The 64,979-nt window shown below is 38.1% G+C and overlaps 4 protein-coding genes across 10 annotated transcripts; 1 reads left to right on the forward strand and 3 right to left on the reverse strand.

Moving 5' to 3' along the window:
* Window positions 1-8,732: 8,732 nt before the first annotated feature.
* On the reverse strand, window positions 8,733-17,997 carry mfsd11 (major facilitator superfamily domain containing 11). The gene is made up of 14 exons (XM_074655760.1): window positions 17,636-17,997; window positions 16,673-16,840; window positions 16,509-16,564; window positions 15,998-16,105; window positions 15,831-15,910; window positions 15,642-15,738; window positions 15,472-15,530; window positions 15,186-15,345; window positions 13,707-13,750; window positions 13,557-13,622; window positions 13,343-13,468; window positions 11,966-12,140; window positions 11,406-11,541; window positions 8,733-10,664 (listed from the first exon to the last, which is right to left on the reverse strand). Exons 2-14 carry the CDS (start codon window positions 16,766-16,768, stop codon window positions 10,503-10,505), a joined length of 1,365 nt encoding a protein of 454 aa, XP_074511861.1. The 5' UTR covers window positions 16,769-16,840; window positions 17,636-17,997; the 3' UTR covers window positions 8,733-10,502.
* A 2,554-nt stretch (window positions 17,998-20,551) lies between these two features.
* Window positions 20,552-27,532, forward strand: srsf2b (serine and arginine rich splicing factor 2b). Of its 7 annotated transcripts, none has more exons than XR_012596675.1 (4): window positions 20,560-21,271; window positions 22,494-22,846; window positions 23,177-23,335; window positions 25,958-27,532. XR_012596675.1 is itself a non-coding variant. In XM_074655761.1 (3 exons), exons 1-2 carry the CDS (start codon window positions 20,820-20,822, stop codon window positions 22,831-22,833), a joined length of 792 nt encoding a protein of 263 aa, XP_074511862.1. In that variant the 5' UTR covers window positions 20,552-20,819; the 3' UTR covers window positions 22,834-22,846; window positions 25,958-27,532. The 7 variants fall into 7 exon arrangements, 3 of the variants coding, with proteins under 3 accessions (XP_074511862.1, XP_074511863.1, XP_074511864.1); XR_012596676.1 differs by lacking the exon at window positions 23,177-23,335 and having other exon boundaries at window positions 25,958-26,029; window positions 27,313-27,532; XR_012596677.1 differs by lacking the exon at window positions 23,177-23,335 and having other exon boundaries at window positions 25,965-26,029; window positions 27,313-27,532.
* Window positions 27,533-31,508: 3,976 nt separating this feature from the next.
* LOC141780500 (eukaryotic translation initiation factor 1) lies at window positions 31,509-33,461 on the reverse strand. Its single transcript, XM_074655764.1, has 4 exons — window positions 33,216-33,461; window positions 32,363-32,526; window positions 32,090-32,191; window positions 31,509-31,966 (listed from the first exon to the last, which is right to left on the reverse strand). Exons 1-4 carry the CDS (start codon window positions 33,244-33,246, stop codon window positions 31,922-31,924), a joined length of 342 nt encoding a protein of 113 aa, XP_074511865.1. The 5' UTR covers window positions 33,247-33,461; the 3' UTR covers window positions 31,509-31,921.
* A 14,422-nt stretch (window positions 33,462-47,883) lies between these two features.
* Window positions 47,884-59,480, reverse strand: LOC141780503 (polyserase-2-like). The gene is made up of 10 exons (XM_074655769.1): window positions 59,333-59,480; window positions 55,723-55,743; window positions 54,925-55,084; window positions 54,565-54,833; window positions 52,295-52,440; window positions 51,943-52,213; window positions 51,160-51,331; window positions 50,796-51,052; window positions 50,506-50,603; window positions 47,884-49,245 (listed from the first exon to the last, which is right to left on the reverse strand). The coding sequence occupies exons 1-10, from the start codon at window positions 59,385-59,387 to the stop codon at window positions 48,940-48,942; spliced, it is 1,755 nt and encodes a 584-aa protein (XP_074511870.1). The 5' UTR covers window positions 59,388-59,480; the 3' UTR covers window positions 47,884-48,939.
* Between the last annotated feature and the right edge of the window lie 5,499 nt (window positions 59,481-64,979).

Here is a 64,979-nt window from a genome sequence, read left to right on the forward strand (position 1 = left end):
AGCTTGGTTAAAAAAGATAGAAGTTCCTGTCAGTATGTTATTAAAGCTGCAGTGGGTAGAAATTGAGCAAATAGGATTAAGAAAAGTTTAAAAAGTTCATCTTTTTCTGTTTTTTTGGTCCTTTCCTTTTTTATTATTTTATTATTATTATTATTTATTTATTTTTTGTCTTGTATATGTTTAATTTATGTTGTTATCGGATTTAATTAATTTATATGTATAAATGTAATTGTTTATGAAATTAACTCTGCTTATTTAATGGTGCAGTAATATTGTTATAAAGATGGGGGGGGGATATAATTTGTTTATACAATTATTTCTGTGATTTAAGTTAGTTTAAATTAAAAAAATCATGTGCCTCTGTGTCCTCAGGCGCAATATATTTTGCAATATATTTGGGTTAGCAACTGTTGACGTCACCTTGAGCTCTAGAAAACTTGTCAAGTAACTAACTAAGTAAATGTGCTCAGTTACATTCCACCACTGTATAATATAGATAATATATCTGATTTTAAAAAGTTGCATTTGTCACTATAAGTTTGTTTTGATTTTTGAAAGAGATAAAAGTCCAGTTTTTAATTTGGCAAAACAAATATTAAGTTAGCTACATTTGACACAAGTGTTATCCACTTGACACTTGATAACAAATGTCAAATGGAGAGAGATCTTTTCGTTTCTACTTCAAACAGTTGCAATATGTGGTGCCATTTTCTTATCTGCTTAATTCTGACACGTTTATTTTATTTTAATCGAACTTATTTTTAATTAAAACTCTCCCAAAAACTGGGAACATCTCACTGCAATTTTAAAATTTAGATTTTCCGATTTAGATTAAATAGAAAATATATATTTCTCTTAATGTGTGATGCATCTTTTAATGATTTTCATTCATCAGGGTGCGCGAAAGGGAGCTGTTCAGGCCGAGGAAGACGGGGTCCCAAATTCTCTTGAAGGTGGGTGAATCATTTCATGCGTATTAGTCGGGGTGTCATTTCGTCCTGTAGAACAAAGCACTACAGGAACATTTTTGTTCCAGCTGCAATTGTTCATTTAAATAAGTCCTAGCAGCTTTTGCACATATTTATGGAAAGTTTATCCCTTTTCTCATTTTATTGTGTCTTTTTTGTCCTGATATTTCAGTGCTTTTTTATATTTGTTCTTGTGGCCTTCTTCTTTTTGCTGGGTTCTGATCCCAGTAAGCCTTTGAGTACTCTTTGTCATGTTTTGGTATGTCTGTCTCTTGTCTGTGCTCTACCTTATTGTCAATACGGATGTCATCCTCTATTTTTGCTGCAAAACAAATCTACCTACGGATACAAATAAAGCCACCTGAACCTCCTCTCGCCTTACTAAGGCGACAAAGATGGTGAGTAATTTCCATCATATGACAACTGGAGTAAATAAAGTAAAGAAGTTGGACGCAGGTCATTCCAATACAAAGCTCCATCAGACTGGAATAATCTTCCTCTTTTTCTGAGATCTATTACCTTTTCCCGTTGCTTCAGGACATCTTTATTTTCTCATCTTAAAACAACCTGTTCATGTTTTAAATTCGTGTGTACTTATGATCCTCAGTTTCTTTGTGCTATATATAAACTGAAGACAAACTGTTGCAATTGTTCTTCATGCTGATGTAATTGATTTAAATATGGTCATTGTATCACATTTTTTCTTCTATAACAGCAGAGGGCTGAGGGTCTGGGTAACACAGGTGTTTTTCATCATCTGACAGATCTAAAACACCTGTTTTGACATCCCTGATTGAGGTGTGGCCACTAGTGCAACACACCCAGTAGGGCTGGGCGATGAGAAAATCAAATATCACAATATTTTTGACCAAATACCTAAATATCAATATTGAGACAATATTGTAAGGTTGAATATATATATACAAATTAAAATATATACACTAATTAAAATTAGCCCCACATTTACCAACTACAATATTAAAGTGATGAACACATTAATGCATCAATAATCATAATCCAATAAAGTTTTTCTGAATGGGACCATTCTGCAAAATGAGTGTGAATGCTTTCTTTCTGTACTTTAAGTATGTTTTGATGCTAATACTTTTATAATTTTATTTTAATCGAATTTTAAATGTATGACTTTTACTTGTAGTAAAAGTGCAGTATTTCTGCACTATAGTATTATGCGTACTTTTACATATATATAAGATCTGAGTACTTCTTCCAGTTCTTTAGACAACTGAACATTTCAACACAAGAAAAACAGTGAAAACCAAACAGCTTGGTTAAAAAAATGACAAGTTCCTGTCAGTATGTTATTAAAGCTGCAGTGGGTAGAAATTGAGCAAATGTGATTTAAAAAAGTTTAAAAAGTAAGTAATAGTGTATGTTTGTTATTTAATGTTGTTTTGTCTGTATGTGTTTTTTTGTATTAGTGTCTATAGGAACCCCCTCGAAAATGAGATGCTACATCTCAAGGGGCTCTCCATCCTTTCAATGAATTCAAATATTCAAAACAAAACTTGTTTCATGGAGTAAAAGTTCTAAAGTATATGACCACTAAGTGAGTGAATGAGTCTCACCTTGGCCACGGCGTTCTCGCAGGTCTGACTCTGACTAACACTCTGGTTGAGGGAAGTCTTGGGGCTGGAGGAGGAGTGTGTCGGGGAGGATGAGGAGGCGATCCGCAGCTGCAGCTCAAAGCCGGGAGCGATCTCCTGGTCCAGCTTGGTAAACACGGTCTGCTGCTGCTGGTCCTGAGCATCCTGAGTGTCCTTCCACGGGGTCTTCTGCTCCCGGATGTCCAGCAGCCGTAGCACGGCGTTGAACAGGGCGTGTAGGGCTTTGAAGTTGACCACACTTGCATGAGGTGCTCCGATGGCCAAATTCAACAACTCAACCAAGCTGATGTTCTCCTCCGACATCTTTGTTTCTGCATGACAACCGTTAATTAGTGACAGTTGAGCTAACGGTAGCTGGATTATCACACTTAAACTTAGCTTAAGACTTGATTAATAGTACAACAAATGTTATATAAGTAAATTTTAATATGTAAAGTATTAAAATATGTTTAAAAAACTCACTTTGGTGTCTCTGTGCCGGTTTTAAATCATCCCACCGGCAGCCGGTAATCTCGGTGTCCGTCAGTAGAATGTCTTCATGTGTCAAAGAAAACAGCAACCATCACAGCGTCATAACAGACGCACAAACCGGAAACACAGAGAATCACCCTTCAAAGTAAAACTTTAACCAAGACAAAACAATCTGATATGGAGGACGAATAAAAAATACAAAAAATTAAAAATAAATAAATAAATAACTTGATAAATAAATTAAATGTAGTAAAAAATAACGTTAAAAAAATGTAAGCCATTCATTATCATCCTTCACCCTGCTTTGGGAGGTATATGGTTGAGTTGTGTTAAGGGTTGGTTTATGTCTACTTTTTAACTCTGGATGGATATGTGGGTTGTAAATAAACTTGGGATGCTGTTCATTTATTTAATTTGGGATGTAAATAAATCTGTGATAGTTCATATATTATATTATATTATCATTCTATGATATATGAGTTAATAGAGGAGAAGTGAGAAAGGGGTAGGGAAATATAAGTTTTACTTCTACCTACTCCTTTTTGGACACTATTACTCTTGTTTTGTTTGTTATTATTTTGTATCTGTTTTTATTTATTTTTATGTTCGAAATAAAGTCATTCGTTCATTCATTCATTCATCTCTGACAAATTTCCTATTTACTTAAACTGGATTTTTGTAAAAAACAACATGCACTTAATGCACTTTATGATGATGTAATGCATTTTGTTGTACCTATTGTCGCTGTCATGATTCAATGTTGTCTTGTTATGTGTTGGATGCTGCTATTTGCCCCTGTCTTGGCTAGGTCTCACTTGTAAAAGAGGTTTTAATCTCAATGTGACTTCCTAGTTAAATAAAGGTTATAGAAACTCTGGTGAAAGTAACGCAAATCATTTACACATATCTCACACATGTAATCTATTAAATTTGTTTTGGTTAGAAATATTTAAGTTTATAGAAGACATTTTCAAAAAACCTTTGTATTTAAAAGCATCACATATCATACTCGGGAAACCTCCAATTGGTCTCGGTAAAGATGAGCGTTACCTATTCAGAAAACTTAGAATCACAGCACTGAAGCAAATAACAAAAGGGTGGAGAAAAAAAAACAACCCATATTTTATAAAATGGAAAAGTGTATTTCGAGAAGCTACATGGGTTAACACGCATGCACATATACATACGCTTGGAGGTGACCTGACATGTGAAGGAGGATGCATGTGTGTGCCCATGTAAAATGATATTACTATATATCTGCACTCCCACCCCCCTTATTTTCTATTAACTTATTTGTCTATTTAATTTATTATTATTACTTTATTATTTTTGTATTATTATTTTTTCTATAATTTTTTTTAATTTTGATTATGATTATTTATTTTCTTAGTTTTATTTCAATTTTGAATGTTGAAGTTGTTTTCTCTAGTGTACTTAGTGAGTTCGTCTCTAAGCTCAACTACTTCAAAAAATGGTTTATAAACTATTGTAATTACGAATTGTAAATTGCATATATGAAACTACCTCGAAAAAATTGAAAAAATAAAGTATAAAAATAAATAAATAAAGGTATTTCATTAATTGATAAACTGTGATATTTGCTTCTTTATTTATTCATCTTTGTATTAATTCCCTTATTTATTTACACGTTTAATTTTCAATTTTATTTATTTATGTTATTTATTTTTATTCATTTTTAAACGTATTTATTTTTTACTTATTTATTTTTGCATTTTCATCCCAGTGAGGCTTTTATTTTCAACGTGGGACCGGATGTAGTATTTAGCATTAATTCTCGCTTGACGTCACATCCCTCCGCGGATTCCCACATTGGGATCTTCTCGCAGCGTTACCGGTCACTAGGCAACAAGCAGCAATTATGTTGCCTTCACGGAATGTGATAATTTGTCGGATTTCCTAAAAACAACATTCTCCTCTATCTTTACATAATACACTTTACCTTTATACACTACTTCCTGTTTTCTGTACACCTGTATACCACAAATATATATATGTTATATTTATCCCTATATTTTAACATCTGCACTATTTTATGTCTTAGATTCAGATCTTTACTTGCAGGATTTTGTTTTTATACATATTTAATGAGCATTGTTGGAGGCGGCCTGACATATAAGATTTTCATCTCATTCAACAGCTGCTTCTCTGTAATTGTTGTGCACATGACAATAAATAACTTTAAAATTGAAAATATGTTTCATTATCATTTTTTTTTATTTTATTGGGACAATGTTTTATCAATAAAACGAAATGGTAAGAAAGCATACAGTTATTTGTTTTTTATAAGGATGATTTAAAGCATACATTTTAATACTATTGTTAAATGCCAAGACAAAAAACCTAAGGAAAAACATTCATATAATTATAGAATATTATTTTTTACTACCCTAGCACAATGTCTCTAAGTTGTCTTTTATTAATTTTCTATTTCATTGCATTTTATTTGTATTGTTTGTTTTTGTATGTATGTCAAACAAATAAAGACTTTTAAAGAGGGAATTTTTGTCAGAAGGAAGCAAATTAATGTCTGAATATTTGGATGTTTTCACACGTCAAGTACAATGTGAGACATTGTTGTAAACTGCAGCTGCTGCTGTCCAGTGCTGTCAAACTAATGTTCAGATTTTTAGCAAAAAAAGAGGTGTGTAATCCAGTTTTAAAATTAATTTAACCTCCAGTAAATTCATATTAACCACAGTTGTTTTTCACATTATCCAATATATGCTACAGTTTTTGGTTTATCCAGGTAAAAGCACACAACTAATGTTCAAAATAATATTTTATTGATAATAAAAACAAGCAAGCAAAAGTTCGGATGTCATTCTCAATTACTACATTCAAGTATAAAATCACCTTCATAGTACACATGCGTTTCCCTTCACATCCTTGAAATTGATTGCATCCATTGCATTTGCAACATGAAACAAAAACCCAACCGCTAATGTTTCATTTGGCAATAAATTAACTGGAATAATGTGCTGTAATTCAGAAATTGACACTTGAAACAAAAGAAGAAGAAAAATCTACAGCATCTAACATACAGCTCCTTCCCACGTCAACATTACATAAAGCTGTCTGGAGAAGACAACATGTCTTAAGGCCCATATTTAGCACTGTGTTGGTTTGGCATCAGATCAGTTTACAACAACAGTAATTAAAGAAAAGAACAAGACGGAGAGTGTCCAGTCAGCAGCTTTGTGTGGCTGTGAAGGGCATCGTAAAGGAATCAAACTGTAAAAGTTAAGAACCATCGTTTTGTTCTTTTGAGGTCAGCATGTTAAAGGGGCACTCCACTGATTTTACAAATCAAGATTAATTTACTCATCATGGTTAGACCATGTGTGTATCCTTTAAAGGTCCAGTGTGTAGGATCTGGCGATATCTAGCGGTGAGGTGAGGAGATTGCAACCAACTGAAGCCTCTCCCATGTGCCAAGCGTGTTGGAGAGCTACAGTGGCTGACGCGAAAACGTGAATGTCCATCTCTAGAGCCAGTTTGAGCAGAGTTAGTGCGTAGAGTGTGTGTGTGTGTGTGTGTGTGTGTGTACGTGGGAAGTGAGTGGTGAAGCGAGAGAGAGAGATCGGTGGCAACAGGAGCAAGTAACTTTATCGACTCCGGCCCAAGCAGAAAAAGTTAACAGAGTTTGGTTTGTCTGTTCTGGGCTACTGTAGAAACATGGCAGTGCAACATGGCGGACTCCGTGAAGAGGACCCGCTCCCTATGTAGATATAAGCGGCTCATTCTAAGGTAACGAAAACACGACAATTCTTATTATAATGTGATTATACACTAAAGAAAACATACTTATTACAATTAAATTCCATTTATGTCAATGGATCCCCCTAAATGTTACACACTGGTCCTTTAACTAATGTGATGAGTGCATTTTGTTCCTTGTGAATAATGTGCAAAGCTGACTTTCCTTTGTATTTTAAATCCTGCATTGTCTACATCTATGTTTACTACCTAACAGTCACTTGCCTCATAGCTTTTGTTGGCATATTGCTACGTTTGTTGGCGCCTGTGTGCTCACACGTATCAGACAGGGAGGGTTAAACATAAGACATTCACAAGTTGCATTTTGGGAATTGTAGGAACCAGCATGTTTTTATCTTGACTTGCCTGCTGCTTCAATGTTGACCATTTTGTATTTAATATAACCTCAACTTTAGCAATATTAAATCACTGGAGTACCCCCTTGCATGATTTTGTGAAATTATCAGCACTTAATTCATCCTGTGAGGAACCTGAATGTCTGAACCAAATTTCATTAAAAGGTGCAGTGTGTAGGATTTGGCGGCATCTAGCGGTGAGGTTGCAGATTGCAACCAACTGAAATGTCTCCCGTGTGCCAAGTGTGTCAGAGAACTACAGTGGCCAACGCAAAAGTCTTTCTCTAGAGCCAGTGTTCGGTTTGTCTGTTCTGGGCTACTGTAGAAACATGACGGCCATCTCCATGAAGAGGACCCGCTCCCTATGCAGATATAAACGGCTCATTCCAAGGTAACAAAAATACAATAATTTGTATTTTCAGGTGATTATACACTAAACAAATAATATTTATTAATAATATTTTCCATTTCGTCCAATAGATCCCCCTGAATGCTACACACTGCTCCTTTGACTAGAAATTTCCCTTTCAATTAAAGCGGTGGACCGACTTCACTAGATCTCCAGAGCGAAGCTGCTTGTGTATGGAGGACGGAACCTGCCAAAATAAAAATAAATTAATAAATGACTGCATAAATAACTTTGTCATTAAATGTAGCAAAAATATTAAACAATCATGTAGCCATTGATTACTTAAATAAATGTGACATGAATTAATAATTCTGTTTTAATTTGCTTTATTTATTTATCTTTGTATTAATTCCTTTATTTACTCTTCTGTTTAATTTTCCTTTATGTTTATTAATGTATTTATTTTTTATCAAATTTTACATTTATTCATTTATTATTTATATATTTATCTATTTTTGCACTTATTTCTTATTTATTTTATATTTATTTTTAAATGTATGTATTTATTTATTTCTGCACGATTTTCCCATTGCATTTCACCCCTTATTTATTTCTGTATTATTTTCTTTATACATTTCTTTATGTATTTCTGCCTCATTATGCAAATGAGGGGGCTGTCAATCAACTTAAAAAAAGAAATTATATATATATATATATATATACACATACATAAATAAAAGGGAAAATTAAACAGAGGAGTAAATAAATAAGGGAATTAATACAAAGATAAATAAATAAAGAAGCAAATTAAAACAGAATTATCAATTTATGTCACACTTGATCAATTAATTAATGGCTACATTTATTTTTAATATTATTTTTCCTTCATTTAATGACATATTTATTCATTTATCGAGTCATCTATTTATTTATTCATTTATGTATTTTTTATTTTGGCAGGTTCCGTCCTCCATACTAGTGTAGCTAAAAGACTGTCTGTTGCCACCAATGTGAAACAAACTTCTGCCGTCTTGTGGTCTCTTTTTCCCCTGGAAACATTCTCCATATTAAGAGGTCAGAAAAAGTAAGAAAGGACTGATTTTTTATTTTTTGTGGCACAAACCAAACAGCCTCCGTTTGAACTAAATGCAGTCACCAACTTGTAATTATGAAAAGTTTCCTGGAATGCAGAGTCATCTGGATTTTATTACAACTAAACCAATTATACAGCAGAATTGAGGGTGAAAGTTTCACACTCACAAATAAAAAAGTTCAGTTTCTTGATAATGTTTCCCTTTTAACTGCTTTGCTCCCAGTCTGCTGTCTTTAAATGAAAGTGAGAAGCCAAAGAGGGCTTGGCAGGTACATGGCTGGCAGAATATCTGTAGTAAAAGTTAATTGTAAGGTTGTGATTACCTTGTGACTTCAGCTGAACATGTGGGACAAACTGGGGAGTAGAGCAGAGGATGCACAACACAGCTGCTTCATGTGGTGGGAATCACAGTGTCCCAACATTATAACAGCCTTATGGAGCCAAGGAGTGGCTGTTTTGTCAGTATTTCCTAATAATCAAGGTTGAATTTGTGTGTATGACATGCTTTCGTAAAAGCAGAGGCGTCACAAGAGAGTGGAAGAATTTTTAAAGGATAAGGCTGGCATTATTCTACTTTTTATTGTCATCAAATCCCATTAAAGACCCGAAATCGGCAATGTGTTAGTCTGTCTCTCAATACTGTCTGACTTCCTGTCTGTGGCTCTCAGCTCCAAGCCCATTGGTTTCTGACTAAAGATGTAAATCTTTAAAAACACTAATATATAGTTTCATCAGTAATCTCATAAAACAGCTGGTCACTGTAGGTTTTATCAAACAAACAGGAGGAAATAGAGAAGATTCACACAAAACTAAATGATACTACGACAAACTGAGACTTTCTTGACTTGCAAAATTATCTTTTAAATTGACAAACATCATATGTGTGATTTCATGGCGCAATTCAAATGGCATAAAAAAAATATTTGTCTCTCTCCGTTGACTACAGTTCCTATTTTTTCCAAAATAAGGTCCCATGGGGTCCACTGGAAGGATCAGGACGTCACCTCTCTATTGTGTATTAGTTGGGGACTATTTTCAGCGGCGGATTAATCCACATGTGGTGCTCTAGTGAGTATTAGTGGCAGCAGGACGGTGTATGTGGGATTGAGTCACAATAAACTACCGTGCGTGTGTTCATGGTGATGAAGGAACATGTCACCCAGTGACACAGTGAGGCTCAGTGATGTGTTTTAATGGAGGCTCAGAGGAAGAAGAGATATCAGGCTTGTTAGTAGGTTTAATTAATTGTTGATTTTGGTCTTTTCATGGGATTGTGTTGACAAGAAAAAATAAATAGAATATCACCAGACTTGTACTTTAAGTCAGTACATGCAGGCTGTGAAAACAGGCTGTTGAGGACATTGTTGTCTTAAAACCAGCAGCTGATTCACAGTAAAGTCAGTGTTATTCCTCAGGATCTCTTCCCACAGACAGTGGCACCCATTACCCACAACTCCTTATTTCACTGTTGTCAGGCTCTCAAATCAAAAGTGCTTTTTATTTGATTAGCAAATCCCTATCCATCGTGCCTCAGCAAAGTCTGTTTAAAGTATGTTCACATAATTTTCTCAGATTCATTTCAAATTTATGTGCACAAAATAATGCGAAGAGGAGGAATGAACCAAAGTGAGGTATATCTGGTGTGCACACAGCTCCTCCTCATGCCTTTTGATTTAATTACAGATAAATGTTGAGATTAATATTTGGTTCCTGCAGCCACTAACAGACCGGATGAAAAGACAAACATACCACAGTGTCTCTGATTGCAGATGCTTGGATACGTTCATCATCGTCACCATCATCATCATCATCCCGGGGGGGATTCTTCCAGCTGTGGAGCTCCTCATCCTCACCAGACAAACATCAGATGCTGTCGTAATCTGATTCTCGCCTGCTGGACTCGACCGACCACTCGGCCAAGAAGAAGGTAATGGTGCCCAGAAAGCCCGTCAGGACCAGGATGAGCAGCTGCCAGTGCAGCAGCAGGTAGTTACTGTAGAAGAAGGCCAGAGCGGCCATGATGGACTGCAGAGAAAATACAACAATATGTTACAAGACATTTGTGAAGCTGAAAGAAGGAAATTTAAACTACTGTAACATTGATAGGGTCCTCTGGAGCTGCAAAATAATAAATTAAACACACAGTAATTATTGAAATTCTGTGCCACTAGGGGTCTCTCAATCAAAACAGTCCGAAATGGCGGCAGCGCTACTGCAGCGCCATCTAGCAGCTGGTGTCAAAAAAGCACCAGAGTTTCACCTCTTTGCTTCTATACTCTTTGGTTAGGATTCCTTCAGTGTTCATTGTTCAGGAGGTTTTTAACACAGAGGTCTCCTCCTCTACAAAACAAACCCGCTGATTAAAGCCTGCAAAAACACTGAATAAAGCAGCTTCACGTTAAAAATCATCATTTCTCCGACGCTGTTCAACTTGGAGTTTAAAACCACCAAGATCTAAAACGTGTATTGAAAAAATGTGGCTTGAAACTGGATAAAAAGTCAATTTATGACTGGCAGACAACCACAACGCTGACGCATGAACAAAGAGGATATGATGACGGCATTGACAGGCGACCAAATGAAACGTCGTTGATTAAAATTACAGATTTGTGTTTTGAAAATGGTTGGAAATATTTAGGATAATGTAAGTACACAACTCAATAACATATATAACATAAGTCTAGTCGTCTTAATGTGGAGAAGTTACATATTATACCTTTAACTTATTTCACATCACAGTCACAGTGAGCGCCGTCTGAAACTCACCTGTATGAACTTGAAGACGGCGAAGGCGGGGGCGCTGTTGTCGCGGAATGTGAAGCCGACGATGCTGAGGAGCTGAGTGTTGAAGCAGCTGTCGCCCAGACCGAGCAGGAAGCTGCAGAGCAACGCCACGCCGACACTGAGCCACAACACACAGACGGAAACGTTTGAAAAAGACATCAAGTGATCAAGTCATGAATAAATAGATTCAGGACATCAGAGGGGGGTTTCAGAATGAGCAGGTCTAACTAATATTATAGGGAAAACAAACAAAACCACTGCAATAAACAAAGCAAAGAGAACTTTTGGCACACAGATGAACACTTTGAACTCCTCTGTTAGTTTTTTTTGTATGATAAGTGCTGTGTCGAGGCCGGATTGGAATTGGGCCCTAGCCCGACCTGGACCGGCCAGTCTGGAGGGATGCATTTTCACAATTCAGACTTATTTAAACTTCCTTTATGAAACCAAATCTCTAGCCTGGTTCCAGACCTCTGAATCTGAAGTGAGCCTGGTTTAACGGAATGAGGTCTGAACAGAGCGCCCCGCTGTGCTCTTTGTACCTGGGGGTGATAAAGGCCTGCAGATCCGTCCCTTCCTCCGGGGCTATAGGAGCGTCGCTGGCAATGTTGAGGAAAATCAGGAAGAAGGCGAGATAGTGAGTGATGAGCCCCAGCAGCACCACCGGGTTCCTCCCAAACCGGCTGCACTTGTTCAGCATCCCGAACACACCCCCTCCTGGCAGGAGAGAGGAAGAATATAAAATCATTCGCTGCCTCGTGACATTCCTCAGTTTGTTTCCTCATTCTTTCTACAGAGCTGTCATGTGACAAACTGCATCATAAACCAGTAGTGGAAATGAACTAAGTACATTCACTCAAGTACTGTACTTAAGTACAAATCTGTGGTACTTTACTTTCTACTTCTCAGAGGGAAATATTGTACTTTTTACTCCACTACATCTATCTGACAGCTTTTTAGTTACTTCCTGTCCAGTGAAAACCAGATATCTCCAGATGTGTTGATGTTGAATGTTTGTGATAAACTGAACAATGAAGTGTTCCTTTCTGTGTTGAGAAAATCCTCCTTCTTCTGAAGCTAAATAAACTCTTTAAAAAGCCTCTTGGATCAGCTGGAAAATGCATCGTCACAAAGCTGAAAACAGGCTTTTTTTCAGATTTTTTAGAGATACGTTGTTCTCACAGGACAGCGACGCTACAAGCATATGATGATCTTATAGACCATGATGCATTGCTGTAGATTAAACTATCCAACAGGATATAAAGGAGTTAAAATGCAACATACACATTAATGCAGCAGTAATATTAATCCTGAAACATCAGGTAGAATAGGAAAACACTGACAGGGAACATTTTACTGCACAATGAACACTTTTACGTTAAGTACATTAACTACATTTTGCCGATAATACTTTTCAAGTCAGGTTTTGGATGCAGGACTTTTACTTGTAGTGGAGTATTTTCACAGAGTGGTATTAGTACTTTTACTGAAGTAAAAGATCAAAATACTTCTTCCACCTCTGCACCCAGTCAATAAATAATAGTAGCACATAACTTCTCATTACACTTAGTCTTTTGTTACAGATTAAAATAAGATATAACGTGTTAATTAGTGAGCTTTAGAGGTGCTGGTAGGTGGATTTCGTTACCTTTGGACAGAGCCAGGCAAGCTGTTTCCCCTGTTTGAGAGTGGTATCAAACTTCTCATCTAACTCTACAAATCGGCATCATTATGTTGTTATTACTTTAACTGCATTTAGATGATACATACTTCTACTTCAGTAAGGTTTTGAATACAAGACTTCTACTTGAGTAGAGTACTTTCACAGTGTGGTATTAGTACTTTTACTATAGTAAAGGATCTGAATACTTCCTCCACCTCCGTCAGAACAAGGTGAAGAAGGGACACAGAGGACACACCTAAGATCTCTCCTATGCCGATGCAGATGCCAGAGATGCCGATCAAACTCTTTGCATCTTGGCCGAACTGCGTCATGGCTCCAATACACGTCCCGTACACACCGCTGTAGAAAGTGAGCTCCAGGCCTGACGGAGCAGAAGGAGAGCAGAATGAACTCAGACTCATTTGTTACATCCTCCACACCTGCACACATGTCACTCGCATCTCACCCACCTGTGTATCCTATGGAGATGCTCAGCAGCAGCATCTCTTTGGTGACAAACATTTTACACGCTTTCACTGCAGAAAAGAAGGTGGGTGTTAACACGTGGTACACTAAAGTGTTAAAGGCTCATGAAGTGGAGGTTATCTTGGTAAACTTACCAAAAGCATCCAGAGCTCGTGAGCTGAGGCTTGGGCGAGGTGAGCTGCAAAGAGGAGGACCATAAAGACATTATGATGCGGATGTAACTGCATGGATCTTTTTGTCTCTCGACCTTTCACAGACATTTTCACCTTCCAACTCATCCCTAAACTGGACTTGGCTGTCGTGGCGACTGTATCACAGCAGTTTCAAAGAGTAATGTGGGAAAGACAACAAAGGATAGCATTTACAGTGAAAGGTCACCTGTCTCGTCCTGTACTGTTCCACTGAAAATAATATCATCCCTGCTCCGGCTGGGACGACCCGGAGCTCCCATCTGTCTTTTAAAAAAGATATTCTCCAGGACATTTCCAGGGTTTTTTGTGGAACTCTTAATGTTTAAGTAAGGTTATTTGATGCTGACATCAGGACTATTCCAGAAAAGAAGCTCAAGCTGGGGTACTGCTACACATCTTGGGCCCCCTAAAAACAGCTCAACACAATAAATAGCTCTAATTATATTGGTCAGCTCCAGCATCCCGTGCAGAGATTTATGTAGGAATCAACTAGGGCTGTCAAAGTTAATGCAATAATAAGGCGTTAACGCATATTCATTTTAACACCATTAATTTCTTTAACACATTAACGCAACTTGTGATTTTTAGGTTGTAGCGGGCTCAGTTTTAAAGCTAGAGTGAAGACACTGGCATCATATGAAACTAGAAAACCTAATAAATCCAGTGTTACCAACCAGCTTGTAATGAAGGAGGCTAAATATTGCTCCAAACTTGTTTTAATAGTTATATTATTGCTTTTTACATTTGCATAATTTATCTGCTTTTATTGTATCGTATTTCATTATTATATTTATGCTTTTAAGTTATTATATTTATGCAAGTTTAAGTTGACATTTATCACGTCACTTCCTGTTTTTTCTTTATTTCTATAGACACATCAGCACAAACGTCTTAGTGCTGCTAGAGGAAGAGCGCCAGGCTTCAACCACATTGTAAAGCAGAGTAGCTGATTTCTTCTGTTATTTATGCTCTTAAGTGTCTGTATTTGTGCTCATATTTAAATATTCTCTGTTTTCTGCACTCACTGGCTCCTTTTCTCTTTGTATTATCACTCAAAATAACGGACGCTTACACTTGAATTAGCCAGATGTGGAAAATCTGGATTTTTGGGGGGTTTCATTGAATTTCAAAGTTTCAGTCTCCAGTCTTCAAACAGTTGAGTTTGATTTGTGCATGTTCTCACTCTGAAAACACAATATCATCCAATTTCATATTTACGTCGTCCCTGACATTGGAGAAAAATATTTTTTTAACTCTATTAGTTCATGCAGAAAGATGATCATGATTTTGTTGCCCATTAAATCTCATCGTTTCCTCCAGGACATTTTGATGTATTTTGTCATTGTCCAGGATTGTTTCATCACTCGACACACAGTAACAGAATTCCAGGTTTTCCAGGCCTTGAATCCTGAGAACACTCACCCAGATGTGGAGCTGCTCTCTGTGGATTCTGCCTGCAGCAGTGACTCTGTCACCTCAGAGGGAGCTGGTTCAGGGTCAGGCTTCCGGATCAGAAAGAAGAGGAAGCAACCCACCAGACTGATCACCGTGAGAGAGATGAACACCGTCTGACGGTCCTTGTCTGAGACACACAACATGAGTCACACGCTTAAAATGAGACTTCTTATGAGAAGTCTGCACGGGAACTGAAGTCTGTGAGCAGCAGTAAATACATAAGAGGCAGAGATTGTGTCAAATAGCTTCCTACCTGTTATGTGAACGTGTCCATGCCAGGCACAGTATATGTAGAGATTTCCAAAGAATAAGCTGCAGAGAGATGAGGGGAAAAAAATGCATTCAATTCAAAAGGTTCACCAAACAATACGGTTCTCAATAAAACTAGATTCAAATGCATGCTGCTGGTTCACAAAGGTTCACCTGAACTGCAGCAGCGCCCAAAATATGCCACTGTTTCTTCCGATGGTGTTATCAGTGGAGTTGATGGCCAGCACGTTTCCCTGAGCCGTCCACAAGACTTAAAACACCAAAATGAAAAATCAGAAGATATAAATGTGGAGAAGACCTGTTCCCTCATTAGAAATGGTCTATTTGATGATTTCTCTTTACCTGCTGCTGCTATTCCAACCAACACAGACGCTGTATAGAAGCTCCACGTATACGGGTAAATGAACATAGCGATGTAGCCGCTGTAGAAAACAACATCAAGAGACATTACAAGTCTAAATTTGCATGAAAAGGACGAGGCAGGTTTGTGTTAGTCAGATTGGGCTTACCTGTAAAAAAGCCCGCTGAAAAACATTGATAGCTGCGGTCCAATGACAGTCACCACCGAGGGGGCGATCAGGTTGGATGCTGAGAAAACTCCATAGATGATGGCCATGCTGCGAGTGACAGATGGCAGGACAGGTAATGCGTACAGTAAAGGACAATGTGTTGAACTGTCCGGCACATGGAGAACTTTCTTGAGAGGTGATGCTTTGTGATTCAAACAAAGACTGATGCATATTGGGTTGGGTTCCTAGTACATTCAAAGATTTCCCCGTCTTAACTGGCAAGATTTAAGTCATGTAGGATGTTTTCTGGAACCCTGACTGACTGAACTTAGAGTAAACTTTGTTCCCTAAAAGTTCGCTTTAAGATTTAATTATCCTCCAAGGATTTCTGAGTGCAACAGATTTGATTACAGAAAATACCACCAGGTCTGTATCAGTGCTGAAAAAGATACTCTAACATCTGCACAGATAGTGTGTACTGGAGCATCAGATAAAAAAACAAAATACCAACCTTGTGTATCCACTGCCATGGAACTCAGTGTTGTTGAAGCTCTTGATAACTGTTTGCTGTATAGATGAAGAAAGGAGAGACAGTTTAGGACAGAAGGACTGATGTATCTTATCTGAAGTTATGTGTGATCAATCTGGAATGTACAATCAGCAAATCCAACCCACCTCTATATTGCCACATGTTTGAAAGGCAGTGAACATAAACATAAAGCCGAAGCCCAGGACAACGATGTTTAACAGCCTCTTCCCTTCTGGACTCATTTTTGCAGGATATGTGTTAATTCCTTGAGGAAGTAAATACAAAAAAAATATCTACAGGTGTGAACAGCACATCTGGGAATAGAAGAAGAGAAGTAGAAATCAGAACAAAGCAACATTAATGCACTCACTGCAACCCTCATTCAAAAATGGCTTATATTTACACCAAACTTCATTCAAAAATCTGTTGATTTATTAAAAACACATAGGCAAGGACTAATTTTTAAGATATTTGTTAATTCCTTGAGGAAGTAAATACAAAAAAAATCTACAGGTGTGAACAGCACATCTGGGAATAGAAGAAGAGAAGTAGAAATCAGAACAAAGCAACATTAATGCAACTCACTGCAACACTCATTAAAAAATGGCTTATAATTATACCAAACTTCATTCAAAAATCTGTTGTTTTATTACAAACACATACAAGACTGGGACGAGTCATAAATGTTTCCAGACATTTTGATTTGACAGCACCCACTGATCATTTCGGCACACAATAAATCTACACAACAACTTTATTTCGATTAAATAACAACTTTTAGTCAATGTGTTTCATGTGTTTTTCAGTGTGTTTTGGTGGAAACAACCTAGAAATTACTATCTAACTAAAAGTTAGACTTTGTGAATTGTATGCCGAATTATAAAGTGAATCAGTTGGATTACAAAAACACCTTAAATGTGTGCTTTATCTGGTATTATGACTGACTAAAAAGCAACAGAGCGTTTAATTGACAGGTTTTTAAAGGGGGTTTGGTTTAGCGTCCATTTCTTAAACCGAAAATGATCAAGATAATGACTGATCGCGAGGTGTCTTTTCGTATATAAGCTTTAAGAAAACAGCTGTAAGGTTTGACACAGATAACAACTCACCAACACAGCTGAAGCTTGTTTAGCTAGCCCTCTTTGTGCAGGACTCAGAGTGATATTAGAAACATAGTCAGCTCTGTGTGGAAGTCCAGATATCCTCAGATGTTCATCTCCTTCTTAAAATAACTTCAACATGATTCTTCACCGTCCTGGAAAAACAAGATTCCCTTCAAATAACTTTCACAGCACCGGTAACCTGAACTAGAAACTAGACAGAGCAGTCATGTGAGAGAATCAGCTGACTGTCGTGATGAGATAGCTGCGCTTCTACCATCAAATATTAGATATACAAACGCTCAACGCAAAGAGAACTTCACTAACAGTGAATCTGCTTAAACACATCCAGCTCTGTTTTGTTTGTTGGTGGAAGATGGATTCTACTTCCGGTTAGTTGTTTAGTAATTATACTTCACACAAAGTCAACTTTAAAACTAATTTAAAGCCGTATTCATTAATAACCTTATATAAATACTAAAGAATAAATTGCTAAAAACAAAAATAACACGTAGAAGCTTTTCATATTTTGGGCTAACGCTACAGCTAGCAAGCGAGTAAAACTACTTCCGGTTAAAATACAAAATAATAAACACTTTGCCATGTAATGAAGAAGCAATGGTGTGAATGTAACTAAGTACATTTACTCAAGTACTCTATTTAAGTACAAATTCGAGGTACTTTACTTGTAGTTTTATTCAACTTTATACCTTTTTTTATTGAACACACAAGATCTTACAGAGAATACGTATATATATATATATATATAATGCAATATAACATTAACAAAATAAATTAAAACATAAAATAATGAATAAATAAAATAAGGGTGATTAATAGAAAATTATTTATACAAATATTTGGATAAACAGTCATTTCTTAATCACTACGCATAGATAAGAAAAAAATAACAAAGAGGTGCAAGGACTTCAGAAATTCAACTTTATACTTTTTTTATTGAACACACAAGATCTCACAGAGAATATGTACATATATATATATATATATATATATATATAATGCAATATAACATTAACAAAATAAATGAAAACATAAAATAATTAAAATAAAATAAGGGTGATTTATAGGGTGATTTATATCAATATATATATATGAATAAATAGTCATTTCTTAATCACTAGGCCTAGATAAGAAAAAAATAATAAAGAGATAGAAATAAGATCAGAAATAAGGGCATTAATCAAAACAATATAAAAAAAAGAAGATTTTTCCGCACAAATCTTTTTTGAGTACATTCTTACCACAATAAATGGTAAATGGACTTGGTAAATGGACTTGGACTTATATAGCCCTTTTCTAGTCTTCTGACCACTCAAAGCGCTTTACACTACATGTCAGCATTCACCCATTCATACACTGATGGCAGAGGCTGCTAAGGTGCCAACTTTGCCCATCAGGATTTAATCTAAATACTCATTCACACACCGATGACTATGCCTTCGGGAGCAATTTGGGGTTAAGTGTCTTGCTCAAGGACACATCGACATGTGACCTGGAGCAGCCGGGGATCGAACCACCGACCTTCCGATTGGTGGACAACCTGCTCTACCCTCTGATACCACAATACATTTACTCAAGTACTCTATTTAAGTACAAATTCGAGGTACTTTACTTGAGTATTGTAGTTTTATTCAACTTTATACCTTTTTTTATTGAACACACAAGACACATATAATATAGTGTAATATAACATTAACAAAATAAATGAAAACATAAAATAATGAAAATAAAATAAGGGTGATTTATATAAAATTATATATACAAATGAATAAACAGTCATTTCTTAATCACTAGGCATAGATAAGGGGAAAAAATAACAAAGAGGTGCAAGGACTTCAGAACTAAGGGGCATTAATCAAACAATAAAAAATAAAAAGCTATTTCCGCACAAATCTTTTAAGAGAAACACAAAGAAATATTTTTCATTCTTTTTAAGTGATGAGAAATTAATTTTTCGACTTGCCACAATTAGAATGATCATATTAATACTGTCAGAAATAGATTAGTCTAGGTCTACAGCAGCCACATTCACATTAATGCAAATGGAAAATTTTAAATACTTAACTGCTGGGCAGCTTAATCTACAATAATATATCAATGTATGTTTTATGTATGTAAAATATAAATTTCTAAAGTAATTGAAGCTGTCAAATAAATGTTGTGGAGTAAACTATACAATATTTGCCTCTGAGGTGTAATGGAGTAGAAGTTTAAGGTAGCACATAATGGAAATACTCAAGTAAAGTACAAGTATTGTACCTAAAAAAAAAATGTACTTAAGTACAGCACTTGAGTAAATGTACTTAGTTACATACCATATTCATTCAGTACATTTACTGAAGCATATATAAGAAAAAAATAACAAAGACTTGCAAGGACTTCAGAAATAAGGGGCATTAATAAAAAACAACAAAAAAAAAACAACAAGATATTTCCACACAAATCTTTTTTGAGTACATTCTTTTTAAGTGATGAGAAATTAATTTTTCGACTTGCCACAATGGCTATGATATTTACCCATTAGAATGATCATATTAATACTCTCAGAAATAGATTAGTCTAGATCCCCAGCAGCAAAATACACATTAATGCAACTGTAATGTAACTTTATTGATCCCGAGGGAAATTCAAGTTTCCAGCATCACAGTTCCATAGTGCAAAACATGTTAGTAAAAAAGTTAGTAGTGCAAAGTACAAAGCACAAAAAAATATAGTAAGTAAAGTACAAGTATTGTACCTAAAAAAATATACTTAAGTACAGCACTTGAGTACTTAGTTACATACCATATTCAGTCAGTACATTTACTGAAGCAAAGGATCTGAATACTTCTTCCATCACTGCTTGTTATTATAATCAGAGTACTTCCACTATAGGGGGCGCTCGTGAGACAACGTGAAGAAGACGAGCGTCTGAACTGTGACGTAGAAGAAGAAGTTCAGTTCACTGGTTCGAGGCAGTTGAGCGCGAGGCGGCAGACGGAAGAAGTCTCTTTATTTTGTGGTTGTTCAGCCTCTAAATCCTCCAACAGGTGAGAGGAATCCATCTAAACTACAGCCGGCTGTGTGAGCGTGTGTGCGGACTTGTACCAGCAGGTCGGCTCCATCGTAGAGGAGGTATATAAACTGTTTATAGGACGGCTGCTAGGCCTCACACAGACGGGTTATTATCACCATGAGTTACGGTAGGCCTCCGCCAGACGTCGACGGCATGACTTCACTCAAAGTGGACAACTTAACGTACCGCACGTCTCCGGAGACACTGCGACGGGTGTTCGAGAAGTACGGCCGGGTAGGAGACGTCTACATCCCCCGGGACCGATACACCAAAGAGAGCCGGGGCTTCGCGTTTGTGCGCTTCCACGACAAGAGGGACGCCGAGGACGCGATGGACGCCATGGACGGCGCGCTGCTAGACGGACGGGAGCTGCGAGTCCAGATGGCGCGATACGGCAGACCTCCTGACTCTCACTACGGGGGAAGTGGAGGAGGAGGAGGTGGTGGTGGTGGTGGAGGTGGTGGTGGAGGAGGAGGAGGTGGAGGAGGCCGACGAGGAGGAGGAGGAGGGACGACCAGGAGGTACGGCGGCGGTGGTGGTGGTGGTGGTCATGGACGCCGGAGCAGAAGGTAAGAAGAAACTTGTATCAGCTAACATTAGCACGTTGGGTCGCCAGACTCCATTGAAGGATTTGCTAATTCAGAGTGGACTTAGTCTGTTGATCAATACACTTTACTCACAGAACAAAAGAGTTGTTTTTGCGAACCAGCAACATCCACTCAACAATTCGGCATATACAGAAAAGCAAAATTTGAAATAATTTTACCAAATAGTTAACTTTGGAGGGCGCAGTGAGTAGTGTCTGTATGCAACAGAATTGTTCAAAGGAGTCTGGAGACCGCGTCCTGTTTCCAGACTCCATTGACGAATTTGCTAATTCAGGGTTGACTTAGTCTATTGATCAATACACTTTCCTCACAGAACAAAAGAGTTGTTTTTGCCAACCAGCAAGATCCACTCAACAATTCGGCATATACAGAAAAGCAAAAGTTCTGATATAATTTTACCAAATAGTTAACTTTGGAGGGCGGTGTGAGTTGCATGGACGCGGTCGCCAGACTCCATTGAAGAATTTGCCTATTTAAGGTGGACTTAGTCTGTTGATCAATACACTTTCCTCATAGAACAAGAGTTGTTTTTGCCAACCAGCAAGATCCACTCAACAATTCGGCGAATACAGAAAAGCAAATTTTGAAATAATTTTACCAAATAGTTAACTTTGGAGGGCGGTGTGAGTTGCATGGACGCGGTCGCCAGACTCCATTGAATAATTTGCATATTCAGGTTGGACTTGAGTCTATTGACCAATACACTTTCCTCATTGAACAAAAGAGTTGTTTTGCAAACCAGCAAGATCCACTCAACAATTCGGCAGATACAGAAAAGCAAAAGTTCTGAAATCATTTTACCAAATAGTTAACTTTGGCGGTGTGAGTAGTGTGACACTACTGCAACTTTTCAGATTTTCCCTTTAAATAATCATCTTGATGGATCATTTGAATGCCGACTTTAGAAGGAGAACCTACTGATTATGTAGTAATGTTTGAGCCTCTTCCTGTTACAGACAAGCATACACAACCTGAAAGCATCAACAAACAGCTTTTTTTAGTTGGAGTTCTTTAGGATGTAGTATCTGCTAATTCCAGCTAATCTGTAAATTTAATCTTTTAATGAAAAGTTTAACAAGCCCAAATTAAATCTGTATCAGTGTAGCCTATTCAAATTTTTCTGAGTTCAGTGCCAGCTGTTTTCACATCATAGATGATAACTCAACCCACTGAATGTATCCAGCTCTTCCCCTAGCCCGAGACACAGAAGACGCAGCAGGTCTCGCAGCAGGAGCCGCTCTCGTTCCCGAAGCCGATCCCGCTACAGCAGATCCCGTTCCAGGTCCTACTCCCGATCCAAGTCTCACTCTCCCAGGAACAAGAAGGTCAAGGCCAAGTCCCCGTCTCGTTCCAGATCTAGATCCAGGTCCCGGTCCAAGTCCAAATCCAAATCCAAGTCCAAATCCAAATCCAAATCCAAGTCCAAGTCCAAGTCCAGAAGCCGCACTCCTTCCAGAGGGTCCAGGTCAAGATCTAAAAGCCAGCCCAAGTCAGCAGCAGAAAATGGAGGCGAAACCCCGTAGAGCTCAGCATCAGGTGAGTTATGACAAAATGTTGCTGTTACAGAGATTTATTTTGTTTGTTTCCAGTGTCTTTTTTTAAGTTAGTACCACAACGAGAGACCGACTAGTTTATCCCCTTTAGCAACCAATACAGCAACAAAAATTTAGATTTAAATAGTAGCAATTGAAAAGTTGTTTTGCCCTGGTAAAGATTCATCGTGGGAGTCTTTTTTTTTCTTCTGCAACACAAGTTCTGAACTCAGCTACATTTTCTGTCAAAGCTCATAATTTTCACTGAATACTAAGCGAAGTGTTTGTTAAGAATAGTTCTGTAAACCAAATCTGGAATTCTCTCCTTCCCAAGCTGCGGCATCCTGTTTGCTAAAGTGGAGTTTGAGCTGAGCTGAGGCAGTATGAGCAGGTAGAAGGTATGTGGTGAGCTGCCCACGGGCCGCCTGCTGCTGCTGGTGAGGGTTTCTGTGCAGCAGGGTGGAGGCAGTCAGAGTTGGGGTTTGGTGTTGAGGTACGTCTGTCTGTGTCCGTCACCGGACATAAAACTGTCCTCCAGGTCACATCCCCAGCCGGGGGGGGGGCGGGGCGGGCGTTCTTGTTCAAAACGACAGATTTCCAATGAAAACGTTTTTTAAAAAATGTATTGAGGTAGACTGCAGTAGGATAAGAAGGCCGTAATCAGATAGGAGGTTTTTCGTGTCCTGCAACATTCGGCTTTAAAGCCCCCCTACAGCCAGTTTTACTTCCTGTTTTTTGGTTCTTTCTCAAACGGAGAATGGGGGTGTCGTTAATGGGCAGACTTAATTCATTACCATGGCAACCAGATTGCATCGTTTTTCAACCCAGTTTAGATGAATTTACTGTTCATCAGACCACAAATGAGACGAGAAGTAGCACAACACACAGACTCTCTCACTCCCACTCTTCTTTGCCATCTTCTCCTGGCGAGGCGGTCGTCTGGCTGCTGCTGCACCGAGGAGCCGCACGCTGGTCACAGCGCACCGGAGGACGGACAGACATGTTGCCGAGGTGCACTGTCCACCAGCACTGGCCACTCTCGCCTCAGCTCCCAGCACCGACGCCACGCAAGGCTGCACTGCGTTTCATTTGGGGTTTTTTGGGCCGAAAGTTGTGCACTCCCCGTCGTCCGGACCTGTTAAAGGCCGGCAAACCTCCAAAACGGCATCGGCTGCTTTCCGTTAATTGATCTCCACAGGGAGACGGTAAAGCAGAGAGCGAGAGACGGTCAGTGTGTTGTGCTAATTCTGATGGTAGGATTTTGTGTAATCCACTGCGTTGATTGAACCCATTCACCGTTCACACAAATGCCATTGTGAAAATAACACACTTAAGTAAGGTGGAGGAAAATAAAATGAAAACCCTCCGTTAGCTAATGCAACAAGTTGGGCTCGCTAACTACACCTAACTAACTAGAAAGACAAACTGACAGACAGATAAACAGATTTATCGGTTTGCTGCTGCTCAGACAAAGGAACATCAACAATAACAACAACTGCGCCTGCTCAAGCTTGGAGGTTGACGTCTGACTTGCAGCTTCTACTATAGTCATACGTCAAAAAAATTAGGCAAATAGTGTGGCTAATCAGCTTAGTCAGGAAATGACTCAAATAAATGTGAAATATTATAATAATTACAAAATACACTGGAGGGGGGCTTTAAACATCGCAAATTCAAAATCTAAATTAATGCTGTTATTTAATGTCCCTGACAAATAGGAGTTCCTTGAAAACGAGCGGGCCTCACTCCAGTGATTCAGTCATGTTGGTTTGCTCAGTCCACCAGTATTCATCTTTTGAATCATCTAAAGTGCTTCCAGCAGTTCGCTGATCAGTGCAGCTGCAGAGCTCAGTTATTCATTTTCTTCCATCAAATCTTGCAATGAAACTTGTGACCGGAGCTGCAATTTATAAAGTTTATTGTCATTTTCAATTAATCTTTTTTTCAATTGAAACATTTGGTCTCTATAATGCCAGAAAATATTGAAAAATGCCCATCATATGTTCCCAGATGATGTTTAACCTTGGGGGGAAAAAAATCAAAAACAAGGAGCCGTGCATTTGTTGAAAATAATTGCAGGTAAAAAAAGGTCCTCTGTGATTACGGCCAAAGGATGAAATTATACTACGAGTTGAGGGAAGATGTATGGGGACGTTTGAGGCTTTAATGATTCAGATAATTATAATGATAATTACTTTCATTGGAACTAAATGTTAAATTATAATGAGTCCTGGTTGAATGCTCCCTGTATGCAGTTACGTTTTTGTAAATGTGCAGTCAAATCACATCACATAAAATGTGCACAACTGGCTGGTATCAGATTTTTTTTTTTAAAAGACCAATATAGAGGCGAAGTACCGCCCCTTCCGGTGGACACCATGGGACCTTATTTCAGAAAAATATGAACAGTAGTCAACAAGGAGAGATAAATATCAATCGGATCACGTTTGAATTGCGCCATGAATCAAACACGTTAGTCAATTTAAAAGTTAATTTTGCAAGTCAAGAAAGTCTCAGTTTGTCGTAGTACCATTTAGTTTTGTGTGAAACCGCTCAGTGAACTACATCTCTCGTCTCACACAATATACGTCACCAACACTAGCTAGCTAAGTTCCACGCACAAATGAAACGTTATCTTACCTGATGTGTTTTATCCAGCGCCTCCTGGTGTTTTTATTAGCCGGGAAGAGAAAGAACGATCAGACCCGTTGCTGGTGTGAGTCCATCCCAGTACGAAACACACAGACATCTTAGCTTCAGAGAGAGAGACGCCACTTTGGGTGTGTAGTCTTTCTCGTTACATATTTTCCCAGTCTGATACTTCAATAGTTTTACAAGAAAATGAGACTTTCTTGAATTGCAAAATGATGTTTTAAATGTACAAACATCATATGTGTGATTCATGGCACAATTCAAACGGGATCAACAAAAATATTTGTCTCTCGCCGTTGGCTACCATTCATATTATGTCCTATCATCATATTTCATTCCGAAATAAGGTCCTATGGTGGTCTACCGGAAGGGGCGGGACTTCACCTCTATATCAGTCCGATGTAAGATGTCCGGCTCTTGTTGACGTTGTGTTCTGTATCCTAACTATGGCTGTTCTGTGCAGTTTTCAGGTGAAGACTGAAAGCTTCAAGTCAAGACTGGATCCAACGCGAGCAACAGTGTCCTGCTGTAAAAGGTTATTATTGTGTCTTCCATGCTTTCATTTGTTTTATTCATTTGGCCACAACAAAAGTCTTTGTCTCTTCATTGATGTGATTTTGATTTTATTTTCATGTTTTTTAAATTCTGGTTCGATGCTGAATATTTCGTTCTGACCTGGTTTTCTAATGATGACACAGGATAATAATACACAAGTTATTAAGTTTGTACCAGTTGCTCCTCTGCTTTACGTCCTTCTATGGGCCTGTATCAAGAAGCGAGTACGTAGTCCAGCTTTCTTTGGCTTTCCTGGCTTTGTTAAAACCTCGCATTTATCCCGGATTACCTGTGGCACAAATTTGGTCACCAGCTGACTCAAAGGTGCGTTTACACCAAAGAGACTGACTTCATAATTACTAATTAAGTATCACATGCAACAGATTGAAAGTGGATTGTTTAATTATACTCGTGACAAAAAACAGTTTTTATTGAGGTAAAATATGTACAATAATCCCTAGATTAACTTTTTGGTATAACTAAAACGGACATTTTTGGTTTAGTTTAAAGTTTAAAAAAACAATTCTCCAAATAGTTACTTATTTTCTTTTCTTTCGATGGCTAATCAATTAAATAATTTCAGCTCTAAACATTTCACTGAGGTCTTGTTGATACGTCTCACTTTATGGTAAATGTAGTGCTTTCGTCCATGTCGATCCTGTGGAAATGTAGATTTATTTTGCGTTATTAACCATGGTGATCTATTGTGAGTGGGCCAGTTTTGTGATACAGGAAAGTCCGAGTTAATTTTATCTGGCGTTAATCCGTCTTCGTGACACAGGCCCATGGTGTCAAATCAACAGTCGGGATAGTCGGACACATCTGAAGAAGCCATTTTATTTCTTTATTTCTTCAAAACGACACAACCCACACCGACCTTTAAACTTTGTTTATATTGTTGTTTTCATATCGGTTCAAACATTTCATTAAACTGAAGTTATCCCTCAAAAACCGTAATGAAGTTACCGGCTTCTTTACGATGTTTAATTCCTGCAGCTCAGGGTGTCTTCGTTTGACAGGACAGCAGATCATTTTAACTCCTTGATAAATGTGTTCAGTGTTATTGCATATACATTATAAAGTGACTGGGGTGACGTAAAGTCGATCAGATTGTTTCGGGTCATCACAGATTTTAAGGTATCAGCTCATCTTAAATCTTTAGTTGAATCTTACAGGACATAATTTACTGGACTCTAGATACAGTGTCTTTTTCTTTTTAATTTTTGATCCTAATCCTGCTTGTATGTTTGTTTTGTGCACTAGGCGCAGTTGTGTAGCAGTTCAGTATTGCTGGTTAGCTGTTAGCTGGTGGCGTGTTGCTCTGCTGAGTGCTTGGATGTATCCAGTATTCTCCAGAATGCTCCTGTGACTACCAGTGGGGCGCTCGCTGCAGTCTCACCCTTTGTAAGATGAAATGTTTTCTCCCATATGGTCACTGATGACAAATGTGACTTTCATTAAAGATTTGGTGTTTTGTCTAAAATGGTCTCTTCTTTTATTACGCGGTTTTATTTTTGAGGGGTGTACGTTTCAGAAAGTACATACATTCATGGAGTTTGACTCCGGTTTTTATGCAGCTCTCTCAATGTACTGGAATAGAAATAATCAAAATAAAAAGTTTATATACAAGTAAAGTGTTCGGGAGCTGTAACAATACAAATAGTGCAAAGAAATAAATATTGGATGGATATACATGGACTGGATAATAATTTAAATGTTGAGATGTCTATATACTGTATGTACAGTGAGTAGGATTTATATTTCCAGTGACAGGTATGTACATAAAGTGACATGCAAAAAATGTGCACTAACGCTGTAATTTATAATCTAAAATGTGCATTAAAGACTAATATATAATCTAAAATGTGTAAATGCTACAATATATGTTAAAAAATAAACATACTAAAATTAAAATAATAAATGTAATATAATATATATATATATAACCACAATGCAAATAATTAAATACAAAATGCTGAGAGGTGAGATCTATTAAGTGTGTTAAATATAAATGCCAGAATGGTATGAATAAGAATATTTCTTGTATGTACAGTATAAATGCAGTATTAATGACAGCATTGCACAGTTGAATTATTGCACAAATTATTGTCAAGTCAGTATTGTATAAAGTAAAAGTACTAGTACCACACTGAGAATACTCTGTTACATGTAAAATTCCTGCATCAGGGGAGATACTACAGGTCAAAACATTGTTTTCTCATGCACTGGTTTGGTGATTTTGGGCTATTTTGCTTCCAGTCTTCTTTTAGACTTGTGGAAATAATCCAAAATACACATTAAGGTTTTTATTTTACTACTTTTTCTATTTGTATATTTTTCCTAAATCCACCAAAATTAGCATGAGATAATGCCTCATTTACATATTTAAACATACATTTCAGAAATACTTAAAATAAGTGTCTTAATGTCAGTAATCAACTGGAGAAGTTTCATGGTGATATCTATTAGTTAATATTTTTTACATCCACCAAACTGTCCAGTTTCATTCTTATCTTTATTCTGAAGGTTTTTACAGAGGGGTTTGTTCACACATCATTCAGAGCCTGATTTATACAAGATTGTATTCATAAAAACAAAGCAAAAATATATTTTATTATTATGGCTTTTGTCAATATTTTCTGATTTATGGAGTGATAAAAAGAGATATTCAAAATCCTCTCTATAAAAACGTTTGACTCTATTATGTCAACAAAATGAAACAAGAATTTTGAACCTGGTTTTATCCAATGTTCAGATTTATGTTCTGGAAATGTATGAAAATGAGCACATATTTGATAAGATAATGCCTTGTTTGCATATTTAGAACGAGAATCCCTTAATGTTAGTAATCAACTGGGGAAGGGATGTTCATGAGTAATTTGTTTTTACCCTATTCAACTGTAGTGACTCAAAGTACTTAAAGTGAACTGATTTTAAAGTGAACTGATTTTAAAGTGAACTGATTTTAAAGTAAACTGATTTTAAAGTGAACTGATTTTAAAGTAAACTGATTTTAAAGTGAACTGATTTTAAAGTAAACTGATTTTAAAGTAAACTGATTTTAAAGTGAACTGATTTTAAAGTGAACTGATTGTGCAGTAAAATGTCCCCTGTCAGTGTTTTTTATTATGTATGATGTTTCTGTTTAGCTTTAGTTTATAGAGACAGTCGATGTCCTTTAAGAGCTGTGACTGCTTTATTTTTGTAATCAAATTTTAGGCTTTTATGAAAAGCTGATAAATTGGACTTAAAAATAAAAAAATGTGCAATTTTGCTGGGTTTACATAATAAAACAGTAGCAATAAAACAAACAGGAATAAAAGAAGTTAAGCTAATAAAATTAAGTACTGAGGTACTTGTACTTTACTTGAGTATTTCTATTTTCTGTTACTTTCTACTTCTACTCCACTACATCTCAGAGGTACATATTGTACTTTTACTACATTTCTCTGACAGCTTTAGTTACTTTACAGATTCTGATTATTAATATAAAATATGAATCAACTCATAAGGTATGATGTTACTATATGTGAAGATACCCAGCAGTATATAACGTGATTAAAATGAGCTACACCTTGACCTGCTGCATTTCATATTTAAAAGTGTAACAATATAAATCTGTTCTAATCCAGGTATGTATCATCAGGTATGTATCATCAGCTTAGCATAATGTAAAATATTGTTTTTAAGAGGGAGCAGATAGAAGTATTATTGTTTATTACTCAGAAATACGGTGGTTTTCTTAACTTCATGTACAGTAGATGTTATTTTATGTAATTGTGATATGTGATCTTGGTTGTCTATTAAAAAATTTAAAAAAAGAAATCTGCTCCCTTCAATCATCACTGAGTCGGTATTGTTTGACAAAATGTTAGACATTAATTTGAATTAAATTATGAAATAAAAACACCTTTATATACTTGGAACAGGTCAAATCATTTATTAATTTAAAGTATATTTATTGTTACCAATCTGTTTTGATTCCTTGAAACCCATTTTGTGTATAATATCATATGATTATAGCATTTGTTTATTGATTCTCATAGAATAATATTTTGTTTTTAGAACAATAAAACAATCCCCAGTGATAATTAACCGATCCTATACTCTGCCCTTTCCCCCAGAATTTGCAATCACACCTGAGAAAGGTTTACGCATTTAACAAATCTTTGGAGCATATTTACTGATCATTGATAAGGTTTCATTTTTTTTTTATAAATATTAATTTTATATTTTCAAAATTCCTCTCCAAGTATAAGCAAGGGTTCCTCTTTTTGTACAGAAACTGGCAGTTTTCCCAAATACAATAACGTGTTGTTTGTCCTTGTTAAAATTGGGCTAAATTGATATTTAATGAGGTTTCATGTGTAAAACAGAAACCTGTAGTGGCGAAGAAATATATTAAATGGAAATACATAGTGCTCAAATGAATGTACTTTAAGTTACCAGATCTAAATGCTTGTTCAGCTCCTCTAATGAATTCCCAGTATATATATTATTGTATTATTACTCAAACTTTGTGATGCAGTGTGATGAGTAATTACTGTAAACAAAAAGATGCAGAGGTCGACACCGAAAAGCAAAGTGAAGACAAATAAAATCACCGACACATGTACAAAAAACAGGACATGCTTCTCAACTGCAGACATTTTATTGAACCAAATGTGGATTTTGCAAAACAGACTTGCTCTCCATCACCCTCAGTCACAGGAGCACAGTGTGACCTGGCCATGGCTTTGATTTTTACTGTATTACTTCAGCAACTCTACATCTTAACTTATGTTTATAAATTATTGCATTATATAGGAAAATTAAAGATTCAAGTGTTCATAACCGCAGGTGTGGTAACAGGTTTGTTTTTGGACCACACCAGAAAGCTGGTCAAGTGCCAGAGTAGGAAACTCACTTCATTTACTGGCAAATCCAAAATTATCCTCAATGTTAAGAATTAAGAATCATACTGTCACCGAGCTACAGCCGAATATTACCAGTATTTGATTTCACTTCCCACTCTGGAGGGTTCATCTGATCACATATTAAACCGACTCAGCCTTCCACATTACAGGCCTCGCTTTGACCACTGAACGCCCATTCAATTTTAATACTTGGATTGGCTGCAAAAACAACTAAAAATGAGTTAGAAAAAACATGCCATTAAATGAGGAGCAAAACACAAATTTGCTGGATGGGGTGGTGAAGATGGTCAGTACTTTACACAATCTCTGCTCTGTAACCTGAGAGCAGGTGGCTGGGCATGTGAAGCAGACGGAAACGAGGGAAATCACGCATGTTGGCTCACTGCAGAGACTGGCTTCTGCAGCAAATGCCTCCACACCCTTACGTCCCCTCCTCCCACCTGCAGCCTTTGCGCTTCTAAAATGTACCCACTTCAGCAGTAAACAGTTATAAAGTCTATGACCTTCCTGTACAAACCCAGTCCCCATGACACCACTCCAACATATGGAGACTCAAAGTTTTATTGAAACACCTTGAATACAAAACAAAAGAGTTACATGAAACGGTGCCTCCTAGTTATGGCACAGGACCTAAAAAGAAAAAATTAAAAAAAGGAAATAAACAAAAAGGGGGAAAGGAAGGAGGAAGTGTGTGTGGGAGGGTCATCACCACTCATCCCTGATGTTTGGAGCTGCAGTGGTGTGTCTTTGTGAGAGCGAGCCTGCCCCCTGGTGTTGTTGGGGTGCGGTGGTGTTACAGGATCCCATGTTTGTCAGAGGTAATTCATGTGTTGGTTAATAGGAGCTGGTGGGGTTGCAAGGGGGGAGAGGGGAAAGGAAGAGCAACAGCAGCACATAGGAGGAGGGGGAGTTTAATGGCCTTCTAAGAGAGAAGGGGAGAGGGCTGCTAGCAGCTTCTAGAAGCCGTGGACTTTGAGCTGCTCCTCCTTGGCCAGGCCAATCTGTGGAAAAAGAAACGAGAGATCAATAAATGAAAATGACCTCCAGTCTGTGCCTCAAGTCGGCACTGTTGTACATAGCAGGAAAACAACCATGTTGGGTTTTTTTAACAACAAAAGACTCACCTCGATGAGGAACTGGCAGATATTCTTGCGCTGGTCTCCCTGCAGCTGGATCACTTCACCATACTCTGGGTGCTCAATCACTGTCCCATTGCACGCAAACTTCTGTTAAGGTCAAAGAGGGTAAAAAACAATGAGTCAGTGTTTGCAGGGAGCTAAAAACACACCAACCCTGCAGCAGCATGTGGTAAAAGCTTACAGCATAAAAACAAAAACAGTATTAACCACAAACTAAGACCGCTATTGCTCAAACCAGACCCCACCCCAGGGTAGTACCTTCTTGAAGGCCTTGACTAGCTTCTTCTTGTCATAGTCGTCGGCAATGCCCTGGACAGTGGTGAGGGTCTTCCTGCCGTTCCGCTGTTGAATCCTTATGTGGATATAGTCCTCTGTCCCGGATGGGATGAGGTCGAGACCCTTACTTGCATCAGCAAAGGGGTCTGGAGGGGAGAGAGTGGTAGAAGGACAAGAAACAGACAATGAGCCAAAGCAAAAAAAACGAAATGTTTCACTAAAGCTACAAAACCAATACTTCATCTTCCATGTATTGACATCTGGCAGATCCCTCTGATTGCATATTTTGTGTTGAAGAACTGCGCAGACGTAGGAAGCTAAATATACAGCTAAACAGCTTACAGGAGGCTGGCAGGCAGCGGTGGTTGTCTAGCCAGTAGCACATTGTGTGCTTTAAGCGACACCCTTCAACAGGACTGAACATGGACTGACAAGAGACATGACAACTTTCACTTTCTGTGCATGAATCAAGCCCTAAAAAGTGAAATACATGTTATATTGAAGTTGATCCAGCCTTCTCAAGTCGACCACGTCTGAAGAATAAGCTAACGTAGCACATATTTGAGGGCTAATGGCGGCCAGTGTGAGCAAAGAGGCCTGCTTAGGAGCTAAAAAATGAGCATAAATAACTGCCAAATTAACACATTAAAGATTTCACGAGTTATAATTTATGTTGATCTGATTGCTTTGATGATGAAACGTGGTAATAAACAGTTAGATCGCGTATAAAGCGCGTGACACCTCGACGTCAAGGCGGATGCTAACAGTTAGCTTCGTTAGCTCGCGCCCTTCCCCCACCTCACTGCCGTTAAAGCTTCTGATAAACACAACTCACCAAAGTGTTGGAGGTTCTGGATACCGGACATACGATAAGGTTGGCTTTCCTTTCGGATAGTAAATTGGTTAACGAGCAGTTCGTCGGCTAACTTTGACTCTTTGTGTTCCTGGGTTTGTCGGTTGTTTGGCCTCTTCACGGTAGACGACGCTCAACTCTCTGCTCGGACAGCTCACACAAAATGGAGGAGTCTCTCTCCAGCCCGGTGCTGTTAAACGGTGGAAAACAAGCCTTTATAGCTCCGCCCTCCGATACGTCATCACGTAGCAGACGTACGCACAGGGACGTTGTCGGCAGCCACGCCCTGATATGTCCTAACTTTACTGGAAAGGTGACGTCATCAAGTCAGAATTATTTGCACCAGGGAAATGACCAAAAACAAAGAAATAGTTTTTTTTTTATCTTTAGGGTTCTCAATGAAATATACCCCTCTGCTTAATTCTTTAATCCACACTGGATTTTCCTGCAACGCCAGTACTGACACTCTGGAAAGTCACGTTTATTTTGTTTAACTTTATTTAACCATACCTCAATTTCACTACTGCTGAAGTTCTTCTTCTTACAGCCCTTTTTGGTGGCATCTCTCTAGTTTTTGGGCATTTTTTGAGTATTTGCACACGGCACAACACCTGCCCTGTTTAGGAGGCGTTACCTATGCTGTGCTGATAATAAACAATCGGCCACACGCCTCTAATTTATGATCAAGTGGGATTCATCATCCAGCACACCTGGTTAAGAGCAGATTTGGATGATCAGAACCTTTGGTGCATCTGGAGTTGACTTCTCTTATTTTTTCTCTTAAACTGAAATGAACAACTTTTATTAAAGGGACTATTTGTAACTTTTTAAGCGTATAAATGTAGCGGGTCGCGCTCGCATATGCGCGCTCGCATATGCGCGCTCGCGTGTGGCTGGAGCCTCGTCTCCGCTGCCTGCTCTCCTTCACTCAGAATGCGCGCGCGTCCTCGCTGTCTCGCGTCTAGACGTGAACGCGCGCTCACTACACACTGCAGAATAGTTAGTTTAGCTCTGAGAATATCTAGTGAATGCACAGGGGACGTTTGTGCAGAAATAAATGCTGCAGTTCCTCCAGACCAACAGAGCTTTCCCATGTCTTGTGAAGTGACGGAGCTCTTCAGAGAATTACGTTACCCTCTCGTTACCGACCGGGTGCCAGTGTCTCCTCTGTTCTCTCCGGCTGCGGGCGGAGAGAACAGGGAGACACGCTGCAGAGCGCCGCTGCTTCAGCCTGCACTTAGGCAGGAAAAGCCAACATTAGGATCAGATCTAAATCATGTTCATGGAGAGACCTTCGTCTGGTCAGCTAACATTACTGCCAAGCAGCTGAAATATAGAGTGATATTGTGCTTTTAGCTGACGTGTGTCGCCTCACTGTTTTGAGCGATGCTCGTTCAGGTATATTTAGAGCGAGCAAGCGTGAGCCCGACGCTGACTTTCGTTGATTTCACAGCCACAGGTGTCGCTGTTAAGAAGCATTTCTGAAAGTTACAAATAGTCCCTTTAATCATTATATTGTTCGAGAGTATTGGAATCAATGCTGCTCATATTCTGCCTTAGTGCATCAATCTTATTCACAAAATAATCATTAAAATAATTGGTTATATCAAATGGTTTAGTTAAAAACCTGCCATCCGACTGCACAAAAGAAGGGCTCCCAGTTTTCTTTCTTTCTTATATACAGTGGAGGAAATAAGTATTTGATCCCTTGCCGATTTTGTAAGTTTGCCCACTTACAAAGAAAGGAACGGTCTATAATTTTAATGGTAGGTTTATTTTAGCAGTGAGAGACAGAATATAAAAAAAAATCCAGAAAATCACATCATATAAAAGTTATAAATTCATTTGTATTTTATTGTGGGAAATAAGTATTTGATCCCCTAGCAAAACATGACTCAGTACTTGGTGGAGAAACGTTGCTGGCAAGCACAGAGGTCAGACGTTTCTTGTAGATGGTCAACAGGTTTGCGTACATCTCAGGGGGGATTTTGGTCGACTCCTCTTTGCAGATCATCTCCAAATCCTTAAGGTTTCGAGACTGTCGCTTTGCAACTCGAAGCTTCAGCTCCCTCCACAGATTTTCTATGGAATTAAGGTCCGGAGACTGGCCACGCCACTCCATGACCTTAATGTGCTTCTTCTTGAGCCACTCCTTTGTTGCCTTGGCCGTATGTTTTGGGTCATTGTCGTGCTGAAAGACCAATCCACGACCCATTTTCAGTGTCCTGGCTGAGGGAAGGAGGTTGTCGTCCAACATTTCACGGTACATGGCCCCGTCCATCCTCCCTTCAATGCGGTGAAGTCGTCCTGTCCATTAACAGAGAAACACCCCCAAAACATAATGTTTCCACCTCCATGGTTGACGGTGGGGATGGTGTTTTCGGGGTTATAGTCAGCATTTCTCTTCCTCCAAACACGGCGAGTCGAGTTGATGCCAAAGAGCTCGATTTTGGTCTCATCTGACCACATCACCTTCTCCCAAGCCTTCTCTGAATCATTCAGGTGTTCACTGGCAAACAGACGGGCCTGTACATGTGCCTTCTTGAGCAGGGGGACCTTGCGGGCGCTGCAGGATTTTAATCCATTACGGTGTAGTGTGTTACCAATGGTTTTCTTGGTGATTGTGGTCCCAGCTGTCTTGCGATCATTAAGAAGTTCCTCCCGTGTATTTCTGGGCTGATCCCTCACCTTTCTCATGATCATCGATATCCCACGAGACGAGATCTTGCGTGGAGCCCCAGACCGAGGGCGATTGATGGTCATTTTGTGTTTCTTCCATTTCCGAATAATGGCACCAACAGTTGTCTACTTCTCACAAAGCTGCTTGCTGATGGTCTTGCAGCCCATTCCAGCCTTGTGCAGGTCTACAATCTTGTCCCTGACGTCCTTAGACAGCCCTTTGGTCTTGTCCATGGTGGAGAGGTTGGAATCTGATTGTGGACAGGTGTCTTTTATACAGGTAATGAGTTGACACAGTTGTCTTTTATACAGGTCACGAGTTGAGATTCGGAGTACTTTCTTAAAGCGAGAGGACTAATTTAACCGGTCTGTGGGGGACAGAATTCTTGCTGGTTGCTAGGGGATCAAATACTTATTTCCCACAATAAAATACAAATTAATTTATAACTTTTATATGATGAGATTTTCTGGAATTTGTTTTTAATATTCTGTCTCTCACTGTTAAAATAAACCTACCATTAAAATTATAGACCGTTCTTTTCTTTGTAAGTGGGCAAACTTACAAAATCGGCAAAGGATCAAATACTTATTTCCTCCACTGTATGTATATATATGTTTTTGTTTTTATTTTGTTATTTTTATTTATTATTCAATTGCAATATTGTTCACCTGACAGTCATGCCAATAAAGCAAATTGAATTGAATTGAATTGAGAATTTTTCTTTCTTTAAGGTTCTCAATGAAATATACCCCTCTGCTTAATTCATAAGAAATTGTTTTGGTTTTGATCACAATAATTGCTTGTTCTGTGATGAACACATTGAAACTACAGAACATTTCTTTTATGAATGTATTTTTGCTAATAAGATAAGATAAGATAAGATAAGATATTCCTCTATTATTCCTGCAGTGGGCAAATTTGCAGTTTACAGCAGCAAAGGGGATAGTGCAAAAAACAAGAGGTATCAGCTAACACAGGAAGAGTTAAAGGTCGTAGGCCTTGATGAACAGGTGGTGTTTGAGGTGTTTTATGAAAGTGTCCAGGGATGAAGCATTTCTTATTTCAGGAGGGAGAGAGTTCCAGAGGGCCACGATGCTGAAGGCTCTGTCACCAAATGTTCTCAGTCGGGTGTGGGGGGTGGAGAGAAATGACCAAAACAAAGAAATAGAGAACATTTTTTTGTCTCTTTATTGAACATAGTGAACAGACAGACATTCAAAACAGATCATTGACATTCTCCCAGTGTGTAAAAAATATAGATGTGAATCAAATGAAATGTGGAAAGTAAATAAATTAAATCCACTTTGTGTATAATAACATATGATTATAGCATTTATTTATTGATTCTGATAGAATAGCATTTTGTTTTTAGAACAATAAAACAATCCCCAGTGATAATTAACCGATCTTATACCATGCCCTTTTCCCACCTGAGAAAGGTTCACAAATTTAACACATTTTTGGAACATATTTACTGATAATTGATAAGGTTTAATTTTTTTTTAGGAATATTAATTTTATATTTTCAAAATTCCTCTCAAAGTACAAGCAAGGGTTCCTCTTTTTGTACATAAATTAGCAGTTTTCCCAAATAAAAGTTTTTTTTTTTTGTCCTTGTTAAAATTGGGCTAAATTGATACTTCATGAGGTTTCATGTGTAATACAGAAACCTGTAGTGGAGAAGAAATACATTAAACGGAAATAAATAATAGTAGTGCTATATAAACATAATAAATAAACAACAACATCAAAAAAGTCAATATACCTTAATCCGGGGCTACAAAAAATAATTATTTAAAATATAACAATGTACGTTCCCTTCTTATGTGTGTCATAAAGGTTAATGTACTAATTGAACTCAACTAGAAAAAGGAGAAGCCTTATGTGTGTAAAATGTATCAACTACATGTATAAGATGTGTCATGTAACACAAAGATTTATTATTATATTTTAATATTGTGATAATGTGCACTCTTGTTGTTGTAAACAAATGTCTCTCTCCAAAAACACAAATGAGCAGGTGCAGTGACAAAACAAATAGGCTACATAACTGTTTCTGGTTCAGCTCCACAAAAGGTGCATTTAAAATCTATGTCAACAACTTTGGAAATCATTTTGTCACATAGGTAAATGTTATGTAAGATTTTAAAGTGAATTTCTCTGATGTTGTGGGGCATAACCATGCTTTGTGTCAGTTTATATTATCTAATTATGCAAAACTGAGAATATAAACTGGAGAAGGGCTTGGCTTTTACTTTATAGTGTATTTCAAACAAAGCTAAGGAAGCACATTTCACAATTGTACATAGAATATACCCTGCTCATTGTTTTATCTCTAAATTAAAAGACATTGATATTTCTTGTTTGTAAACGTAATAATTTCTCACCTATTTTGTTATTTTGGACGAGTGGAGTCTAATTTTTTTTAAACTACTACTTCTGTCTAGTCCTTTAACCTCAAAGATATTATTTGTTACTATGATAGTCCAGATGATGGCACTGTTGAATATCAGGAACTCCATATCCTATTCCTTGTCACAACCATTCCACAAGCAAACAGGAACTTTGTATATTATCTCTGCACTTTTAACATAAACTATCACACAATTTTAAAATATTAAGTTAATAAATAGTGTGTTTTGGTTAGTTTGTAATAATCCTACATTAGGTAACGGAAGGAACTAAGAGAACAACACATATAGCTTTAGTTTTATATAATATTGCAATACTTTTAGACACTTCTTTTTTTACATTGTTATGTTTCCAGCATAATTTATGATCAATTATCAATAGTAGCAGTATAAAGTAGCAGAAAATTAAAATACTTAGGTAAAGTACAAATAACTCAAAATTGTACCTAAGTAACGTATGAGTAAATGCAGACTGTGACTAAGTAGGCTACATTTACTCAAGTACTGTTTTGTACAGTACAGTACAATTTTGACATTCTTCTACTATACTGTACTTGCGTATTTCCGTTTTATGCTACGTTATACTTCTACTCCACTACATCTCAGAGGGAAATATTGTACTTTTTACTGCTCAACATTTACAAGATATGTTTATATGATACGATGCAGTATTATACTACTAATCTACTCTGTAGTATACCAAGTATACAAAGTGTGTAAATCTGGCTCCACATTGACAAATAACAACATTAAAATGCTCTTACATTCATTTGTTTGTGATAAAACAGAATAATGTAATATTAAATAGTAATTTAACACTTTAAAAGGAGCCATTCTGCATACTAAATACTTTAAGTACATTGAGCTGATAATACTTCTCTACTGTTATTAAGTAACATTTTATATATACATTTTTATATACATTATATATATATGTGTGTGTGTGTGTGTGTGTGTGTGTGTGTGTGTGTGTGTGTGTGTGTGTGTGTGTGTGTGTGTGTGTGTGTGTGTGTGTGAGTGAGTGGGTGTGTATGTGTGTGTAAAAGTAGTTTTACCAGTGTCAAAATACTCTGTTATAAGAATATATATTTAAGATAAATTATATACATATATATATATATATATATATATGTGTGTGTGTGTGTGTGTGTGTGTAAAAGTAGTTATACCACAAATATGTAAAAGTAGTTATACCACATATATGTGTATATATATATGTATATATAATTATATGTATATATATATATCATTATATGTATATATATAATTTAGATATGTATATATATATATATATATAAATATATCTATATATAAATATATCTATAGATAAATATCTATATCTGTAGATATAGATATATATCTATAGATATATAGATATTCAAAGATCGTAAAGTAAAGTAAAGTAAAGTAGAGTAAAGTAAAGTAAAGTAAAGTAAAGTAAAGTAAAGTAAAGTAAAGTAAAGTAAAGTAAAGTAAAGTAAAGTAAGCACTAAGTTGATTTTCCGCTTCGCGCTGCCGTGCATCTATTTTGTCCCTTGTAGGGACCCGTGTCTGAGTTTGACTCCATGGCAACGCAGCTGCCGCCACAGCTACTTCCGGTTGTTTTCATCTCTTCAGCTGCAGTTAACGATGAAAAATGGGATTAATGTGACTTTACCTTAAATATACCAACTTTACATTGATTGCACAAGACGTATTTATGGAGATACAGCACCCCTCAGAACGGTAAGACGTTAGCACTATTAAAGATGTAACAACTTGCCCTGTACTGTGACGTTAACGTTAACGGTTGTCTTTGTTAGCTAACTAAATACATTTTACAAAACTGTTAATGCTCGTGAACAATCATGTTCACGAGCATTAACACTGTGAGGGACCATTCCTCACTACAAGTACTTTCACTTGAGTCCATGTTACTGCTGTTATCTTAGATACTTGTGTACTTTTACCTACTTAGATAGTTAAGTATTTTGGAAGCACTGTTTTCTGCCTTTGCGTTATTTCTAATTATCTTTTTCTATTAAAGGATTTGAGTACTTTTTTCACCACTAAAGGGTCACAAGAAGCAACATGATTCACCTTTATGATGTTTGCAGTCTAGACACTTGCAGATAAAAAATAATTAACGTTACAGGTGTGTAAAATATATACATAAAAAATGCTAGAGCATGCACGTTTGATTGCATTGAAATATTCTACCAGTATACCAGGACTGTAAATGTCCTGTTTGTGAATAACAGAAGACAGGACTTCCTAAGTGCACTTTCAGTATGATCAGTGATGGAAGAAGTGTTCAGATCCTTTAGGCTACTGCAGTAAAAGTACTAATACCATACTGAAAATACTCCACTATAAGTTAAAGTCCTGCATTCAAAACCTTATTTAAGTCAAAAGTATTATTGTCAAAATGTAGTTAATGTACTTAAAGTAAAAGTATAGATGTGTCAGTAAAATGTTCCCTCTCAGTGTTTTCCTATTCTATCTGATGTTTCAGGATTAATATAACTGCTGCATTAATGTGTATGTTGCATTTTAACTCCTTTATATCCTGTTGGATAGTTTAATCTATAGCAATGCATCATGGTCTATAAGATCATCATATGTTTGTAGCCGTCCTGTGAGAACCACGTATCTCTTAAAAGTCAGAAAAACAGACTGTTTTCAGCTTTGTGATGATGCATTTTCCAGCTGATCCAAGAGGCTTTTTAAAGAGTTTATTTGGCTTCAGAAGGAGAAGGATTTTCTCAACACATAAAGTAACACTTCGTCCTTCAGTTTATCACAAACATTCAACATCAACACATCTGGAGATACCTGGTTTTCACTGGACAGGAAGTAACTAAAGATGTCAGATAAATGTAGTGGAGTAAAAAGTACAATATTTACCTCTGAGATGTAGTGGAGGAGAAGTAGAAAGCAGAAATTGGAAATACTCAAGTAAAGTACAATTACCTTAAATTTGTACTTAAGTACAGTACTTGAGTAAATGTACTTAATTATATTCCATCACTAACATATAGTACTTGCTTTAGTGGTGGGAAATGTATTTAACTTGGATCCTTTTCTAAAATAAAAGTACAAATACAACAGTATAAAATTACTCTATCACAAGTAAAAGTTCTGCATTAAAAATTTTACTAAGGTAAAAGTACAGTAAACTATTATCAGCTAAATGTACTTAAAGTATCAAAAGTAGAAGTTCTGATTGTGCAGAGTGTTAATTAATATCTGATATTTTATTATTATTATTATTATTATTGACACATTAATGTAAACTAACATTGCTGTTACTGGTCGAGCTAATTTTAATTGATGGTATTTTATGAGCTCATCATATGTTTTTGATTTAAATTTAAATCTAAAGTAACTATAGCCGTTAAATAAATGTTGTAGAGTAAAAAGTACAATACAGTAGCTTAAAATGGAGAAATTGTACTTAAGTGCAGTACTTGAGTAAATGTACTTAGTTCTTTCCACTACTGGCTATACTAAACATAGAAGAAAATAAACAGAGGCTTTTGAAAAAGCCTAAATATTGAGTAATAAAGATTTTAACTGTTATTCTTTTCCATCAGAATTCCCTGAGATGTGAGCCTTGTGACAGTTAAATGTGTCTTCTCAGGAAGAGACAATGCACGTAAGAAAGAACACTTATCTACTAATACGAATGTATTCAGCTCTACTCTGTTAGATGCAGTCATACATTTCGTTTGTCCTGTTCCTCAGGTGTTATCTATCTGGGAGCTTTCCATCCCTCTCCCTGCAGTGCTGCTGATTACTGTGAGTCTTTACATGATCGTCCTGGGGGTTGGGCTGTGGATCCGATACTGCCTCAAGGTTGGTGCTGCGCTAGGCCCGGTCACTGTTCCCTACAGAGCAGGGGGCCTTAATCCTTATTACAACTTGTAAAATGTAAAATAAATAAAATGTGTTGTTTACTGGAGCTTGCACAAAACTTGGACGCATGGTTGTAGAGGGGAAAAAAAGGAAAGTGGACTGACCTCCGCTTAAATTGTTTTGTTTGTGGCTTCCTCTGGTGTTAGAAACCAGACAAACTATGCTTTCGTGAGACACATCTATTATTTTTTTTCAATGTCTTGCTAATATCTTTTAGGCTCACTTGCACGTTTAACATGGTCTGACGTTATTCATGTTCTCTACCATGTGTGACAGGAACATTTGGGGAGAAGAACAGGACATAAAGTTGGTTAATTATCACTGGGTATTGTCTTATTTTTCTAAAAACAAAATGTTATTCTGTCAGAATTATTAAACAGATGCTATAATCATATAAAGTTATACACAAGGTGGATTTAAGAATTCAGAACAGACTGATAATCTTGACAATTCAGGACAATAATTTATTTTTAATATGTTGTTGGTTGATTTAACACCAACCCAAATATCAAATTGTAACTCATCTCTTGAACCTCTTTTAATTAATTGATGATTAATCTGTTGGATTTAAGTATTTTTAAAAAACATTTTTTTATTAAAATGTTTCTACAAACACAACAAACTCAGTGATGATTGAAGGGAGCAAATTTTCTTCTTTTGTTATTATTTTTTCAAATCACAATTACATAAAATAACATCTACATATAGTTAGACAAATCAAAAACAAACCAAACAAACAAACAAACCCACACACACACACCATATTTCTGAGTAAAAAGCAATAATATTTCTACATGTACATAGTTAAAGAAACTACTGCACAACTGCTGCACGTTGTATGTATGATATTAGACACTTACATCTATTCATATATATATATTTACAGAGAAAGTTGTAATGAAGCATTTGGCTTCCTCTTCAATTCCTCCTGTTTGCATATAAAAGATCAAGAGGTAATGATGGAACCTTAAATAACTTAATACAGTAGCTGGGAAAGTCTTCATTATTATGCTTGAATTTTTTTTATTGGTTTTTATTGAACAAAAAATCCATTTCCACCTCAGGAGCTTTCCCCCGGAACTAGGAACCTTTTGAGGAACTCTTTGCGTTTCGACCGCAAGGACCAGGGTCTAAATTTAGTTCCGGGGACATTTTCCAGGACCTTTTTACCCTCCAAAAAGGCCCTGGTGTGGGTAGTACTTTCTGAAAGTACTGGAACTTTTGGGGTGGAGTTTACAGAGATGACCATTGCTGATTGGTCAAACACACACAGCGCCGCTGCTTCAACCGTACCGCTTCATTCATAAACAAGAAAGTACTCTAGTATCAATTTCGGACCATTTTAGGACGAGAAAAGAGCGTTACTCTTTGTTTGATAACATTAAAAGAGAGAGAGAGAGATCGCGAGGGCGAGCGGTGTTGTAAATGAGAGAAAGAAAAGTTATTTTATGAGTGTTTCACAGCGGTTATGTTCTAAAGCACAAATAAATAACCATCAAACATACAACAGATGATTTACTGTGGAGACATTCATTACATCCAACGTACAACAGTAAATATATGCTGCTGCAGTGAGACAAACTTTTTTCCAACGTGTTTTTTAGACGAAACAGGCGGACACACTGAACTGCAGAGGGTGTTTTCATGTCGCTTTTTCATACATTAGCGGACTAATTTGCCTGATCTTCACAGGTTTTAACAACCTTTTAGTTCCTTGAAAAGTAGATCTTAGTAGTAGGACATTTTGGTGGAAACCTGGCTAAAAATAGAAATTTGTGGTTAGGTGTATGTTACAGACACACAAGTAAAGAGTACAGAAACGTCAGTGTGGAAAGTGATGCAGATGTTGGTCTCTGTTTTCTCTCCTAAAGGACCGGTGTTCTCCAGAGTGTGGTGACTGTTGTCCAAACATTTCCATATGTGATCAGTGCTTTAAATTTGCACAAATGTGTGACTATCACCCGCCAACCATCCGCTCATGTCGGGCCGTTTCATGCCCTTCTTCTGTAAGTAACCTTCAAACACTCCACACCATTAATCACATCATGTATTCTTTGCATTCCTGCTGACCATACTGTCATTTTATTATGTTAAATAAATAGTTAATAGTTATTCTGTACACCTATGGCGCATCTGTCCATCAAGGGAAATACATATATACAGTCTCTGCTTAAAACCATGTGTATACATTTAAATTTTTCTCTCCATTTTGGTCTTTTCATTGGCACCAAGCCAGTGGGTTCCACCTAAAATTGGTCTGCATTGAAAACACTCACATTGTAGTGTGTGCAAAACTGGATTTCTGAGTTCAAGCTTGTCACTGTCTCACAAACATGGTTCTACTTATCAGTCATGTTAAATAGCCAAGATTGTGTTATTATCACTAACTCTCTCACATATCCAATCTCGCAACACAGGGGACACCGCTCACATACACTATCTTTGTACTCCTTGGCAAAAAGCTCACCATAGAAGGTTGAAATACATCATTTTAGTGAACTCTTGTCTGATATGTTTTCCACAGTGTGCCAGATGGGACTGTGCCTGCACCTGCCAACCTCCAGAGTGTGAGTCCTGCAACTGCCTCTGCTTCGAGATCAGGATCAAGTAGAAGACGAGGATGGAGGTGCACCAATGCTACTATCAGCTGATCAACTACAAGTACTTCAGTTTTGTAGTCTTTTTTTTAAATCTGTCTTTAAAGGAAAGTTTACAGTAGCGAGATAACAAGGAAGAGAGGGAAGAGAGTGACGGGGAATGACTTGAGCCTGAGGTATTTCGGTTCATACTCAGCACGTTAAAGGCCCAGACACACCAACCCAACATCAAAGAACTGAAGGCCGACCGTTGAATCGCCTCGAGTTGCTTTTGTCTTGGCCGACAAGTTGTACTTGAACACATCACAAAGACTACAGCCGACGGCCAGTTAGCACGTACGTTCTGCACCTGCGTGAGATGAAATAACCCTCTACACCAGCAAGCGGTGGTAGTCTGTATTCATCATTCAAAAAGGGAAACCGGAAGACCGAGGACGGCGGATATACAAGCCATTGTTATGATACGTACGTATCAAAGTGGTGTTTGCCGACCATTTTTACACCACTCTCACTCACCAATTAGCTGACCATGATTAAGCTGGCCATCACCAGATGGCCATGTTGTTGTGAAAATATCCTTGCACTGGAATGATCAGATGAGATGAAGATGAAAAATCTAGAAGAACCTTCTTGACTTTACTCGTTGGCTTGCTCTCCTCACTTACGTTTCTCTTCTCGTGCACAGATTCGTTTAGGCTGAACAGCCAATCAGAGCGATGTCTCACCAATGAGCTCCGCCGCCGATTCAGCTTGCTGAATCGGTTGGTGGATGTCAGCTTGCTGAATCGGCCACAAGGCCTCCTCCGACACTCGGCTCGGTGTGTCGGGGCCTTAAACCAGGACCTCCAGGACGCTCAACATGACGGCTCCTCTTTGACTTCTTCTTTTGACCTTTTAAAAAAGACTGAAAATTATTTTGTTACTGCCCCTTTGTCATTTTTAAATGTAATTAACAGAACAGGGTCTGAAGGCTGTATCAAAGTATTTTCTGCTATAAAGTGCTCCAGGGATGTTTTGTAGGCCAATCAGGAAGTTAGCATAGGCACTCCCTTTAAAATGTTTATTTTATTATATACTATTATAATAATATTATATACATTAGTACAACATAGTACGTAATAAAATATAATTGTCAAAGGGAGTACAGTGCTGCAAAATCACAATTACAGTTTTATATTCGACCAAAGAAAGAAGGGGCTGTTTTTGCACACTGATTGCTCACATAACAGTAAAAGGAATGGCAGAATCTCTGTAGACATATTTAGAATCGCTGCCCTATGTATGGTCATATACTCAGACTCAGCGTTTTTAAATTGTTACAGGATGTTAAAACTCAACAGAAAACTAGAAAGAACATCTTAACCAACTCCAACACTATGAGAGGCCTTTTGAATGATATCTTTTACTTTTGATGAATATAGTACTGCTGACCTGGTTTTGTTGATCCCTGATGTTGCTGGATGTGCCTTTTGTATTGTATATATTTTGAATGGTTCATTAAGTTAAAGCTTTAGGCTGGCGTTATTCTATATTGTGCTCATTGTCAAAAGATCTCATGTGCAGAGCCAAACCAACAATGTATTAGTCTGTCTCTCAGTCCGTCCTGACTTCCTGTCTGTGGCTCCCAAACCCATTGGTTCCTACTGACGACGTAAATCTTGCTTTTAGTGCATGCTCGTGGATGTGAGCATGCCCCACTGGCTAGCTCACGGCCGCCGCTCTACACTGCTCTCATATGGTGATTACAGCTGAAACACAGAAGAGTATCACTAACCCTCCAGGTTGACGCTGTTAGCTCTGTCAGCACTGTTGCCGTTGCCATGTTTAGAGCCGTGCGGAGGCAATAGAAATGCTCCCAATATCGCATTTAGCACCTTTAAAAACACAAATATATATAGTTTCATGTTTAAAAAAGACTCAGTAATTACCTAAACCAGCTGGTCACTGTAGTAGTTTTTGGCTGGACCGCAGAGGGCGAGCCCTACAAATGCAAAAATCTGTTCGTGTTTAGACGGAATAACAGAAAGTTTGCGATTAGGCCACCATGTTGTTTCCTGTTTGAAACGACGAGCAGAAAACCAGGGACCAATCAGGTGCATTCAACGATAGGCTACGTCACCGCTTGAACGGCCAGTTGAGTGGAGCAGTGCATCCCTTAGTGTCCTCGCTGGACTTTGTGACCACTGACTATTTGTGTAACAATTTTGCCTCAAATTCACAGACTGACCAGTGACCATACATTGTCCAGACATATACTCGGTTTTGACCGAGTCTTGTTGCCAAATAAACAGGAGGAAATAGTGCATTTGTTGGGGACTACTTTCAGTGGCGGATTAATCCACATTTGGTGCTCTAGTGAGTATTTGGGGCATTAGGACGGCGACTGTGTGGTAGCATCAATTCATTGTTAGTTTTGTTCTTTTTATGGAAGTTGTTGACTTAAATACAAATCTAGAATATCAGCAGCCTTTAATGTTAGAAAATGTTGTACAAAAGTAATTAAAAGTAGCTTTGTGCTGTTATTTTATACATTCTGTTTTTTAAAGGTTTTTATTAAATTCTGAAATGTTTTGAAAATGGATCCATCAGTTTGGTTTCTTTGGCCACTTGTCTTTATCAGTCTCATAGCTGCTACTGAAGTTCCAATGGCCAGAAAACATTTAGCGTAATTATAATGAATCCTATTTTCCCGATGCTGTCGACAGTCCGCCGTGCTGTCAGTTGTCTTGCTGAGTAGTTTTGAGGTGCTGGTACTGTACTTGAGTATTTCTAATTTGTTGAGACGTTATACTTTTTAAAAAGGCTTTTCAATATTACTTTTTGTTATTCCACTTTCTGTCTTTTTGTCATATTCTGTTCCCACTATTTAAATCCCCCGCTCCACTTTAATGGGTACGGGCTCTGCTCCAGGATATCTCTCTCTAAAGTATAAACACCTGTGTGTTTCTTTTATTTTGTCCACCACATTTACAGTATATCAAGCATGTAGCTTCTGCATGTAGCTGCTGCATTCATGCCTTGCAAGATCAACTGTATATGTACCAGGAAAAAACAACACACAAACATTTTCTCTGTATGTCTTTAATTATGTAGATATTAACCAAAACAACTGAAGACCAATCTTCATGTGCTGTGATCAGAAATAAAACTGAGAGCAGTAACACACGTGTGCTCACAGCATAAAGGAAAAGAATCAAGCAGACATAAAGGATGTTCCCTTTTTTTTAAAAGCAGATTATTATGACAAAAAGACAAAGCAGATTAAATGCTTTCACATTAAACAACAGGTGTATTCAACGGCAAGACTTACAATTGACACTTCAAACCAAATAATTATCCATTTAAAGTGCAGCTGAAGTATTTTTTAGAGTAAATACTGTTTGTGTACATTAGATGTTGACATAGTACAGTAGCTCCCTGATAACATGAGGTAGATGATGGACAGGATGATCAACATCACTGTGCTCCTCAGACCTCCAAATATGCTCCTGTAAATTAATTTTCAATACATGTGTTAAAGACTTCCATGACAGTAAATTAGTCTAATCCTATCTGCATTCAATCAATAAATCCCATCGGCAATTTAATCAATTAGGTCATAAAAGGTTATGTAAATGACAATCATGTTAGGGCATGTGCATAATGTCTGGATTCATAATCAATCATGAAAATGAACAAAAATAACCCTCAGAAAGTACAAATTATATATTACATAGATTTTACAATTGTATTGATTAAATAATAAAAAAAATAATAAAGCATGTGCAGATATCCGTATGGTCCATGTAGCTTCAGAAACCATACTAGGCTACATATACAGTGCATACATTTGTTCAGTGCAGCTTAAATAGTTCTTCATTTTATAGTGGGAGCAGTTAGTGTCCAGAATATCTTCTTTGAACAAACAGAAAGTGGAGCTTGTGAGGAAAATGAAAATGAAAAAAACACAACTGTTGCTATAAGAACCCAGGATTCCTGATTTCAACTTCAATACTCTACTCCTACTCCCACAAGAATCAAGTCATAGATTAGTTAATGCAGTTTTGAGCTAAATTGTCTCTCAAATTCAAGGTTGTTACATTCATTTGTGCCCGTCACATCATGTAAATCACTAGAGGTTTCTATAAGAAGAGGTAGAGAGACGCGGAGAAGACGAGGAGATGGAAGAAAACAAAGACGGGGGAGTGAACAGGAGCGCCCCCGGTGAGGGTCGCGTTGGTCATGTTGGTGGTCATGTTGGTGGTAGCCGTGGTGTTGGCTGGAGATAAGAACCCCACTGTCCGAGTCAGGAATTCCTGATAGGTGCTCAGTTTGGTGAAGCTCATCATTGCTTCTCGTACTGTACTGGTGGTGTTTCCAGATGATAACACTGCTGCCTGGAACCAAAAGCCGTCCAGCTTACACATCAACGGACCTCCAAAATCACCCTGAAAACACACACACACACACACACACACACACACATTCAACATTTTGTATGAACCCTGTTCTGATTCTGAAGTGGACATCTTCTTGTGAAACTACAGAAAATAATATTCTTTTTTTATTCTTTTTCACCAAATGTGCTATAGCCTACAGACTAATGCCTTAAAGGAATAGTTGGACACTTGAAATAAAACTTTCCGAGTGTTAGATGTGAGGTTTGGTACCTCTCTCATGTTTAATGATTAAATTGCCAGGAGAGCCAGGCTAGCTGTTTGCCCCTGTTTCCAGTCTTTATGCTAAGCTAAGCTAACCAGCTGCTGGCTGTAACTAGCATACAGACAAAATGTAGCATAACAAGAGCAGTCAAAAAGTTGGTGATCTGAGTCAATAATGTCATTTACACAGCAGTCTACCTGAAGTTTATTATCATTAGCATTAAGCACCTATTACCTGACTGTATTGGCAAAACCCCAGAGTTTACTGAGGAAGAGTGTGTTTTATTTCTTATGAATTGAACTTTTTATTTGTCAGTAGAAGAATCGTCTTTCAAAAGTCTCACTTTAATGAACCCACACTCTTGACAACTTTACGGACCCTATCTAACACCTGGCGCAGTATTTTCCTACTATTTAAAGGATTCATTATTCAGATAGTAAGATGCGTGTGTAGACGTAGGCTACTTCAAAGTTTGCTGCACCCTCCCCTAAACGGCGGCATTTTGAGGCTGATCTCTTTATACATCTATGGTTAGCTCTGTCGCGATCATTTGAATGCATTTAAAATATATCAATTCTGGCATTAAAAAATCAATTTCAAAATCGTAAAAAAATAAATTAAATAAAATCGCGATACATAGGTGATCGATTTTTTTCCCCACCCCTAGTGGTTAGTAATATGTTTTAAGAAAACTTTCATATTGTGCCACGCAATGAACAAGGAGGAGGCTTCTAAACTGTTTGTTTTATATTCTACCATGTGTGAACATGGACGATAAGTCCTTCAGGTGCTCAGAAAAAATGGAAATTTGAACATCTACAAATCCACATGCCTGCAGGCAGATTCTATCAGCCAATAAAGATCATGTGATGTGATCAAAAGCATCACAACAGCCACCAAACAGAGCTCGTTTTGAGATTGTTTTCTCAACTGTCGTTTCCAACGTTAAGAATAATCTTTGGACCTCAAGTTTCTAATGTTTAAGGATCCACAAACATCTTGATAAAACAGAAAGACATATGAAAGCATAATAATTGCCTGCTCACCTGCTCCAGTATCAAAGCTCCGGTACAAATCCTGTCACTCGACGACCCGTTCCCACAATTTACCACCGAGGTCTCTAACTCCTGTAGAACTTGTTCCTCTGAAGGAAAAACAAGAATATGATGAGAAGTGAACCATCTGAATCAAACCCAGATGGCAGGAATCTGAACTGAATGGGCATACGTACTCTGTGCCAAAAACAATGTATTATGGCCATAAATGTTTAATCTAAAGAGGTGAAATGATGCAGAGCATTCACACTACTGAGTCAAACTGTGTGTTATGGACTCACCCCCTCCTCGCCTGGCGTTCCAGCCAGCAGCCCAGCACATCAAACCCACAGCAAAGGTCCGTCCGTTGTCCATGCAGATGGGCTGGATGTAGTCGGACAGGGTGGGTTCGGTTGACAGACGCAGCACTGCCACATTAGACCCTGTCGGGTCTGTGCTCATGATGATATTTGTCACGTTCAGTGTCACCTCAAAGGTGTTGGATCCATTCTGTCTCAACCGACCCAACACAACAGTCCATTCAGACGGTGTGGGTGAACTGTGGGAGAGAAATAAACTCAATCTGATTGGTTTCAAACAACCTCCACAGTACATTAAAGGATAAACAGACGATACCATCCGTGACATCACTCCCAAGTGTCTCACCTTGAGAAGCAGTTGCTGTCGCTCAACACAGCGTCAGCGGCCACCAGAGTCCCACCACACATATGACTTCCATTCTTCTGCAGGCTCGCCATCCATGGCCACACAGCAGCCGTCGCCACCGAGCCTCCTCCCAAAATACGTGTATTCTGTGGGGCTCGGCCACAGACCAGAGCTGGAGAAACAACCACAATCACAATCACATTTATTGGCCCAGATTTTTGTTGCTCTCATTGTACACAGACATACAGAGACAAATAGTATCTCTACTATGTACAGATACAAATACATGTGAAAAAGTATTATATATCTTTATACATACACACACATATATTACAATCGATTAAAACAGCTAAATAAACTCTTTAAAAAGCCTCTTGGAACAGCTAGAAAATGCATCGTCACAAAGCTGAAAACAGGCTGTTTTTCCTGACTTTTTAGAGATACGTGGTTCTCACTGGACAAACATGATGATCTTTTAAACCATGATGCATTGCTGTAGATTAAACTAGCCAACAGGATATAAAGGAGTTAAAATGTGACATACACATTAATGCAGCAGTAACATTAATCCAAAAACATCAGATATAATAGGAAAACACTGACAGGGAACATTTTACTGACACATAAATACTTTTACTTTTATTACATTTTGCTGATAATACTTACATACTTTTACTTAAGTAAGGTTTTGAATACTTTTTCCATCACTGTATATATGAAAACATCTAATTTTAAAGTGAAGTTAAAATCAGTGTTTACAGTCTGGACATGACAGATACTCACGTTGGGCTATGGTTGTTGGAGCGATGGTGCTTGGAGGTGGTGCTAGGCCAGCACAGGTGAAGCTGAAGTCGCTGTTAGTCCCAGATGACCTGTAGTTGACGAAGCCCGGCTGGTTGGTGCTGATTCGGCTGTTGATCCAGGCCATATACCGGGACACTCTGGAGTAGACTCCTGGGCGATTAGGCCTGGCGCAACCCTCTCCAAAACTCACAACTCCCGACTGGATCCAAAGACCGCCCTGCTTGCTCACCATCGGACCACCTGAATCCCCCTTTAAGAAGAGAAATATTTAGGATAGGGAGTCTTCGCAGGAGGTCAAATTAGACACAAACACAGGCGTAAAGATGATCACCTGGCAGGAGTCCCTCCCTCCAGTACGTAACCCGGCGCAGATCATGTTGTCTGTGATTGAGCCCACTCCGTAGTTACAGTTACACTCTCTGTTCCCCACAATTGGCACCACCACCTCCATTAGGTTTTGTGGGGAGGGCAGGGCAACTAAAGAGACATAAATAAACATGCAGTGAATTTTAAAGCTGCCCTGTGGAGTTGTTACTACCACTAGTAGCGCTGTGGAGCAATGTTTTTTTGGGATGAGCACAGGACAAGGGTGATACACAATTCTGATTCTACTGATCGACAGCTGGTGGTGGTAACGCACAAACAAGTATAGAAATGCACCAATAAAGACAAAGAAGAAGAGCAATCAGTGGGTTGTGTCTAGAAGGTAACCCACAATTTGCAAAACTCTCCCGAGATGGTTAAGGTTAGGCATGGAGAGGCAAAGTCTCTCCCCTTCCAGTGGACCCAATGGGACATTATTTTGGACAAAATAATAACGACAGTCAACAGCAAGAGACAAATATTTTTTCAATCCCGTTTGAATTGCGCCATGAATCACACATATGATGTTTGTCAATTTAAAAGATAATTTTTCGAGTCAAGAAAGTCTCAGTTTGTCATAGTATCATTTAGTTTTGTGTGAAACTGCTCAGTGAACTACTACTACTACTACCAACACTAGCTAGCTAACTTATGTTCCATGCACAAATGAAACGTTATCTTACGTGATGTGTTTTATCCAATGACTCCTGGTCTTTTTATCAGTGCTTTAAGTGGGCTAATACTCACCGGTACGCAGTACCGGTACCTCTACATTTTACTCCTAGGCATACCATGACTTTGTCTTGTGTACCACTTCTCACAAGTAGCCTACTCTTTTCTTCCCTCTCCATATCAGGTTCTCTGGGAGATTCACAATAGCGATTCATAACGGCGCAGCGCCAGTATATTTGCGCCGCGCCTCGTAAGGGGTTGATAACTAGCCTACTGTAATTTATCAGTACAATGTTAACGCCCTTTTTGTGAAATAATTAGTGAACTGTTCGTCATAACTTTTTTTTATTTGTGAACAAATATAATTAATGAAACATTATTTAAACATTTTCTGAATCTGCTCTTTTAGGGCAGACATTTCCAGAAGAATTAAATGTTCAGACGAAGGCTGTGATATGTGCAAATAATAAAATAATCATTTAACTAGTAATAATAAAAGTCCAAAATGATTTAAAATTGCATAGTTTTAAGTCAAAGACCTTCAAATTTTCTTGGGAGAGGACCCCCAAACCCAATACGTAGCTCCTAGTACCTTTTTCCATTGTAGATATTCAGAATGTGTCTATTTATCCTGCTGCATAATATGGAGGAGCATCCTGACTGGGACACTGCTCCTAAAACCTAAATGATACCCAACTATAGGCTACAAATAACACAGGAAAGCACTTTAACTATTAACACTAAACGCACCACCTTAACCCTATAATGTTACTGTTGGAATATTATTAGAGTACTATAGACCTACTATAGAAGATGCATAGCCCAAGTATATGATAGCAATAAAACCACAGCTGATAATGACTGACAGAGTATAACATGTTTAAAGAAATAATGAATAAATAGGAATAAGTCGCAAGAGATTGCTGATACCGGCCGATACACACGGGAACATGTGAATAAGAGAGTACTGGCACTTATTTTGTTACACTTTTGTAACATTTTGGTCACCTAAAAATGTCTTATTCAGGGTTCGGTTATACTGAACTCAACCCTCTCGTGTCACTTCTGGTAAGACTGAAACAGCCAAAAACCAAGATGACAACGGCCGAAAACCAGGATGGTGACTGCCAAAATACTGAACTCGAGGCTTCAAAATGGCAGTCCACTACTTCCACTTCTTATATACTGTCTATGGTTACAACCAAACAATGGATGTAAACAATTTGAAATTTTTAAAAAGAATCAGCTTTGCAAATGTTTTAAGATGATGTTAACACATTCAACACTTTGTTAGACCTTTCTCTGTGGAGAAAACTCCACATGAACTTTAATGACCTTTCCTCTAGCGCCATCATCAGAACAAGCTGCTTACTGCAGAATCTCCAATAAAAGATGAATTATCTTTTGTATTGTTAGGTGTAATATAATTTGTATTGCTCTATATGGGTAAAGGAAGAACTACGTTTTTAGCATTTAGATATCTCAGAAAACACAGTTGTTGCCACCGTTGTTGTTGTCACGCTATCTCTGAAAATAAATGTAATCCAGCATTGCTTTCTGACTCACTTCCAGATCCAATGTTGCCCCAGCCGGTGACCCAGGAGTCAATGCCAGTGAAGTAGACGCTGTCTGGAGCTGCCAGGCAGACGGGCGATATGAAGTTGGTGAAAGTCACCGGTGAGGAGAGCCTCAGGAGGCAGATGTCGTTGTCACTAGTCCTAGGGTTGTAGTTGGGATGAATAATGATCCGTGTCACTGTCCGAGACACCTCATTACGGTTGGTGCCCTGTTGTGTCTGACGACCCAGAAACACAACAAGATTGTTTGTGCTGGGGCTGAAGAGAAATAAAACAGTGCAAAGAAATTAAAAGCAGAGCACTTTAGCAAACACAGAATTAGAGAATATGCTCTACCCTCAGTACTCACGGTTGGAAGCAGTGAGCAGCAGTCATCACCCATTGATTGTTAATGAGGGATCCCCCACAGAAGTGTCCAAATCTGTGCAGACTGGCCATCCAGGGCCAGCTGCCCGCAGGGGCCGCTTGTCCTCCAACAATCCTGGTGTTGAGCGCAGGCCGACCACACACTGAAGAGAGACACACAATAAAAACACAGTGAGCAATACCTTCATCTCCCTGGATTACCACTGTGGTTTATAATAGCACTCCTGGGATTATAAACTTGAACTGTTGGTTGACGAATATGATCCTGAGATGCTCTCAGCTGCATCTAATCCAACAGGCCTTCTCATTTCATAATTCGTCTACACCATGGCTGGCTTCAGCCCTTTTGGTGCCCTAGGTGAAATTCAGATTTAAAGCCGCCGGGTTCAACCCCACAGAACTCTAACCCAAGCCCCGAAAACCGTCACACACATCAGACATTAAAATGGTTTTAAGACAAAAATTACGATTTTTATTTGCATAAATAACTGTATTTATTATAATATAAATAAACAATTGGTCCCTGATATTGTTCTCCTAAAAGTGTTTAGTCAGTTTCACTACAATTTACACTTTTATTAACAAATAACTGCAGAAGGTGGCACCCTAGGCGACCGTCTACAGTATATGGCCTATGCCGTAAGCCGGCCCTGGTCTACACGTTTCATTACTTTTACTGGGTTTGACAGCAAGTACTAACAATAATGAAACTAAAACAACAACAACAACAACAACAACAACATGTTGACAGGTGGAAAGGAAGTAAAAAAGTGTGACTTACCATTTAGTTGTGAGTGAGACTCTGAAAAATAGAAAACAAATAAAAACTTTTGAAACAACAGTTCTGTATTTTATTGTGCTATATTGACGTAATATATGTACAGGAGGAATGTTGTGGTCATCCGTAACATTTATCACTAAACACATTTTCTCCCTCATCCTCTCCATCTAACAGAAAAGGAGTTTGCAGTTGTTTTTCGATGCTGTTCCCTCAGAAATCATTATAGCCATGAAAGGCTTAAAAAAAACAAATTTAAGTGCCGTAGCCTCCTGTAATTTACTGCATACTACCACTGATCATGCTTTTTCAGGCTGACATCTCATCAATACCTACTTCAAAGATAATAGTGAAAGAAGCTGTGTATAAGCTTATTCCTATTATAACGATTATATTATTTCTTACCATTATTTTCTAAATAAATCAATTAATTTTATGTTCTATAATATGTCAGAAAATAGTGACAAATTTCAGTAAGTAGTTAATAGTGGATTTTAGGTTCCAAATTTTCAATATGGTTGGAAAAAACATCTCACGATGTAACCACAACGTAACCCCCCCACACACACACATATTGCAACATGTTCCCACAGCTATGGGCTGTTGTTTATTTGTGTTATTTATGAGTGGATGATTGTTTACTGCATGTCTTTCTCTTTTAACAGCCACCACCTTTTACACACATGCATGTCATGTTGTTTTAATGGATCAGTTGTGTGACAGCGTGCCCTTCGGTGTCCCTTCAAACTGGTTTTACTGCCTTGATTGTTATCTATTCGAGTAAACCCACAGGAAATACTGGGGACATACTGTATTTCTCTTAAAGCATGTCAGAGACACAGAGGGGAACTTCCCCTATCTGTGTCTGCACTGACAGACGTCTGACATGACGTCTACTGATCGCTGACTGACACACAGACACCACAGTCCCCAAATATACTGTAGAACTGACCTCATACTACTACTACTGTTACTGCTGCTAATCGTATTACTACTACTATTACTACTACTAAGTTGTATTAGTACGACTGCTGTTGTTGCTCAGTCCCTAATGACGCTTTAATGTCATAGAAACATTACAGGAGCAGAAGTTAAAGGGGCACTCCACTGACTTTACACATCAAGTTTACTCTTTATGAAGAGTACTACCAAGCCTGTGAAAACAACTCTGTAATGTTGTTTTAGAAATTACCATGCACTTCAGCAGTAAGTGAACACCTCACCGTTCAAATACACGTCAGTACATACATCAGTAAGTGAATACATCATGGTTCTCACTCCCAACTCGTCAAATACCACCGCTTCGTCGGTGACCCTCGGCATCGGAGGCCGTCGCACGGGGTACCCCTCTAGCGCTACTTTTGGACGGACCAGGGACAACATGTGAAGATACACCCGTTACATGCATTGTGTCCTTTCAAAATAAACTTCCGTTTTCACAGGAAGTTAGCTTGAAGCAACACAATCACTTAGGTAGGGTTAGGAAACGGTCGTGGTTGATGTTAACTTCACTGACTAGCAACTCACAGGACTGACGATACTGACAAGTCACTGACGTGACAAAATAAGTCAACGTTACTTTTAGTTTCACACGGGACACGAACACCAGTCTCCTGGTTGAAAGTCTGAACGGACTCTAACACTATTAATACTATGGCACTTGCTCCGACAGTCGAATAACGCTGCGGGGTGGAATTACATTGGAGTTAGCTGAAAGCCTGGTTCGTCACATCCTGTTGCTAAAGGGTGCCTCCGTGCGTTGGTTTCCGATGCTGAGGGGCACTGAACAAACAGCGGTATTTGACAAGTTGGGAGTGACAATGCAGTGAATGCACATACAACAGTAAGTGAACGCGTCAAATCAGTGCCCCCATGAGATGTGTTTGTTTTGGGAGTGAGGTAACATTTAAAAAGGCATTCTTGTGGCCGAGTTGTTTAAGAAAAACTAAATATCTCCAGTAGGGCTGATCAGTGACCAACTGATCAAATACAAACTGCTTTAAGTTTGGGCTGATCACGTAAATGACGTTTGGTTAAAGTTCAGTCAAGGATCTGCACACTTTCAAACAAATGACCCTGGCTGGGTCGCCACATCCACATTTTTCACACAAATAGCATAAAGCATTTGCTGTGACAGATGGACTACCTGTCTCTCAGCAAATGTGTTGCAATCAGGAACTTAATGAGGTGTGGCTCCATGATAACCTGAAACCCAACTACAGCACACATTCCTCTGAACAATACAGTGACCACAAAATTCCCCTAAACAGGTTGAAGGTGCTGTAATCTGTTCACATACCTCTGAAGACAAACTCAAAACATAAATATCCCTTAACTTACAACCTTACGAAAACTCTTAACGCTTTTTAATCTTACAGCAAAGACTGAAAATCTGAAAAAAAAATTAACGTTTTGGCTTCCTTTAAGGGACAAATTACATTTTAAGGTGTCTTTAATTAATAGATTGTGATCCTCCGTTTGACCGGACGTAATTGGTCTCACCATGTTATTCTCTATGAACCTGAGGGTCCTTAAATAACCTCACATTTACACTAATTTGTCTTTAATTGATGCCAAATGTCCCTGTATTGTAAAAATATTGATTAAAGCTGCTTTAATCTAAAAAGTAAATTTGTTTAGTGTCTTTAATTGTCAAATCAAGTACAAGAGGGTTATTGCACACTAAAAAAATCTCATCTGGAACAACTTACAAGTAATTAAATCTATTTATTTATTTATTTTGTAATTTTATTCTATTTATTTATATATTTGGGGGAAAAAAATTGATGCAAACTTTGTGTAAAATCGTTCGTTCGACATGTCCACCATGGGGAGGCGGTGAATGTAAGCCATATGCAAAGGCAAAAGCACTGTAGCCTTGTCACAGCATACAATACACCCAGAGTCACAAAGTCAAAAATCTACCGTGAAGTCTGGAAATTTGCATGAACTAAGTCCTGAATACTCTACAGTGTAGAGTACTGAAGCAGGAGCTTCACACAGAGTGTAGAGCCTACACTCTGTGTGAAGCTCCTGCTTCAGTACCAGAGAATGTGAGGACGTGTATACAGTAGCTGTGATTTATAGTGACTGACAGTTTTAATGCAGACAGTGACTGACAAAACGGATAGCAGTAAAACCTCTTATCTCACAACTGTATGTTAACACGTCACGTTCATGCCCTTCAGACAAAGTTACAGTTCAGTGTGAAACAATCTGAATTTTATGGCTCCTGAAGCTCCAAAAAGATCCACAGTTTTAAGGTTTTCTCTGCAGGGAAACATTGTACTTTTATAACACTGACACTTTTGGACTTAAAAGAGCTTTAGAGAATCTACTTAACCTGGACCCGACTTTATTTTCCTCTTCTCTCCTAGATTTGATCATTTTCATTATCATGCACTCAGTGTGACAGGGTCCACTCAGTACTTTGGTTTTTGATCCTTTAGTTCAGTTCACTGCTACAATTTTTTCAATAGCACGATTTGCACTTGTTACCGTTGTGTAACAACTACTTTTTCTTCATTAAAATATTTGACTACCTCCTCAGTGTTCTTCCTCTCACACAGCAGTCAGTGGATCTAAATCATGATTGGTTCAGGAGAGTCCTTACCTGGTGTCAGGAGAGTCAGCAGAGTCGCCACACAGATCACTTTGTAGAGAGCCATAACTGTAAGTGCACAACATCAGGTGTGATCCAGCATAAATAAACTTCTTCTCTCCTTCTCTCCTCCCCTCTCTCTCTCTCTCTCTCTCTCTACCTCCAACACAAACAATGTTACCTGTGTGACACGCCCAATACCCAAATCACCTGTTTCACCTCACATCACACATGTCCCGTCTCTAAGCTACAGTAAGTACATTTAAGCGCTGTTCCTAGTACGTCCATTTAATGCCTATAGTCCACTAACATTTAAACATCTCAAAGGGAAGTGTTGCACTTTTTTACATTTATAAGGCAAGTTTATTAATACAAAATGCTTTACAGGGGCATAGAAATACATTAAACATAAGAAGTTAAGAAAAGATTCAAATTGCATTTAACCCTCTGAGACCCCCAATAGACATGTTTCTGTCTTTTTTAGGGGAGTACAGGGGGTCTTTAGAGGGAGATAGCAGGTCAACAGTAGATATCACATAGAAGTGGTGTACATCATCTGAAAGCTGGAAACCTGAAGATTAATTTGAGATTCAGCACTGTGTGTCAAGTTGTTCTTGTCAAAACTCTGAAATAAACATGAATTCAATAATTAATTAAAATAAAAGTATATAAGGGCTGAGAACATTATAATAGAGGTACATGATGACCATTATGTCTCATTAGTTGTTGCAGCATTTTTTGAGTTGATACCATTTGTTACACAGATTTGGTGCTAAATTTAACCATTTTTTACAACTCAAGAATTGATAAAATGATCAATAATCCCTCAGAAATACCACATTAAGACACCAAGACCTTGAGGAACACCATAGAAAAAGCCATGCTGTGATTCGGTGTCAAAAACGTTTGACATTTGGAGATTTCTGCAAGAATTGCAATTTTGCAGAAATATTCAAATACACCATTTTAGAATATAAAACATTTATACTACATTCAAAAAACTGCATGTGATGATCATAAAGTTGGCATGTCTGTAAAGGGGAGACTTATGGGTACCCATAGAACCCATTTTCATTCACATCTCTTGAGGTCAGAGGTCAAGGGACCCCTTTGAAAATGGCCAAAATTTAGCTTAACTTTGGAGCGTTATTTAGCCTCCTTCATGACAGGCTCTAAAACTGAACCTGCTACAGCCTCTGACAGTAAAGACAGTAAAGTCGGTCGGGATCGCAGGTCTCAGAGGGTTAAAGTAGCTCTACCTGGAGCAGCTGCAGCAGTAACATGCTGCTCTAACACTGATGCTTCTCTATTAACAATCGGAGAATCAGATACAGACGTAGGCAAAGTTGTTGGTACCCTTCCGTTAAAGAGAGAAAAACCCACAATGGTCACTGAAATAACTTGAAACTGACAAAAGTAATAATAAATAAAAATGTACTGAAAATGAACTAATGAAAATCAGACATTGTTTTTGAATTGTGGTTCAACAGAATCATTTTAAAAAACAAACTAATGAAACTGACCAGGACAAAAAATTATGGTACCCCTAGAAAAGATGTAAAATAATGTGACCATAGGGACATGTTAAACTAAGGTGTGTCCTGTAAATAGCATCACAGGTATCTTCAAACTTGTAATCAGTCAGTCTGCCTATTTAAAGGGTGAAAAGTAGTCACTGTGCTGTTTGGTGTCATGGTGTGTACCACACTGAACATGGACCACAGAAAGCTAAGGAGAGAGTTGTCTCAGGAGATGAGAAAGAAAATTATAGACCTTCATGTTAAAGGTAAAGGCTATAAGACCATCTCCAAGCAGCCTGATGTTCCTGTGACTACAGCTGCACATATTATTCAGAAGTTTAAGGTCCATGGGACTGTAACCTACCTCCCTGGACGTGGCCGCAAGAGGAAAATTGATGACATATTGAAGAGACGGATAATACGAATGGTAACCAAAGAGCCCAGAACAACTTCCAAAGAGATTAGAGGTGAACTCCAAGGTCAAGGTACATCAGTGTCAGATTGCACAATCCGTCGCTGTTTGAGCCAAAGTGGGCTTAATGGAAGACGACCGAGGAGGACACCAAATCATAAAAAAGTGAGACTGGAATTTTCCAAAATGCATATTGACAAGCCACAACGCTTCTGGGAGAATGTCCTTTGGACAGATGAGACAAAACTGGAGCTTTTTGGCAAGTCACATCAGCTCTATGTTCACAGACGCAAAAATGAAGCATCCAAAGAAAAGAACACTGTACCTAATGTGAAACATGGAGGAGGCTCGGTTATGTTATGGGGCTGCTTTGTTGCATCTGGCACAGGGTGTCTTGAATCTGTGCAGGGTGCAATGAAATCTCAAGACTATCAAGGCATTCTGGAGCGAAATGTGCTGCCCAGTGTCAGAAAGCTTGGTCTCAGTTGCAGGTCATGGGTCCTCAAACAGGATAATGACCCAAAACACAGCTAAAAACACCCAAGAATGGCTAAGAACAAAACATTGGACTATTCTGAAGTGGCCTTCTATGAGCCCTGATCTAAATCCTATTGAACATCTGTGGAAGGAGCTGAAACATGCAGTCTGGAGAAGGCACCCTTCAAACCTGAGACAGCTGGAGCAGTTTGCTCACGAGGAGTGGGCCAACATACCTGTCAACAGGTGCAGAAGTCTCATTGAGAGTTACAGAAATCACTTGATTGCAGTGATTGCCTCAAAAGGTTGTGCAACAAAATATTAAGTTAATGTTACCATCATTTTTGTCTAGGCCAGTTTCATTAGTTTGTTTTTTTAAATGATTCTGCTGAACCATAATTCAAAAACAATATCTGATTTTCATTAGTTAATTTTCAGTGAATTTTTATTTATTATTACTTTTGTCAGTTTCAAGTTATTTCAGTGACCATTGTGGGTTTTTCTCTCTTTAACGGAACGTTACCAACAACTTTGCCTACGTCTGTATATACTGTATATATAATTATAATTAAGTATTCTTGCCTTATAGGCCTACAGAAAAGTATATACTTGACTTGTAGTTGTGCTTACTTGTTGATAGAATAGCCTATTAAAGTGTGTGAGAGTTTGTAAAAGGATGTTTTGATATGAATTTTCTTTAATTCATCAAGAATTTTGCAAGTTTTTTAATTCTCCGTTCACTGTGGAGGCATGCAAGAAAAACAATAAAAAAAAACAATAAAACAAATCAAGTTTTCAGCGGTTTTAAAAGGTTTGTAAACAACAGTGATCAGTGGAGAGACACTCCAAATATAAAGTCAAACTCTTCGGGGAAAAGGACCAAACTACCAAACACAGTTTCATATCAAGAAACAGCTTTTATTTCCATCTTGTTTCATCGTGAAGGAAATATGCACAGATCTGTTCCTGGAGGTGATGCAGCTGAATTCATCTTTGACCTCCATCCATCCATCTACACTGACAGCTGGATAGAGACACCGGGTATCAGATACACATGCATGCTTATCTTAATGGTTAAGGGGATATCTAGAGGGATTACTATTCATCAAGGATGAGCTTTTTCCGGGAACACACATGACATTTTGTGAAGGGAAACTGGATCTGCCAGCTCGAGACTATACCTATTCAAACATGTTGAACTCAACAAGGAAGTCAGATTCACTGTTACCTGAAGGAAGCTGTCACTACGGGGATATGGACAGGTATGCAGAAGTGCTGAATCATTTGGTTGAACTCCAAACAGCACCGGGAAATGACTTTGAGCCGGATAAACCGGTGAGACAATTATGATTAAAAAGAAACCCAGACCCAACAGAGATTTACAGTATGTCATTTAACAATTATTTTCCTGATGAATTATTTGGTCTATAACAAACAAAGCCTGAGAGGAAGTTTTCAAATAGCTTGTTTTTATCACCAACAGTCCAAAAACCCAAAGATAGAAGAAAAATGACTTAAACCGATTAATCAATGATCAAAATATCTGCTGATTAATATTCTGCAGATTGACTAATTAATTAATAAATAGACTATTCATTTCAGCTTTAATGTTAATATCCAGTCTCCTCCATGTCAGAGCATCATCACTGAATCGATTGTACAACTCATAATGAGAGATATTAATTACTCCTTCGTGACCTCAGAGAATCACAAAGCCTGAGGCGCTAATTCATCCGGTAGCAGCCCGCTCATAAACTGGTTTATCAGGGGAAACTCTTCTGGATAATTATAGTGACATGATTGCGTGCAGCGGTCCTCTAGCTTGATTGCTTGATGTTTGTGTTCCTGCAGCTGCTGAGGTTTCTACACAGTCAACAGCTTCAAACACCTGCAGCCACTGTTGACAGTCAAGATATTGTTATTAGATTGGGTGGGTGAAAATAGTTTTCATTTGGGCAAATTCACCAGATGAAAAGTTGGATTACATCTCCTCTCCTCTAATTAGTATGATGGAAAATGAATGTTGTGAACCAGCCCAGTCGCACAAAATTGAATGTATTGATTCGTGTACATAGACACAAATTTCAAATTTTTTTCTAGATGCTCTGCACAAAATCAATTCGTATATAATCCATATAATTTTGAACCGGGAAGTATAGAGAGAAAATAATGGACTTTCACCAGGAGATCTGTGTTTGTGTCCGATGTGAAACTACAAGTCAGAGTTGGTTTATTTGTCACGTAACTTCCATACTTAAATTACGGCATTTCCGGAGTTACTTTAATCCAAACCGTGATCTTTCCCTAAACCTAACCAAGCAGTTTTGTTGCCTAAACCTAAATTGTTTCCGTGGTGGCGTCATGTGATTTAACACATTAGCCTACGTGTAATGCGGTTTTAAGAGGTCATGGTCATTTCATGTAGGCTATTTCTAACTGGGTCCTAGAGATGCGGTCTTGAAACTGCAGCTTCCTCTACTGCAGGACCATGATATTGGGTCTGTCTCATACAGACACTAAAGGGTGCCTTGTGTGTTGGTATCACACTGACGGGCGTGACAAAGCGTCGGTATTTGACGCCATGGGAATGAGAACGGGCTCGACACGCAATGACTTCCTTCCTTTCCTTTCAGGCAGTCAGGCTGAAGTAGGTTATTATTCAGTCATATCTCTTTATGAACGCCCGCAAGAAATACATCTGTTAAAACTATCTATGTGTAATGTAATGATGGGGAGATTATTTTTATCATTGTAGCGTTTTTTTATTTGTAGTGGCCATTTGTCGTAAAAATCATAATCAAATTAAATCGAAGGGCCACCGACGCACCATGGGTCGGTGGATTAAGCAGGCAAAAGAGTCCATTGTCCATGCAAAATGTAAATGTTTCTAATGATTTATTTATCCAAATTAAAGCAAGCAAACAAACACAAAGAAAACACGGATGTCGCTGCCTCTCTTGTTCTGGTAAAAAACCATAAGGCGTATTTCTGAGCTAGCTGCGTGTATTATGTTAACAGAAAAATAAAATCCTCTTCCAAGTGCAAATAAATAAAAATCTAGCTACCTTCATGACAACTTTGCACGTTCACGGCTTTGATTTGTCTATTTGGTGTCAATCTGCAGCTCAGTTAAGTACACAAATCTAAACTTCCCAGTTCAGGGGCTGGAAACTTTGAAGGTTTTGGCCCTGCAGGTGCATCCTCCGCTCCACCTTCACAAATGAATCAGGCTTAGAATACACATACATAC

Source organism: Sebastes fasciatus, chromosome 13 (genome assembly GCF_043250625.1).
Source record: "Sebastes fasciatus isolate fSebFas1 chromosome 13, fSebFas1.pri, whole genome shotgun sequence".
Taxonomy (NCBI): domain Eukaryota; kingdom Metazoa; phylum Chordata; class Actinopteri; order Perciformes; family Sebastidae; genus Sebastes; species Sebastes fasciatus.

Bases quoted from the DNA above. Each gene is read 5' to 3' on its own strand.
- mfsd11 (XM_074655760.1), bottom strand. From the start codon at position 16,768: ATGAGTCCAGAAGGGAAGAGGCTGTTAAACATCGTTGTCCTGGGCTTC. The intron at 13,623-13,706 runs GTAAGTTTACCA...TCTTTTCTGCAG, and splicing joins ACGAGCTCTGGATGCTTTTG to TGAAAGCGTGTAAAATGTTT. The intron at 13,469-13,556 runs GTGGGTGAGATG...CTGCTCCGTCAG, and splicing joins CATCTCCATAGGATACACAG to GCCTGGAGCTCACTTTCTAC.
- srsf2b (XM_074655761.1), top strand. From the start codon at position 20,820: ATGAGTTACGGTAGGCCTCCGCCAGACGTCGACGGCATGACTTCACTC. The intron at 21,272-22,493 runs GTAAGAAGAAAC...GAATGTATCCAG, and splicing joins CATGGACGCCGGAGCAGAAG to CTCTTCCCCTAGCCCGAGAC.
- LOC141780500 (XM_074655764.1), bottom strand. From the start codon at position 33,246: ATGTCCGGTATCCAGAACCTCCAACACTTTG. The intron at 32,527-33,215 runs GTGAGTTGTGTT...TCTCCCCTCCAG, and splicing joins CCAGAACCTCCAACACTTTG to ACCCCTTTGCTGATGCAAGT. The intron at 31,967-32,089 runs GTGAGTCTTTTG...CTTTTTCCACAG, and splicing joins TCTGCCAGTTCCTCATCGAG to ATTGGCCTGGCCAAGGAGGA.
- LOC141780503 (XM_074655769.1), bottom strand. From the start codon at position 59,387: ATGGCTCTCTACAAAGTGATCTGTGTGGCGACTCTGCTGACTCTCCTG. The intron at 52,441-54,564 runs GTGAGTCAGAAA...ATGTCTCTTTAG, and splicing joins GGGCAACATTGGATCTGGAA to TTGCCCTGCCCTCCCCACAA. The intron at 51,053-51,159 runs GTGAGACACTTG...TCTCTCCCACAG, and splicing joins GACAGCAACTGCTTCTCAAG to TTCACCCACACCGTCTGAAT.